The sequence below is a fragment of the Pinus tabuliformis genome, chromosome 4_1, assembly GCF_031772625.1.
Source record: "Pinus tabuliformis cultivar Carrire ecotype Pingquan chromosome 4_1, CPIR1, whole genome shotgun sequence".
In the NCBI taxonomy this organism is placed as follows: domain Eukaryota; kingdom Viridiplantae; phylum Streptophyta; class Pinopsida; order Pinales; family Pinaceae; genus Pinus; species Pinus tabuliformis.
In genome coordinates this window covers 75,175,044-75,247,132 of record NC_142303.1, presented here as the reverse complement: position 1 = coordinate 75,247,132, position 72,089 = coordinate 75,175,044, and the positions used below count along the sequence as shown (strand labels likewise).

General features: G+C 38.2%; 2 pseudogenes; one reads left to right on the top strand and one right to left on the bottom strand.

The window, feature by feature from the left end:
• The first annotated feature begins 12,527 nt into the window (after positions 1-12,527).
• On the top strand, positions 12,528-59,166 carry LOC149174222 (putative galacturonosyltransferase 7; annotated as a pseudogene).
• On the bottom strand, positions 46,475-47,446 carry LOC149174223 (receptor-like serine/threonine-protein kinase NCRK; annotated as a pseudogene).
• Positions 59,167-72,089: the final 12,923 nt, after the last annotated feature.

Below are 72,089 nucleotides of genomic sequence, written 5' to 3'. Positions count from 1 at the left end.
CGTTCCTAAGTTGCTGTTGTAGTTCTTCATAGTTCTCGCGAGGGACCGTTTGCTCTCTAAGCCTTTCTGCTTCTTGCTGAGCCTGTTTCAATCCTTTGCGCAAGGTCACTGTCTTTGGATCTCTTCTCCATGCAGCAGTGGAGGCCGGGAGTTTTACCTGAACTTTCTTATTGCGTTGTTTTGAGTTCAGAACCCTTATCACCCCTGAGGGTGGTGCCTCCGTCTGGATTTCCTTGTCACAAGTCATCATATCATCCATTTCTATTTTAACATGAATATCAGTTTGTTGCTGTTCCTTTTCAAATGGAACAACAGTCTGTTCCTCAGCATTGTTTGGAACAGCAGCTGGATTTTCAGCAGGGTTTTGAATAGCAGGGCGATTTTTAGTCCTCCTCCTTTTTTCCTTGCAGAGTTTTACTGGAATGGTCACCTTTTTCTTCCCTGCGGTCTTCCTTACCCTCTGCCTTGCTTTCAGGATCCTGATCTGCTGGTGGAGCTGGGCTATTATGCTCAATAATCTCTGCTGTTCCTTTCGCAATTCCTTAATTTCCAGCATTTCATTAGAAGGAACAGCAGGTTGTCTGCTGTGATTTGGGCCATGACTAGTCCTTGGATCTTTCTCCTGGGGTGTTTATTTGTTGTTCTGCTCTGGCTGTTATGGGGTAGGAACCTTAACTGGTTCCGTCACTTCCTGGGCAACTTCTTTTTCTGCTCCTACTTCCTCCGGAATTTCCTCTGGTGCCTTGGGAACGGATTGTTCCCGTTCAGTATCTCTTATCTCCTCTTCATCATGAACAGGCATATTTCCTTCTTCTACCTCTTCTGCATGTGGTTTTTCAGATGCAGTTTCCTCTTGGGGTTTGTCGTGGAGGTCTGTTGGACTGGAAGGTTGGCCATACTCACCCATATTGGCCAAAACTGCGGCCAATTCATCTTCTCCCACTGGGTCCTGTGGTGGGCTACCTTCCTGCTGTCCCATTTCCTCCTCATGCTTGGATTTTTTAGCTTCTGCCTCAGAATTCTCAGCTTCTGTTTCAGAATGCTTAGCTTCTTCCTCATTTTCCTCTTCAGATTGCTCGGCCTCCTCTTCAGATTGCTCGGCCTCTTCTTTCTCTTCTCCTTCAACTTGCTCTACTTCTACTTCTGGCCGTGAGGATTGTTCGTCCTCAATTTCTACTGGTTGGCTGGTGCTTTCCTGGAGCTTTTCTAGCCTTCCTCGTATCCGAGCTAACCGGACTGATTTTCTGTGTTTCTATGGCTGTTTGGGTGTACCGGTGGCATGCTTACACTTTGCCAATTCCTGGCGTGTTTCTGGACGTTCAGATGTACTAGCAACATGTTTTTGTTTTACTAATTCTCTACGTTTTTCTGGACGTTCTGGTGTGCTGGTAGTATGTTTACGTTTTGGGGATGGTGCTATCACCCTTCCCTCAATTATTGCAATTACCTCTTCCCAGCTGCTTTGCTGCTGGGTGAGGCTATGACTAACAATTAATCGAATTAACCTGTGGTGACTGACAACTGACTCTACATGCTGTGCCTTTTTTAAGCTTCATGCAATGTCATGAAGTAATGAATTCAAAAGTGCAGGCAGATTTACAGAGCATTTCTGCTTTAGAACAGCTAAGAGTTTAAGATGTCGTGGTCTTACCACGTCTTTTCTACCCTCGCAGGTGATGTAGCTTTGCACAGTTCTTGCTAATTCTGCCCAGGGCTCTCCTAGCATTGCTGGCAGAACTCCCTTCCCTTTAATCGTCAAGCTCTGGCCTTCGTCCTGGAAGATTTCTATAATCTTCTGTAATCGTTCCTTTTTTAGTGTCCATACAGGTCCGGTGGCTGGTAGTCCCGAGACTTCTGCGATTATATCATCGGTGACTGCTATCTGTCTCCCCCTTACTATGGAGTAATCCTCCTGCAGATTCTGCAGGAATTCAATTGCCACTGTTTCGTTAGACTCCTGCAAGCGGTTGAGATAAGTCAGCCACCCTGCTCTTTCCAGGATCTCCCAGGCAAAGGCGGAGACTATCAACACCTGAGGCTCCCTTCGAATTGCCCTTCCTCCCATGGTTTCACTGTGGATTCTCAATGGAACAGCAACTGCTTGTGCTGTTTGAAACACAGAGAGGGTAATAATCGCAAGATTTCGAAAAAACACAGAGTATGCAACAGAAATGGCTTATGAACAAAAACTTGTGTAAAAAAATAGAAATATCATGCCGTTAAGCCGTGCCATACCCTAGTACACTATCTTTCCCGAATAGTGAGCTGACACATAATCCGGGGAATAATGAGGTTAACCTCCCCCCCCACAATGTGATAGGATATTCCAGCCGTCAAATAAAGGAGCAGCACCCAATCTGCAACAGAGTCATAAAGGAATAGCGTATAAAAATATGCCATGTTTAGAAAAACAACAAATTACCGAAATCGAGGCATAAAGTTGGATCGCATATTACGTAAGAGGCTGCTGTGATATGATGCGAGGCTAGGGGATAGGACGTCTGTCGTACTTGCCAAATCTCAAGTGGTCATTGTCACTTCCTTTGCCATGATTGGTGGTAATAAATGTTCATGCGATATATAAGTCGGGAAATAATATATGATTAGTTCCTAGGATATAAGAAACAAAAGAGTATTAGTATCTTACCTATTGGTGTAACCAATGTGACTTCAATACCATTAACAGTGCTCTACTGCCGACAGGTGTCCATAACCTTGGCAGAGTTGTTTATTTCACCCCTGGAACCATGATCCTTTATGTGTATATTAAGGAATGTAATGTCAAAGTGTAGGCCATTATGCTGCCTTGGTAACCAGTTAGCCATAATGCCATTCACGAGGAAGGAGCGAGAAGTGGGCAGGCCGGCTCGTGATGAGACCTCCTGTTCCAAGGTTTGTTTATTTGATATACCTTTTGGACCATATCCCTGGTGTGGTGGCCATAGTGGGAATGCCACTTCACTTCCATCCTCATGATCATGGTAGGCTGGCTCTTGATGAGACCCCCTATCCTGCATTTGACAACTTATAATTCATCTTTTTACTTTTTTCTTTTTCATAAAGCACTTTTCCTTATTTATACACAAAGGGTGGTTAAACACTCCTTAAGAGTGGGAATGGTGGAAGAATTCTTATCATCTCAATAGGAAGATATAAACCCTTTGCTCTTATTCCTAAATAATATTCAAAGAGGATTAAAGGGAATTGTCATGCGGAAAGAGTCAATTTTGCGGACAAAACCGACCTCCCTAGAAGCTAAGGCTTTCTAGTGACAAACAAGACAAGTAAACACTACCTTTCTCTAAATATGCATTTAGAATACAAGTGATCAGGTGTTTATAACATACCTTTAGTCCAACGCTTTGTTGTAGTCCAGCCTCGCCGATCCGGATGAGCTCCTCCTTATCTTCGAAACCTGCATTCACTAACAAGCCAAAAGATTACATAGCACCTGAATTACTTATAAAATGACACATATTCATCATACAGACCAAGGAGTATATGAAACAAATCATGTATAACAATCTGTTGAGAAAAGTGAGCTTAATTGTATTAAGTGGAAACAAAAGAAACCATTACAACCTGAGCCTTGGTGTTGTGCAGGTCCCTCCTAGGGTCCAGCAAGAGATCTCCTTTACTTTGATCAGCTCACCCACTTCCAAATAAGGCTAGAAAAGGATGGGAATCTCTCCTCTCAAGCTCTATAAGGGAGTCCTAATTCCAGCAGCATTTACCCTTAGGAATATTCAACTTTCAACCTCTCCTCCCTCTGGCCCAATGCCTGTATTTATAATGCTTTGGAGGAAGTTAATAAGGTCCACCATCAATGGGATAAGCCCCTCTTTGAATGGGATAGCTCCCCTCTTGATGGGATAAGTTCCTCTTTCATAGGGATACATGAACCATCTGGAGGTGCTCAATACACGTCAAACAAACTTCTAGAATGATCTAGAATCGACCACAAGTAACTTTTTTGAAGTAAAACTCGCGCCTTTTGACCTTTACAGGAGTACGCACCCACCCCTTTACAGACAGAGCATACAAGTACGCAGGTATTGTGAACTTGGGGTGCGTACACGCAGGTAAGGTTAAGAGAAACTGCGTAACCAGAGTTAATTGACTTTTTAAGGACTTTCTCTCTTTCTTGGAGTTTGACATGAGGAGCAAAGGTATAAGACTTGCCAAGGAGGACAGTATGGTTGTTGATGGGGCCATACTGACTGCAAATAGTCATGGTGACAAATTTTAGTGTAACAGGAATGTCATGATAAAGATAACCAATCAAAGCAAAATTAGTAAGACAATGACAGCAAAAGATGATGAATAAGTGTGTCCTTCCTTTTGTCCTCTTACCAATACAAAGCCTTATAAAGATAGCGATTTATAATTTGTGGATTTCAGTATGTTGTGATTTTGTGTTCATTGCATAAGTGCATAGCTGTATCTTAAAGACTTTGAAAGAACAGGAGCAAGGAGCATCCTCAATTTAGGTCAGCAAAAGGAATGAGCTGTTTCACAAGGAGAGAAAAAGTATGCTAATGGTGTTCCAACAAAGGAGCATAGATAGAAGTGCAAATGCCGTTCCTTTTGAAAAAGGAACAGCAGAACACACCAATGTTGTTCCTTTGAAAAAGGAACAACAAAAATTAAAAAAAATGCTATTCTCTTGGAAAAGGACAGCAAAACACTCGAAATGATGTTCCTTTTGAAAAAGGAACAGCAGCCATTAAAAATGTTGTTCCTTTGAAAAAGGAATAGCAAAAGACGCAAAAATACCATTCCTTTGAAAAAGGAACAACAGAAATAAAAAATATGTTGCGCCTTTGGAAAAGGGATAGCAAACACACCGCAGTGCCGTTCCTTTTGAAAAAGGAACAGCAAAAATCAAAATGTTGTTCCTTTTATAAAAGGAACAACAGAACAAGCAAATGCCGTTCCTTTGAAAAAGGAACAACAGAAAATCAAGAATGTTGTTCCTTTTGAAAAGGAATAGCAGAAAATCAAGAATGTTGTTCCTTTTGAAAAGGAACAGCAGAAAATCAAGAATGCTGTTCCTTTTGAAAAGGAACAACAGAAAATCAAGAATGCTGTTCTTTTTTGAAAAGGAACAGCAGAAAATCAAGAATGCTGTTCCTTTTGAAAAGGAACCACAGAAAATACGCAAATGCCATTCTTTTAGAAACGGAATGGAAAAAATTGAAATGCTGTTCTTTTGAGAAAGAAAAGGAACAGCAAAAATGACAAGAAAACATTAGTTCAAACATATGTACAAGAACGACTCAAAGAAAAGAACTTATGTACAAATTATAAAAATAAATAAATTCCTTAATGAATTACAGGTGAGGAAGACTTCTCTTCCTCTCCTAAAATCTCCATATCAGTGTCTCGGCGTAGCTGCTGGCAGAAGGATTCCCGAGTGAGTGGTTTACGATAGAGATGAACTTGGTGGCCATTTACTTTGAAGGCATATCTAGAACCGTCATTGGTGATTAAAGTAAGGGTCCCATTATCATGTACCTTCTGGATTTCGTATGGTCCCAACCAACGAGTATGGAGTTTCCCAGGGAAGTCCTGAAACCGAGAGTCATACAACAGAGCCCAGTCTCCCTCATGGAAGACTTTGTTTTTAATGAGCACATCATGCCATTTAGCTCGTTGCTGTTGAATCAGTGCTGTATTTTGAAGTGCAGAGAGCCTAATTTCATCCAACTCATTGATTTGCTGTAGTCGATTAATCTGTGCCTCGCTTAGATCTAAACCAACTTCCAGTGCTGTTCGTAATGTTTGGATTTCAAATTCTATGGGAAAAATGGGTTGTTTTCCAAACACTAATTGATAAGGTAAGTAACCAGTGGTGCTTCTCCATGTTGTTTTATAGGCCCAAAGTGCTTCAGGTAGTCTGGCATCCCAATCACGCCTATGTGACGCAATGGTTTTCGTTAGGATTGATTCTATTACCTTATTGCTGCTTTCTACTTGTCCATTCACCTGTGGGTGGTATGGAGTAGTGATTTTATGCTGGACGTGATAATTATTGAGTGTTGTAGCTAATCTATTCCCAGCAAATTGTGGTCCTCCATCTGTAATTATTTCCCTTGGAAGGCTATAACGTACAAATAGATGGAACAGGAACTGTATGACAGAGTCCTCTGTGGCTCTTGGCAATGCTTTTGCTTCAACCCATTTGGTGACATATTCTGTTGCCACCAAGATATATGTTTTTTGATTTGATGACGGGTTGATGGGTCCAACGAAATCAAGAGCCCATCGCTCGAATGGTTCAATGACTAACTGTGGTTTCAGAGGCATCTCGTCAGATTGACCGGGACGTCCTGCTCGCTGGCAGCTGTCACAGGCCTGGACAAATTTCTTTGCATCTCTGAAAATCGTGGGCCAATAATATCTTGTCTGCAATACTTTATGTCTAGTTCTATGCTCAGCGAAGTGTCCACCACATGGTCCATCATGACAGGTTTTTAGGATGTCAAAGATTTCATCTTCTCGAACACATCTCCTGATATGCATGTCTGCTCTTGTGTGAAACAAATAGCCCCCAATCCACGAGAATCGAGTACTCTTCTGAACAATCTGTTTGTGTTCATTAGGGGTTAGGTGTTTTGGTAGTTTACCTACTGCGAGGTAATTGGCAACATCTGCATACCAGGGTGTTTGAACAGCACAACAAACAGATGTTCGTCCGGAAATTGATCTTCAACTACTGCTGCATCGATTGGCTTTGGCATTCTTGAGAGAAAATCAGCTACAGGTTTTTCTTTGCCAGGCCGATCCTTGATTGTGATATCGAATTCCTGCAATAAAATCAACCATCTAGTTATTCTGGCATTTGTGACAGGCTTATTTGCTAAATATTTTATGGCGGAATGATCTGTATACAAGATAACAGGATAGCCTGTAATATAATGTCTAAACTTATTGACAACATGTATTACAGCTAGGAATTCTTTTTTAGTAACAGTGTAATTTAATTTAGCAGGGGATAAATTTTTGCTGATGTAATAGATAGCATATGGTTTTTTATCCTCTTCCTGCCCAAGGACTGCGCCAATGGCTGTATCTGAGGCATCAAATGATATCTGAAATGGCAAATCCCAGTTTGGTCCTCGAAGGACTGGGGCTATGGATACGAGCTTATTTAAATCCTTGAAAGCACGCTCACATTTTTCTGTCCAAAGAAAATCAACGTTACCAGTTAGTGCATATAAAGGTGCAACAATGTGCGAATAATGTTCTATAAATTGTCTATAATAACCAGAAAATCCAAGAAAGCTGCATACCTCTATTTGAGTAGTAGGAGTGGGGATAAGTAAAAGTATTTGGATTTGGTCCGGGTCTACCTAAATGCCGGCTGCTGAAACATAGTGTCCTAGGATAAGTCCTTCAGTCATCATCATGTAACATTTTTCGTGACTTAAGCAAAGCCTGGTAGCTATGCAGCGTTGTAGGACTTTTTCTAGGGTGTCTAGTGCTGGATCAAAATCATCTCCATATGGTGTAAAGTCATCCATGTATACTTCAAGTCCATCATTTATTAAATCTGCAAAAATGCTAAGGATAACCCTTTGGAATGTGGCAGGAGCATTACATAAGCCAAAAGGTAGAACTCGATAGGCAAATGTTCCCCAAGGACAAGTAAAAGTAGTTTTGTCCTGGTCTTCAGGGGCAATCTGAATCTGATTGTATCCACTGAAGCCATCTAGGAAAGAAAAGAATTTATTTCCTACTAAAGTATCTAATACTTGGTCTATGAATGGGAGAGGAAAGTTGTCTTTTTGTGTTGCTTTATTGAGTTCCATGTAATCCACACAAATTCTCCATTTCCCATTCTTTTTTGGTACCACCACAAGCGGAGAGACCCATTTACTGTCAGAAATAGGATAGATAAAATTGACATCTAAAAGTTTCTGAAGTTCAGCTTTTACCACATCCTTTAGATGAGGATTAAGTCTCCTTTGCGGTTGACGAATAGGTTTGACATCTTTTTCTATATAAATGTGGTGTGTACACAATTGGGGATCGATTCCTTTCATATCAGGGTAATCCCATGCGAATGCTTCTTGATATTTTCTTAACAAATGGATGAGCTTCATTTCTTGTTCAGGTGTGAGGTTGGCATTGATATTTAAAGTTTTTCCCGGTTCAATTTCCACAATTTTACTATTTGCAACAGAAGTAACAGGTATTGTTTGATCATGTGTATCTTTCAGAGGATATTCTTCTAATTCATTATCAAATGTTGCTTCTATCATGTGACACTGTGTGCAGGATCAGGATTCAGTTTGACTAATGAAGTTATTAATGGCATCATCTTCTGTTTGATATTTAAAATCAAGTGCCTCTTGTATAGTCAATGGAGATCTAATGTTATCAGTAAGGTATGATACAGGGTGCTTGTTAGTTTTAATTATTGTGAAACTTGGCTGCGCTGGAGGGTATAGAACTAAATTCTTGATATTTGGTCCTTTGGTTATGGTCATATTTCCTTGCCAGCAACCAATGTAAGCATCGGCAGTGGCAAGCCAAGGTCTACCTAGGATTAGCGGGTGTCCATCAAGTCGGGTTTTTGGATTAATTATCAGGAAATCAGTTGGATATTCCCAGGAATCTACAGAGACCATGACGTCATGTAGATTACCCTCTGGTCTAACTACAGATCGGTCAGCCAATTCTAACAAAGTAGAGGTGGGTTCTACAGATGTAATGTCGAGATTTTGGCAAGTAGTGGTTGTTAAAATATTAATTGCAGCTCCTAGATCAACTAAGGCATTAGACAGGGTCTGACCATAAATTTGAACAGTTACAATTGGATTTCCTGGGTCTTCATATTTAATGGGTGTTTCTTTCCCGGATAGTAAATCAGATAAAGTACCGACTACTTGGACTCTTGGATTAGTTGTTATATTCCTCCTTGGTTTCTTTATGCACAATTCTTTGATAGTTTTTGCATATATAGGAATGTCTTGAATGGCTTGGAGGAATGGGATTTTTATGTACAGATTTTGTAATTCTCCCAGAATGTTGAAGTCAGGATACTGTAAAGGTCGAGGTATGACTAATCGTTCTGGGAACGAAGGAGAGGATGTGGTTGCTTGATTATGAGTCTGCTGCTTATTTACATCCTCTTGTTGCAACTGATGTTCTCTTGGTAACTGATCTTCAATATGAACTGTTTTATCTCCCTCAGTTTCAATAATACGTCTAGATCGTAACTGAAGATCATTACACTCCCTCAGGTCGGGTCCTATTTCTGGTGATTCTACAATTTGAAGAGATTGGATCGGTCTGTTATTTGGATTGGGGTTGGGTTGGGCTGGGAGTTGCGGTCTCAGATTAGACTGGGGATTTTGTTGTAAGGCTGGCAGAGTAGGTTGAGGGAGCGGAATAGTTCCTACTGGCTGGTGTATCGGTCTCTGCTAGTTTGTCTGCCAGGCTGAACTTTGTGAAGTAGGGGGAGTCCATTGTGGAGGATATGGGCTATTTTGCCAATATGGTGGAGTGTAAGGGAAATTCGGCCAACCAGATTGGCTTGCCTGATTCAGCCACAGGTTTGAAGAAGGAAACGACTGTGGTGACCAGTTTGAAAATGGGGGTTGAGACTGACTTTGCCACATACTATATTGTTGAGCATTATACTATGGAGGCTGAAAAGAAGAAGTTGGGTCTGGAAACATACCAGATTGTCTCGGCTGCCACTGGCGGTGCTAGTTGATCAAGTACACCGATTCTGGTTCTTCTTCCGCTTCCTTATATACCGCTTTCAATCCAGGAAGTGAGGGGCAACGCTTCGTAAGGTGATATTTTGTACAGATGGCGCATGTTTGGACTGTATCCAGTGGACATTCCTTGTGACTATGCTTTTTCTTGCATCGGGGACAGAAGGTCGCCAAATTCTGTTCTGCCTCCATCTGCTTCTGTTTAGCCTGCATAATATCAAGTTGTGTAGTTAGTGTCCCCAGAATATTAGTTTTAAAATTTTCTAATAAATTTCCAATTTCTACACGCGTTAATCCTTCTGTTGATATTTTGTTATCTCTTGCAAACCGATCATGTTCTGCCAGTTTTATTCTTGTGCTGCCTCTCGAGCTCCTGATACATAAGTCAATGATGTCAGCAAAATTCTCTTGATAAATATCCCCTTTTCCCATGATGTTTAATGTTTCAATCCACTGTTCCTTCATGCCCCTTATCAATGCAGTTTTTAACACATTATCAGGTAAAGGTAGTGATGCATAAGGAGATCTTTGTAGATTGTATTGAAAACGTTCCACATACTCCTCTAATGTTTCATTCGGTTTGGCTGTCATTTGGAATATTTCGTCTTTTAATTCTCTGGACCTACAATAATCCTGATATTTTTTCAAGAAAGATTCTTTCATTTGATCCCAATTGTTTATAACCCCACCACCTAGTCCCATAAACCGTCTTAAAGCAACCCCTTTTAATGTAGAGGGAAATAATTTCAATTTCTGGGGATTAGTGGTGTAATCATATCCCCTGCACAACACATCGAATTTGAATAAAAATGCATCCGGATCTTCTGATGTGAGACCGTGAAATGTAGGGATATGTTGAAGAGAGATAGCTTTCATGGGCGCATTTGCTGCAGAATCCACAATAGGGTATTGTAATGTAGAGGTTTGAGTGTTTGGCTGGTTCTGAGCCATGGGATCGAATATATGCCAATAACCTTCTGGGATATCTAGGAGGGTATTCCTAGGTTGAGAGGGAACGGTTTTGACAGGGATAGTTTTGATAGCACTTCCTTTATCTGGGATAATGAGAATACCTGATGTCTGAGGAGATTGGGTTCCTTCAACAATGATTTTTGCGGCGCTCCCCTTATCTGGGCTATTTAATGGCTGATTTGTTCCAATAGGAGATCTTGATTCCTCGGTTTCCCCTGTTTCTCCTTCTCCTTCACAAAGGTTGCTGAAATTCCCTTCCTGCAATAGTTCTGGAGTAGAATTTTTAATTTCTTGAAAGTCCTGCTCTTCAGTTTGACTATGCACCTCAGCAAAGGCTACAGTTGGTGATCCTGTGGCCTGAAGGGAACAAGTAGGTTGTTTAGAAATGATTTTCCTGGGGCCTACTGATGGCTGAGATTCTGCTTTCTTATAGATTTCGTCTATGAAGGTTGTTCGGCCAAGGGTCACCGGCCCCTTAGCTTTTTCAGGTTTGGGTGGAGGTTTGATATTCTTTTCTGGTTTTTTCTACTTAGTCATGCACTCAAATGAACTACTAAATTCTATTCAAACAAAGCAACAGCAAATCTGTTAGGAAAGCGGACAGTGGAGTAGGGCTTCTACATGCTCCGTACGCAGGTTCTTACCTTCCGTTTTTAAGATCCAACTCTTCCCTAGCAGGTTCGTACACTACTCTGAAAAAGACAAATGGCTACACTCTTTCCCCGGAAACGGCGCCAAATTGTAGAGCTATAAAAAGGGTCTCTTTCACCTCTAATTACCTCACATTAATATGTCAATCCGGGAGCATTTTGTTATTTCAAAGAGTGTCTCAGTCTGAGGCTATCATTTGTCAGAGTAATGCTAGTAGTATAGCGTTCAAAAATACAAGAGTAAACGAATGCTTGTCTATAACTAAGTTATTGACACCTAATCCTCAACGGATGGGTGAACTGGAACGCGATCAGTCATCAAGAAGATGAACTAATCCGTCCTATTTCTGTATATAAATGATAGTTAGCTAATGAATTAATGCAATCAGTTTTTCTTCCGCTCATTCTGGAGTTACCCTGGCTGACATGGTATCAGAGCACAGGTCCCAGGTTCTAAAATTGGTTGTAACTCCTACACTGTCCTGAGACTGCGCCCTCTGTCCTGAGACTGAGTGCCTCTGTCCTGAGACTGCGCCCTCTGTCCTGAGACTGAGCGCCTCTGTCCTGAGACTGCGTGCTTCTGTCTTGAGACTGCGCCCTCTGTCCTGAGCGCCTCTGGCCTGACATGGTGCGGTGAGCGTGGAATGCACTGTTGAATGTGAGCTTCGGTTTCCTTGCACTGTTGTGACAAACAATTTTTCCTCTCGCCACTCTGAATGAGGGTTCCCCCCGATACATTTTAGCAAAGATAGGATTGCAGATGCCCTCCTGTTCAAACTCATCAACCTCGGCCAACTGGTTCTGATCAAGCCAGCTGATGGCACCATTAATAGCCTCCTCGATCTTGGATTTGTCTGCCGGATCTAATTTACCAGCAAACTTCTTGTCTCGGATGGTGTTTCGCATATTGTATGCATAGTTCTCGAGGGGAAACGACAGTCTTTCCATATCCTCATTAATCAGTCGGTTTGTCTTTCCATATCCTTGCAAATTGCAAAAGAGCTTTCCTTCCTGGAGAACTGGATTCACGCCTCTGTGGATAAGGATACGACCCTTATTCCTTCTTTGTTTTCTGATTGCATCTGATTTTCTTTTGTTTCTCCACTGGTGAATTAACGGGACTGCTTTCATTGAGGTTACCCGCATTCATCCAAGATTCGGGGTTGCCAATTTCATGGCAGCTCGTGGACTTCGGCATTTCGGAGGGCGGCCGTTTCTTTCCCTCAAGTGGGGCACCACGTTTTTAAGTGGGTCTGCCATGGCCATGCCGTTCTAAGCAGTGGACGGCCTGCATTTATTTCATTAGTTTTTTCATTTAAATGCGCACTGTCATGGTTATGCGCTGTTGAATATGCTGCTCCATTTGATCGTGAACAAGTCCAGAAAGGATTGGCTGAGTATACACTGAAGTTAAGTTCAGCATCAACTGACCTTGAGAAGGCAGAAGCTCAAATTGGGGTTGAATTTCACAGTTCACTAAATGCAGTCCTTTCAGGATGAATCATGGATTCATGATTTAAATTCTGGTTGTTTTGTTTGATAGTCAGATTTCACTGTTATATGATGAACCACAGTAATGCTTAGAAGTTAGAAGCTTTGGGTTGCTTTGTGTGAGCACCTTTGGCATGCTCTAAGTGGATACACTCCGAAATCCAGATTTGGAAAGCTTCTCAAAATGGTAATGTTGTAGTATTGCGCCGTCTCTATAAACAGTTTTTCAAAGCATTGCGCTGTTTTTTCAAAGTGTTCATATATATCATTCAAGGCAGTTTTCAAAGCATTCAAGTTATATCAGTCAGGGTGTTTTATATATCAAAACATTTGTAGTGTTGCATAATATATGGATTATTGAAGTGATATATTGATGAAGTGAAGTGATCCCTTGCGCATTTGCATAATATATTGATATATTGAAGTGATATATTATAGAATGAAGTGATATATTGAAGTGATCCATTGCGCATTTTTCAAAACATAGTAGTATTGCAGTGATATGTACAATGAAATGCTGATGTTTTTAGCAAATATCAGAAGGATTTGAAGGCTGTAACGTAAGGATTTTTTTTATCAGCAGAAGTATTTTTTTTTACAGAATGCATTCAATCATCTCTATGGTCGGAATAGTTCTCACTGGAAAGGAGAACTATTCTGAATGGTCTCGGATGGTAAAACACACCCTCATCTACAATGAGTTGTGGAAGGGAGTGTGTGTCGGAGAAGAAGACAAAGACCCTGTGCAGCCTACATCAGATAAAGAACTTGTCATTTGGGAAAACAAGAACAGCAAAGCCTATGCATTGATCGCAGCATCTATAAATGAAGAAGTAAGTCGTCATATTTCATCCTATTCCACTGCCTTTGAAGCTTTACAAAAGCTGAAAGAACTCTATGATTCACATTCTGCACTTGAAGTTGTTCAGCTCATGATTAAACTCTTCACTCTTGAACTGAAAAATAATGATCCCCTTGCTCTTGCATCTGAAATAAAGTCTATAATGCATGATATTAAATCCACTAAGGTTGAGCTGGATATCTCTCTTATTGCCTTTCTCAAAGCACTCTATCCTACCTACTCCAATTATCTTGAGTCTTTACAAGCAAATGGAAATCTTAAAGACATAACCTTTGAGTCTCTTGTGAAAAAGTTTGCTGAAAGAGAGAAAGCCTTTGGAAAGAAAACAGTCCCTGAATCTTCTAAAGAGACTGTTTGCCTTGCTCATAAAGAAAAGCATCCTGCTCAAGATTCTACAAGAGGAAGAGGCGGACGAAGAGGAAGAGGAAGATACTTCAGAGGCAGGGGGGGCAAACATTCTCAAGCAGAAAAGGCAGATCTGCATTGCATTCGCTGCAAACGAAATGGATCACATATTGCTTCTACATGCAAGCTACCATGGGACAAAATTGAGCAGAGAAGAAATCAGTAGAAAGGTAAAACTGATGACACAGACAAAGGTAAAGCACCTGAATCCGCTCACTATATTGAGGCACAATGTAACATTGGAGTAAATGAAGATTTGTTTAATGCTTCACTTGCTTCTTCGAAAAATGACTGGTTGCTTGATTCAGGAGCAACCTGTCATATGACTCATAGGAAAGATTTTTTTGAAGATTTCACTGACAATGTTGATGGAGCAGTATACTTTGCAGATCAGTCAAAAATCAAGCCATCAGGGCTTGGCACAATCAGGCTTAAACTGCCTGGTCTTCCAGACTTTCTTCTGGATCATGTTCTATATCTCCCACAGCTCAAGAGAAACTTGCTGTCCCTGGTCCACATCCGCCAGCAAGGTCACTCCATTCACATGTTTGATGGAAAGCTTGAGGTAAGAAAGGCATCTGACCACTCACTTGTCATGAGGGGTATAGAAGAAGAAAGACTTCTTAAACTGCAAGGAACCTCTGCTCATGCACAACATTTCTCATATATTTCTCATCATGAAGAAGGTACACTTCCATCAAGTTTATTATGGCATGCTAAATTTGGACATTTAAACTATGATAGTCTCCGCTTGTTGAAGAAAAATGGTGTTGCTGGTTTGCCTACAATTCCTAGAAAACATAAGCAATGTGATGCTTGCATTCTAGGAAAGCATAGCAAACAGTCTTTTCATGATTCACATTCAAGAGCACATAGGAAGCTTGAACTCATTCATTCAGATTTATGTGGTCCAATGCTTGTTCCTTCTGCAAATGGAAATAAATATATCATGACATTTATTGATGATTACACCAGAATGTGTTGGGTTTATTTATTGAAGAACAAATCTGATGCTTTTCAAACATTCAAGAATTTTCATAAGTGGATTGAAAATGATGCACAATCTCATATTGGGTCTATTCGCACTGATAATGGAAAAGAATATACATCAAATGAATTTGAAAACTATCTTCGCCAACATGGGATTAAACATCAAACAACTGTGCCTTATAATCCTCAATAGAATGGTGTAGCTGAAAGAATGAACAGAACAATCTTGAATATGGTACGATCCATGCTTTTCTTCAAAAATGTAAAGATAATGTTTTGGGCTGATGCTGTTCTATGTGCTGCATATATAAAGAATAGATGTCCATCTAGTGCTATAAGAAACAAGACTCCTTATGAATTGTGGTATGGACATGTTCCTTCGGTAAAACATCTCAGGATTTTTGGTTCCACCTGTTATGCTTTAATACCAAAGGTACATAGAAACAAACTTGGTGCTAGAAGTCGTAAGTGTATCTTCCTGGGGTATTCAAACACATCTAAAGCATACCGCCTCTATGATGAAGTAAATAAAAAGTTTGTTGTATCTAGAGATGTCATTTTTCTTGAATCATCCAAATCTGACAGTGTTGTTGAGCGGCAACTTGATCGCTTGGATAGATTCACAAAACCGAAATCATTTCAAGAGTTTGATAATCAGATTCCACATCTTGAAGGGGGGATTCCTATACTAGATCAACATGTGGAATCTTCTTCTGAAGAACAATCTCCCTTGCATGAAACTCCAACACCGGATGATCCTTTAAGTGATGTAATTGATAGAATTGGGAGACTCAATCTTGATTCAGTCCCAACTCAATCAACAGAGCAGCCTGGACCATCTCAGAAAGGTCCCCCAAAGTGGCTGACAAAGACACTTGAAAGTGTTCATCCTGATGAAATTGGAAAAACAGGAACCAGAAATACAAACCGACAAGATGGAGGTGATGTAGATGACTCTAATTCACCTGTTGATATGGATGTTACTTATGATTGTGAATTGAACTTGTCTACAGATTTTGAACCAACTTCCTTCAAAGAAGCTGCTTCTCATGATGAATGGAAAGAAGCGATGCAGAAGGAGTATGATGCCCTCATAAAGAATGGCACTTGGAAGCTGGTTGATCCTCCATTTGGAACCAAACCAATTGGCTGCAAGTGGGTCTACAAGAACAAGTACAAAGCTGATGGCTCACTTGACAAGCACAAAGCTAGGCTTGTGGCAAAAGGTTTTGCACAGAAGGAAGGGGTCGATTATGAGGAAACTTTTGCCCCCACAGCAAAATGGGCCACCATCCGGACACTCTTTGCACTAGCTGCCCAGAACGGTTGGAAAGTCCATCAAATGGATGTAAAAACTGCATTCTTGAATGGAGATCTAAAAGAGAATGTTTTTATGTCCCAGCCTGAAGGATTTGCTGTGAAAGGACATGAACATAAAGTATGCAAACTTGTGAAGTCCTTGTATGGCCTCAAACAAGAACCACGATCCTGGTATGAAAAACTAACTGAGCATCTTCTGAAACTCAACTTCAAACATTTTGATCTTGATGATGCAACTTTATTTGTCAAGAAAGTTGGCAAAACAGTTGTATATCTTGTGGTATATGTAGATGATCTTTTAATGACAGGGAACAATGAAAGCTATATTGCATCCATAAAGAAAGAATTAGGAAAAAGTTTTGAAATGACTGATTTGGGCTATGTTCATTACTATCTTGGCATTGAAGTAACCCAACATCCAAAATCCGTATTTCTTTCTCAAAAGAAATACATTGGAGACTTGTTAAACAGATTTGGCATGACAGAGTGCAATCCTCATTCTACTCCAATGGAACAAAACTTGAAGATCACATCTATTGAAGGAAAGGAATTTGAGGATGCAACAAAGTATAGACAGCTTGTAGGAAGTCTCATCTACCTCACTACTACCAGACCAGCCATTTCATTTGTTGTTGGAATCCTCTCCAGGTTTATGCAAAAGCCTTGTGAGGGACATTGGTCTGCTGCAAAAAGAGTTCTAAGGTACTTGAAGGGAACTCAAAACCTTGGAATCAAGTATACATAGGTGGACGACTTCAACTTGATTGGATACTCTGATTCAGACTTCGATGGAGACAAAGAGACTGGGGTATCTACTTCAGGATATGCTATGAGTCTTGGATCAGGAGCTATCTCCTGGAGATCACGCAAACAATCAGTTCCAGCAGATTCCACAACAGAAGCAGAATACGTGGCAGTAGCTGAAGCAACGAAAGAAATTGTGTGGCTCAGGAAAATTCTTGAAGATTTGCAGGTAAAACAAGTACAATCAACTCCACTCATGATTGATAACACCTCTGCAATAAAGTTGGCCAAGAACCCAAAGTTCCACGATCGTACTAAGCACATCAATACTAAATATCATCTGATCCGACATCATGTTGAGGCCAAAACAATCCATCTCCGTCATTGTTCCACAAACGAGCAAATTGCAGACATCTTCACCAAAGCGCTTGGAAGAGAAAAGCTTGAAAGATTCAGAACGATGCTTGGAATCACCAACATCCCTTCAGATTAAGGGGGGGAATGTTGACACCTAATCCTCAACGGATGGGTGAACTGGAACGCGATCAGTCATCAAGAAGATGAACTGATCCGTCCTATTTCTGTATATAAATGATAGTTAGCTAATGAATTAATGCAATCAGTTTTTCTTCCGCTCATTCTGGAGTTACCCTGGCCTGACATAAGTTACTTCAAAGGAATAAATCACACACTCAGAAACTGGGTAACTTATCAGTCAAGGGTTCGGCAGCAATAGCCCATCCCTTTGGAAACTGATGGAAAGAAAATTAGAGCATGGACCACGGGTCTAGGAGCTAGACAGTAAATGTCGAGGCTCACTACAGCCACATATCGTCTCTCACACCAAAACAACAAATGCGAGTAAATGAAACGACAGATAGAAAAATGGAATAGCAAACAAGAAATCGAACAGCAAATCTAGAATGGAACAACAATGATAAAATGGAATAGTAATTCTGAAATGGAACAGCAATCAAACAACTAAGTCTCGCGAGTAGTAATCAAACTTAATCTACTAACTCAAATGCACTCATCGTAATCAAACAACAATCTTTCATTCTTAAGGCAAATCAAGCAGAACACACTAATAGAACAACACTAATTACTGATAAGTTATGGAACAGCGCTTGGAAATCATATACACGCACAACACGCTTGAAGAGTAATCTGATCTAGCATCAATCTTAATTAACAGGAATACGACTGTGTTTCAAAATGGAACAACATTACTCCTGAATCCAACAATCGTAAAGAACACAACTTTTGGATAAATTCTATAACATGAATGTACAGCACAAAAGCTCTGTAACAGAACAGTAATAATATTCGGTCAAGATCAATAACATTCAATCAACTCTGAAAGGATCAGTAATATAATGCAGAATCAATACAACAGTTCTGTCTGTAAAAACCTTAATGGATTAATCTTAACAGAGCATGTGATGTCAACTTATAAAGCATATCAGATTACCAAATAACGACGATAAGCAAACCATGCAGAAATCAAATCGTAGTGATACAGAAGCAAGTGTCCTCTGGGCCGGGCCCTTAGCCTCCAAGGGTACACCGCTTTAAGTTAATCCAGACGCAGAGATAAGATAATCACCAAGTTTATATTAATGCATAAAACAAAAGTACAATGAACCAGTTCTCAACGAGACTCGATGATCAAAGTTTGATCTTTAACAGAAAATTACATAAAAGCATAATCCCCCAAAGCTAACAGTGTTGTCCCTTTATATAAGGGTGACGGCGGAGATGTCTAAGTAACAAGATAGATAAAGCAACGATCCCTCAGGATCAAAGATCCTGAGGGATTCGCCAAACTGTTAATCCTTAATCATTTCTTTTCTCCTCCGCCGAGCTGGTGTCTTCTCCTCCTTTTCTGGGCCGGTTTGCTTTGATCTGCTTAGCCTTGTTTGCACTCGGTCCCCCGTCAAAGGGACAACAGTTACCCTGTTCTTGTCTTTTTCTTTGGAACAACAACTCCTCGTTTTCACCCTTTCCTACACAGGAGAATGACAATTATCAACGGTTAAGTCTTGCATATTAATCTCACATGTTTTGTTATAATTCTTTATTGTTTTCCAAGTTCATGATGCAAAAAGGTTCACAAGTTCCACTGAAAAGCCACTGAAATGATCATCAAAAACATACCTTTTTAGTACTCCACATAGATAAGACCGAGTTTCACCTTCACTAGACTCGTTAAAACATCAAATAGTGATGGATTCACCCTAAGGGTGAAATTATACAACAAACATATGTTATCCTTCTCAAGCTTGATAAAAATAAAGAGGTACTGGTCAACAATGATTGGGGAAAATGGAAAAAGGGGAAAACCACTTTATGGTAGCAGGTCGCTCTTGAACATGACACTTTCACTCCATCACTGTGACTATATGGGTTGGGTTATTAGCTTGATGGTTATCATATCGTTGGTCTATCATACCATCCATCACTTTGTTTTAGGTCAATGCTACCAATTCAGTTTAGTGTCGCCGACATGTTTAAGAGAAGTCATTCAGTCAAAATCCATCTTTTGCAATGCCATAAACTTTCATTTTCATGACCGCCATTCCTAAACCTTGTGTCGTCAGTCAAATTCCATCTCTAAAATCACTACACTCATTTCTTGTCATTGATGTGGGATACATCAAGGCCCTCCTGGTACAAGTCACTTCTTGTCGACATCAACTCATTATCCAAGAAGTTGACTTAGAAACACCCATTCAGTACTTGAGGCTTGCATACATCAATGGCCGGTTTCTCACTTTCGGCGATAGGCATACATAAATGGCCTTCGACCAAAAGACTTTGTATGATGTTCGACATCAAATCATCCATTCACACCATGCAGAATGTACTACAGTACCTTGAGGATCATTATCATTATAAATGATTTCTCTCGCATCTGTTAACAACTTACATCATCGGCTGGTAATCAGATGGTGTCTTCCCATGTTTGACTTCAGGTCACATATTCACATGGTTAGACTCATACTTGAGCAAATGGTTGAATGAGATTGAAGACCCCAAATCTAGTTTCATCCATCTGGGTTGCAATATAAGGAGTACTAAATCATATGTACAATGGCTTTACATTGATAGTCATTCTAATAATGGGTCTATATCTGTAGACAACTATTTATGTACATGTAATGAAAGTTTATAAGCTAATCATGGGTATGCCTTCCCTCAGCAATCATGTAAAATCAAATATCATGATATATATATTGTAATTGATGCAGGTCACCTTCCACTTCGATACCTCCTCATCACATCGTAAAGAATTTCATTCGACATTGGTATTTTTCCGACTTCATGCTTTAGGGGGCAATTGTTATAGATCCATTTGGGCACATCAAATCCCAACATTCAGGTCAGTGTTTTAGGGCTCATCAAACCCTAAATTTAGTTGTTTCATCCCCTAAACAAGTCAACCCTATGAATGCCTCCTTCCCAGACAGTGTCATGACTTCAAGACATCCGGAAATTGCCTCTAGAGGGACCAGCGCAGGTAAGCCCTTATGAAGGTGCACTGCAGAGCAGTTAAGTCCACTGCCAGGGTGCTCTGAAGGGCATTTATGCTTCCTTTCACCTGTGCTGGGCAAGAATGAGTGAAATTCACATAGGGTTTGGGGAATATTCTTATCTTTTGGATTCATCTAGAAGTTTCCCTATCTTATCAACTCTGATAAGCTTGAAAATGGATGAGGAATGAGTTAAGGGGCATCCCATCCTCTCATCCCTTCCTCCATGGAACTAATTCTAAGTATGGAAGGCCATTCAATGTCACCATTAATGACAAAACCCCCTTCATCTTCCTATAAATTGACCACTTATCTAAGTGATCAGGGGCTATTTGGATTATGTTGAATTGTAAGGAGATAATGCTGCTATGAGACTCGACTTTGGAGAAAATGATGTGATGCCACAAGCTTGTCTTGCTTTTGATGTGATGTGGATGGGATACAAGCTGAAAGAATGACTTTGAATCAGACACAGATGGTTGTAATTCCTTCTTCTATCTAATAAAGTGTTTGAACCTTTTTCCATATGTTGTGTTATTTCATAATGCTTATATGTATGGATTGCTTCTGATTCCTTTCGTTTATATTCAATGGATCGTATGCTTTGATCGGTTTTTGTCTTCTGTTGTGTTTACAGGGTACTTCTCAAGCAGATTCAGTACGGGAAGGAGCGATGGAATCAATACAAGGGATACGATAGGAAAGCGGAACTATAGGTAGGCATTCTATCCTCTTTTCTTATCTATTGCTTATAGGAAAAGTCTAAAACACTTTAAACTATTTTTCTAGGCACAACTACTTGTTTGGTGAATTAGTGTTTATCCGTAGATGCTAAATTCTCCAAAACAGTTTGGCAAGAGATATTCTGTGGGAAGATATTACTGAAGCAATTAAGGATATCTAGCCCTATATCAAGATAGTGTTTGATCAAAAATACCTCTTAGAGAAAGCTCAGGAAGCTATTGAAACTATTTCTAAACAACTTGAGGATATGCCAGAAATTGCTTCTGATATAATCAAGTTCCTCAACTCTAAAGACAACTATGAGCTTGAAGAATTAGGGATAAATGATAGGGAAACAACTATTCTGGAAGTAAAGAAGATCATAACCAAGAAGAACCTCATCCTTTAGTTGGAAGAAAAGTGCAACAATGTGAATACAATAGTTCAACATTTTTTCAGTATGATTGAACCCTTGACCAGCAAGGGTTTGCCCTTTATGCTTGTAATTAACGAAAAATTAATGCCTATTGAGGATTATGTTCGAAAGATTACAGAGGTAGGCACCAATGCAGCTTCAGTGTCAAACATAAGAGGTGCAGCAACACCAAGAGTGGTGCTAAATGCACTCAGGGACACCTTCTTCATTTTAGATGAGATTAGGCATATATTTCTAGTAAAACCCACTTTCACGAAGTATACAAAGATGGATGAAATTTACAGAAGGGTAACCAAAATATCTATCCTAGATAAGAAGCGCTGGGAAGTATTAACTGATTTACTGGACTAGAGGGTGATCAAACAACATTCAACCTTTACAGGAACAATCATCACAAGTTCAAAAGTTTTCAATTTTTTCAACAACAGTCATCAAACAGTTCAGCACCAAAATAGTGCCAGATCAACTAGCAGTTTATATTCCTGATTTTGTAATTATCTATTTTTGTAAAATAGTTTAAGATATTTTCTCAATTCTCAAATTGTATAAATAACTCTCTTTCACGAGTTTTTAATGGTTTCACCCTTGAAGAGGAATTTCTAAGTATTGAATGTACTTGACTTTTCTGAATCATTAATACAAAAGCAAATGGATTCTGAATTCTAATTCATACAGTTTCGTTTTTTTGTAAGTTTTCCTAGTTTTATTTCACAGTGTTTTCTTCATGTTCTTATGTTTTACAAAGATAACCAGGTAGGAGTAATTGTGTTTCAGTTATTCTTATAATCTTCTGAAGTGATCATTTATAAAGAGAATGAATTACATAAACTGTTTGTTTTATTAATTCCCTCTAAGTCATAATATAATCAGCATCTGTTGTAAGCTTAAGCATATTTTGTTAAACCTTCTGAACATAGTTTAAAGATTTTACTTATGATTATTTAATCTTCAATTTGAAGACTGTGATAGTCATACCACCTCTCTATTTCTTCTCACCACTATGCAATGATCCAGGTGGCTCCAGAGACACACAAGACAAAGAGGTGTTATGAATGCTCGAAAATCAAAGTTCTTAGAATGACTTCGACCCAGGACTAGAGCATAGATCTCATCATCTTGATCACGGAGGTGCAAATGGTTCGTCAATCCGAGCTTGTATGAGGGAGAACGAGCCAGTCAAAGTTTCGGTCAAAGTTGGGCTATGGGCTAGGTTTAAGTGTCCTACAATTTGACTGACCCCGAGGCATGAAACCTAGCTCCTGAAATCGGTCGAAATTGCAGCCTTGTTAATTTTCCCAATGACCATTATTTTCTAAAAATTTAAAATTGACCTTGTATTTATAGAAACCAAAAAAAATTTATTAATATGGTAGCGGGCCACCACCCCGCCACCCCAATGTATCATAAAAAATTCAAAATTTTTGGGCCGATGGGCCATCGCCCCCGACGGCCCTCCCGCAACCACCTTAAAAAAAAAATTAAATCAAGTTTGGCTCCGCGACCATCACCCCGCCGAGCCCCCCGACAACCATACAACACCATGTATTAATGGGGGTGGGCACAGGCCACCTCCGGTGGACCTGGCCCAGACCCCAATACACCTCAATAATGCCAGCACATGGAGTATGGACCAGTGGGGGTCGAACCTGCTCGGCCCACGTGGCCAGCCCCCAAGCAGGTGGCCCCAAAAATATTATGCGCCCAACCTAAATAGTATACGACCTTTACACAACGCACGGGGATTATGGGGGCGGGCCGCCCAATGCAGACCTAACCCCCCCCCCCCCATTTTATGTATGTTAGTTTTTTTAAATCGATCATGTGGAAAAAAATAGGAGGGGCGAGGTTTGACCACCCGACCCCTCCTCAACCAAACCTATTTTTTACCATTACACCAACCACCCACATTGGGTTATCTGCTGGTAAAATTAATATAAACCCGCATTTTTCAGTGCACGGGGCCAGAGGAAGCAACCAGTAGTGGGCACACAAATCGAGGAGAATTAATTAATTTTTAATGTAGGAACCATGAATTTTGCAGGAGGGTTGAATTTTCACTTTGCTAGAATTTGACAAATTTTATATGGATTTAACACCTCTCATCACCATGAACGCAATGGCGTTGTCCATTTCTCCATCGGAGTCTTGCATTTTTGGCCATTTTCAGTATGCAGGTGGAACTATGATTGCTGCAAAAACAAGGAGCGGAACCATGATCCTTGAAATTTTCCCGAGGAGGTAATTTTTCTCCATGTCGGAATATAGTCAAGTTTATACTTGTTTTTCATGGTTTTCTACAAGGATCGCAATGGTGAGGTCAGATTTTCCATTTGAGTTGCAGATTTCCAGTCCACCCATGGAGCAGAATCTTTGAGGAATCTAGGGGGAATCTAAAAGATTCCTTGAGCCCCAGATTCTCAACTTCTCAGAATTCAGATTTTGGACAGTCAATTTTGCACTATTCAATGCCACAAATCTGATGGTATGTTCAGATTTCTCATTCTCTCATTCTATTCTTCAACCACTTTTCTAAGTGGAATGTAGGTGTCAGCATTCATGTGCGAGCAGTCATTCCCATGTGATTGATGTCGTGAGATCGATGGTCCGAGCAGCTTTAGCAATTTGACATCCGCTTCTTCAGATGGCCCCTGGTTGTGAGGTATAAGATGTGTTCATGTACTTCCTCTTTATGCATTGTGTTGCAGAGATCCTTGATTGATGTTGATGCAGGATCTTGTTTATTACATGTTTTCATGATTCCTTGCTTGATGTGATGCGGAATATTCTATGTGATGTACTTGCTGCCATGATTCGTCATGTTATGTGTTGAGATCCCTTGTTGTATGTTGATGGGATACTCATGTGTCGTCATGCATGCTTTGCATTAAGATCCCTTTTATGCCATGTTGGCGGGATGCTCATCATGCATGAGTTTTGTGTCATACTGATAGGAGTCTTTTGACCGACAGTTCTTGTAGTGGAACAACTCTTAGAACCACTCCTCCGTGAGGGCATTTTCCTTGTATGATAATGACATCACCTCTATGTACATCATCACTATTGACAACACTTAATGCAGTGACCTACACCATCCTGACACCGGGGCCTGGAGATGTAGTCCCTCCTGGACGAACTCTGTTATCAACGTATTATGTTTTCATGTGCTGATGATTGACATGTTCCTCTTGTTTACAACATGTAGATGTATTCATTAATATTCTTTTAAAAATGCAATTTAACACATCACGAAAGTAAAAGGTCTTGGAAGGGTCCTTCGTCACACCCGGACCTGGATCAAGTGGTGTCAGAGCGGTCTTTGCGTTGATGTGAATTGCAGCATGAACAATGGGATGTGCAGTGATAGAGGATGAAAGAGTGATGTACGATACCATGCTCAACATTTCCAAAAGAGTGGAAATCATGTATGAAACTCTACAGAAAGAGATAGAGGAAAAGGAGCGATTGCAGCTGCAGTTGCAAGCCACGGAAGAGGCCCTGGAAGAACTGAAGCAAAACAAACATAATCTTCAAACAGAGAACGTTGAATTGAAGATGCGTTTACATGAAGAGAAAGTGGATAAACAATGTTTGCTACGATAGTTGCAAACAAAGGATGAGGCCTTGGAAAAGTTGCAGCGAGACCCATGTGAGGTAAAAAGTAGTTGTCCATCTTAATGTATATTTCCTGACGATGATTTCGCTATTTTTGAAAATCACACCACAGGAATTGGCTCCAAACTGTTGAAGAAAATTGGGTATGAAGGAAAAGGCTTGGGCGTTAATCACCAAGGCATTGTCAATCCCATTAAAGTAGAGGAATTACCGTGTCGAACAGGACTTGGGTATGTCAGAAAGGAAGTCGAGGAATGCTCTGAGACAGCTAGTGAACCACCAACAATAGATGACGAGAAACCCTCATCAGTTCTTTCCAAATCGAAATAAGAGGTAAAAGATGTTGATTTCCTTTCAGTTTCGTCTTCACATAGTATGAGTTCTGTTGGAGATTTGGAGATCCCAATTACAGGGACAAACATGAGGCTCCTTACAAGGATGAGGCACAAGGAGAAAGAAGAATTTGGTGTTAATAACCAAGGCACGACTTAACCATTGGAGGTTGTGCAGAGGCCTCAATTTGCAAGCTCGAGATACACTAAAGGAGAATGCTTGAAGGTGTTAGATTCATCTGAGACATCGTCAAAATCGTCGAGGAAAGAGAAAACATCCCCATCATCCCACGGTAGTGCCCATTGCAGGGAGAGAGATGAGGCAAGCTCTCATTGCCATACTGACATCAGAGATAGCAAGGGAAGGTATAACCACTTTCGATCTTCGAATGTTCATTTTGATTAGGATCATGTTGATAATAATGAATGAAAAACATGGCATCGAAAAACATGCACATTTTTTGGATTACATAACCATACATTTTCTAAGTGTTGGAAAAGAATGGTAGCACACAAAAGGATGAGGCGTGAAAGACCCTCTCAACAGCATGGAAAGAAACAGGTTAAGCAAATATGGAGGAAGAAAACCTAGCCATCATTGCGACAGAAGTGGCCATCAATGAACAACATGTTGGAGGCTCCATCCAGAGCAAAGCCTTAAAGACAAAGCGTTGGTGTATGAACCAGGTGAAGCAGTTGTTCGACAAGCAAAACCACCACAAGGAGGTGACCCATTCACATTGATAAGTGAAAAATGATTTCTAGAAATGTTGTCGTTTCATGGTCGTTCTTTTGTAAATAATTTGTTGCATTTTAAAATGTAAAAGTGATGATGTGTTTTCCATCACTTGTTCAACAACAATGATGTCTGGCCTTATTTGGTGTCGCATGCTATACTCTAAAAGTGATGTTATGTTTCCATCACTTGTCAAAACGATAGTGTTTGGCCTTATGTATGTAAATCATGTGTTGCAGTGATGATGTGTTTTCCATCACTTGTTGAAGCAACCATGATAGGTTGGCCTTGTTGTCATAGCCAGGGTATTGCATCCATCTTGTTATTAACTTGAACACCGAGTATGTGTTATAAACTTGTGGCAAGTGTGGAACGTTTGGGTCATTAGTTGGTCATGTCAATCAAGCATGTAATTTGCAAACAATGTACTACAGGTTGTAGAGGTAGCAGGTGTTTGCTCGTCGCTTAAAGCTCCGAAGAACAAAGGTGAAGGAGATGGAAGCAAGACCTTTTCATGACACTTGTGATGCAGACAAGGTACAAAGAAGTTGCAGGTTATTGTTCATGCTTTTGGAGGACCAAAAGTTCCTCAGTGGGGAGGATTGATCCAAGTGGCTCCAGAGACACACAGGACAAAGAGGGGTTATGAATGCTTGAAAATCAAAGTGCTTAGAATGACTTCGACCCAGGACCAGAGCATAGATCTCGTGGTCTTGATCATGGAGGTGCGAACGGTTCGTCAATCCGAGCTCGTATGAGGGAGAACAAGCCAGTCAAAGTTTCAGTCAAAGTTGGGTTGTGGGCCAGGTTTAAGTGTCCTACAATTTGACTGACTTTGAGGCATGAAACCTAGCTCCCGAAATTGGTCGAGATTGCGGCCTCATTAATTTGCCCAATGACCCTTGTTTTCTAAAAATTTAAAATTGACCCCCTCTTTATAAAAACCAAAAAAACATTATTAATATGGTGGTGGGCCACCACCCCCGCCACCCCCAAATGTATCATAACAAATTCAAAATTTTTGGGCTGACGAGCCATCACCCTCGCCGACCCTCCCACAACCACCTTAAGAAAAAAATTTAAATCAAGTTTGGTTTCGCAGCCATCACCCCGCCAAGCCCTCCCACAACCATACAACACCCATGTATTAATGGGGGTGGGCATGGGCCACCTTCGGTGGACCCGGCCCACACTCCAATACACCTCAACAAATGCCAGCAAATGGAGTACGAGATTGGCAGGTGTCGAACCCGCCTGGCCCATGTGGCCGCCCCCAAGCAGGCGACCCAAAAAATATTATGCGCCCAACCTAAATAGTATACGACCTTTACACATCGCGCAGGGATTATGGAGGTGGGCCACCCAATGCGGACCTGACCCCCCTCATTTTATGTATGTTAGTTTTTTTAAATCGATCATGTGGAAAAAAATAGGAGGGGCGGGGTTTGACCACCCGGCCCCTCCTCAACCAAACCTATTTTTCACCATTACACCAACCACCCACATTAGGTTATTTGTCGATAAAATTAATATAAACCCACATTTCTTCAGTGCACGGGGGAAGAGGGAGGAACCAGGAGCAAGCACACAAATCGAGGCGAATTAATTATTTTTTAATGCAGGGCCCATGAATTTTGCAGGACGGCTGAATTTTCACTTTGTCAGAATTTGACAAATTTTATATGGATTCAACACCTCTCGTCGCCACGAACATAACGACGTTGTCCTTTTCTCCATTAGAGTCCTACATTTTCCATCAATTTTCAGTATGCAGGTGGAACCATGATTGCTGCAAAAACAGGGAGCGGAACCATGATCCTTGAAATTTTCCCGAGGAGGTAATTTTTCTCCATGTCGGAATATAGTCAAGTTTATACTTGTTTTCCACGGTTTTCTACAAGGATCACAATGGCAAGGTCAGATTTTCCATTTGAGTTGCAGATTTCCAGTCCACCCATGGTGTAGAATCTTTGAGGAATCTAGGGGGAATCTAAAAGATTCCTTGAGCCCTAGATTCTCAACTTCTCAGAATTCAGATTTTGGACAGTTGATTTTGCACTATTTTACACCACAAATCTGATGGCATGTTTAGATTTCTCATTCTCTCATTCTATTCTTCAGCCACTTTTCTAAGTGGAACGCAGGTGTCAGCATTCATGTGTGAGCAGTCATTCCCATGCGATTGATGTCGTGAGATCGATGGTCTAAGCAGCTTCAGGAGTTTGACATCCGCTTCTTCAGATGGCCCCTAGTTGTGAGGTATATGATGTGTTCATGTACTTCTTCTTTATGCATTGTGCTGTACAGATCCTTGATTGATGTTGATACAGGATCTTGTTTAATACATGTTTTCATGATTCCTTACTTGATGTGATGCGGAATATTCTATGTGATGTACTTGCTGTTGTGATTCGTCATGTTATGTGTTGAGACCCCTTGTTGTATGTTGATGGGATTCTCATGTTGTCATCATGCATGTTTTGCATTGAGATCCCTTTTATGCCATGTTGGCGGGATGCTCATCATGCATGAGTTTTGTGTCATACTGATAGGAGTCTTTTGACTGAGAGTTCCTATAGTGGAACATATCTTAGAGCCACTCCTGCGTGAGGGAATTTTACTTGTACGATAACGACATCACCTCTATGTACATCATCACTATTGACAGCACTTAATGTAGCGGCCTACACCATCTTGACATCGGGGCCCAGAGACGTAGCCCCTCCTAGACGAACTCTGTTATCAATGTCTTATGTTTTCATGTGCTGATGATTGACATGTTCCTCTTCTTTACAGCATGCAGATGTATTCTTTAATGTTCTTTTAAAAATGCAATTTAACACATCACGAAAGTAAAAGGTCTTGGAAGGGTCCTTCGTCACACCCAAACTTGGATCATGCAAGCTATATCATTGTGTGAACTTCAATAGCAGCCCTCTGTTTTGATATTAATATTATTCAAAGGTTTAGGCCTCACTGTTTTAAATCTGTTTCCTACATTGGTCTTCCAAATTAAAACAAAACCCACAAAACAATTATCTTAGATGCCCTGGCATGATAGCTGACCATTATCATCTTAGAGATACAACACAAAAAACTCTTCAATCAGATCTATTCTAGCACTTTTAGTGAGATGGGATGGAATATACATTAGATGGATGTGAAGACAACATTCCTAAATGGTGTGATTGAGGAAGAGGTGTATATAGGCCTCACTGTTTTAAATTTGTTTCCTACATTGGTCTTCCAAATTAAAAAAAAACCCCCAAAACAATTATCTTAGATGCCCTGGCATGATAGTTGACCATTATCATCTCAGAGATACAACACAAGGAACTCTTCAATCAGATCTATTCTAGCACTTTTATCGAGATGGGATGGAATATACATTAGATGGATGTGAAGACAACATTCCTAAATGGTGTGATTGAGGAAGAGGTGTCTATTGAGCAGCCGGAAGGATTTGAGACCTTCAACAAAGAATAACATGTATGCATAATCAAGAGAGTGATGTATGGATTGAAGCAAGCACCCCGTGCTTGGTACACCAGGATTGACAAATATTTCACTAGGTTGGGCTTCACCAAAAGTGAAGTAGATGCAAACCTTTACCATATTTTGGTTGAAGATAAATTGTTGATTATAGTATTATATGTCAATTATTTAATTCTAACATGTGATGAGAAGTTGGTAAAATCTTGTAAAGAGTATCTTGCAAGAGAATTCGAGATAAAGGACCTGGAGCTCATGCATTATTTCCTTGGTATGGAAGTATGGAAAGGAGATCAGGAACTATTTGTCTCTCAGGGAAAGTATGCCAATGAGATACTGAAGAAGTTCCACATGGAGAGCAACAAACCCATGGAGACTCTTTTAGCAGGGAACTAGAGGAAGGATGATGCTACTTCAAGTGAAGTAGTGGAGGCTACTATTTACAGGCAGCTTGTGGGTTCACTTATGTATTTGGTGAACACACAACTGAACATATGTTTTGTAGTTAACCAGCTTAGTCAAGCAATGGTTAATCCATCCAAACTCTGTTGGAAGCCAACTAAATATGTGTTGAGATACCTTAGAGGCACCACTCAGTTTGGTATTTGGTACAGATGGGCAGAGGGAGTGAAGCTTCAAGGCTTCACATATGCAGATTAGGTAGGGAGTCCATCTGACAGAAAGAGAAAATAAGGGGAAATCTTTAGTATTGGGTAAACAACAGTATTTTGGTACATCAAGAAGCAAATATCAGTTGCACTAAGTTCGAGAGAAGTAGAGTACGTGGTTGTTAGTCAAACAGCTTGTGAGGCTATATGGATGAGGAAGATCCTTGTTGGGTTATTTGGTTAGCAGATGGATCCTACAGTGATTTACTGTGACAATATGAGTTGTATCAAACTCTTTGAGAATCCAGTTTTTCATGACCGTCCCAAGCATATCGACATCCGGTATCACCATATATGGGAATGTGTGCAGAGGAAAATCATGATGCTAGAGTACATTCCTACAGAGGAATGTGATGCAGATATTTTGACAAAGGCATTGTCAAGATGAAAATTTGAGTTTCATAGAGGTAGAATCGAGGTAGTAGATAATTCCTTTCTTGTTGAGAGGGAGTGTTGAAAATGCGACAAGAAAATCCTAATTTAATTTTGTCTTGAATTAAATTGGGAATAAAATTGTAATTCCACATCTCTTGACAACTTGTATTAGTTAACTAAGTTAATTTGACTTAGTTGGCTTAGTTAATTCGATTTGAGGGTCTAACTTGAGTCATGCAGAGCATCTCCTACATTATAAGAGCCCTGGTTGAGTTTATTTTGAGTTGTAATTAATTAATCCAGTTTAACTGAGTTAGAGTTAGTTAAACTAGTTCCAGCTATTGGAGAAACTAGTGGGAGGTCTAAAAACTAATGATTCACTCATAAATAACTCATGCATGTCAGATATGAGAGTTACCCAATTGAGATTAGAGTTCAAGGACACTGTACTATCAATTGTATAATCATCTAAATTGTACAAGTGGTGCATGCAGTCATAGGAAGGCCTATGAGGATTACGCAATTCCAATTGAGTAATTTCCCTAATTAATAGGGGGATAATTCCCAAGGAAACAATGCAAGGAAATAGGGACTTGGGAAAGAATAGAGTTGGTTAAATATTGTCTTGGGAAAGAATGGAGTTGGTTAAGAATATGTATTTGTTGTCATGGCGATAAAATACTGCTTTCCTATCATGCAAATAAGGATTACCCAAAATGATTCTTGAGATGTCAAGTGGAACTACATCTAACTCAACTTCATCAATGAACTTTTCAGTAATGGCGAACTTGAATAAAAACTTCCTTGTAACCTGTAAGTTTGCATTGTTAACTATCCAACCCAATGGATATGGCTTATGATGAGGTATAGTTTCAAGGTTTAGTTTTTTTACCAAGTCTTCTGAAATCAAGTTTGATTGTGACCCAGTATCAAATAATGCATCAATCTTTGTATTATTTGAAATCACTCTTACATGAAAAAACTCTATTCTTGACTCTTCATTCGGAGTGTTGTTTTGACTATGTGATGAACTAGTGCTTGCAACGGTTTCTTTTCCTTTTGTAACCATGGCTGAAATCTTGGTCTCATCACTAGAATCTGAACCAAGGTCATGTTGTGTGGTAGCGGTCGTCTTTTGTTTTCCCTTATTTTTTTGTTTCTTAGGCCTTAATTCGGGATGCAATTTCTAGCAGTGGGCTTCATCATGCCCCTCTTTGGAACAATGTTTTCATGTGATTTTCTCCCCTTCTTTCTTCACACTTGCATTCTTCTTTCCCTTCCATTTTCCACCCTTCTCTTTCTCCTTACCCTTGAATGGCTTCCTCTTACTACCCTCTTCCTAAATGTTCTTTCCTCTAGATTCAAGGTGCATGGCTTGGACACATACCTCAGCTAAATTGTTTGGATTGAACATAAGGATAGTATGTTTCAAATAGGAATGTAAACCCCCAATACATTTTAGCAGTGTATCTTGGGAATTAAGATTCACTCCTAACAACAAAGCCCTTTTCCTAAACTCCTGTGTATAATCCTGGATTGTTTAGCCTTTAAGCTGCCTAAAATTTTGCCAATTCATAATGGCTTTTTGCATATAGGCTAAAGGATAAAACTGTCTTTTAATTGCAGAAACAAATTCAACCCAAGTAATGCATATCTTACAATGGATTCACATTTCCTCTTGAGTGTTTTCTTCCCACCAGAATAATTCTACTCCTTCTAGCCTCAATGAAACCAACTGGATCTTTATGACATCTTCTTGAAGGTTTTGAATTTTGTAGTATACCTCCAACTGTCAAATCCAGTTGTCCAACTTTTCTACATTCACCTCTCTAATGTACATGGTAAGTTCGAATTTTATGTCCAATTTAAGTAAGGGAGTCTTTCCTTTTGGGGTTTTTGAATGAGTATGGGTAGTTTCAATGGTGGTAGTGGAAGATGATGCTGTGTGAGATGATGAAGATTATGAAGATGGTGGAGATGGAGGTGGCTTTCCACCATTCCCATTGGAATCCTTCTTCTCATCTTTTTTGTCCTCTGAGCTTCTTTCTCCATGTGGAGGCTTAGAACTCTCTCCAACCATTCTAGTGTTCCTCTCTTCATAGAGGACTTTAACCATCTCAATTAAAGTGAAGAAAGCTTTCTTGAATTCTTCCTCTTCTGAAGAAGGACCTTCAGGCTCTCTTTCTCGAGATTTAATGGCTATCGATTTAGGCTCAGAAATTGGTACTTCTTGTACCTCTTCAATCTCAGTGGAAGGCAAAACTTGAGGAGTTTCAAGTGCAGCTGGAATTCGAACTTTGGGTGGTGGATATTGTGGCCTTGTGGCTCTCCTTCTTTTGGGCATTACCTCAGGAGTTGCAACCAATAGCGTCCCTTCTCCTTTCTACAACTTTAACCTTGTAAGAATCACATTTTTGCAACCATTAAAACCCTAATTGCAAAAACTCAAGAAATCAAGCAATTCAACCTTTTCTTTGGTACCAACTTGATCTGTTTTTTATTGTTAGTTTATGTTGTGCTAATATTAATTATAGATTTCTAAACATATGCTTGCTTATTGCTTCTTGTACTAAGGTTTCATTAGTTGTTTGTGCATGTATTCAGGTAATTTCCTTAAGTTTAAAATGACATTCATGAGTAAATAGCTTCAAAAATAAATATTGAACAATAGACATTCAAAGTACAACAAACCATCAAAGAGACACTTTAATGTAGTGTTTTGATGGAGTTCACCCCTCCGGGGCTACATCTCCTTGGTCCAGCTTCCATGTCTTGGGCCTCTGTATTAGCTGAATGTGGAAAAATGTTGTTTTACAGAGCTCTATGGCTCTTGATATTGGAACCAATGTGTTCAAAATGTCCAAATTAGATAGGAACACCTCTTCGTAAGCTCAATTTGGTCGAAAATTGCATTCTCCATGACTCGGTCAGTGTTTTCCTAGAAAAGTTCCACTAAATCTGGAATGACTCCAGTTAGCGCTCTAAATGTGGAGGTAGGCTCGAAATTAGGGGCACCGCCAAAACCTTCGCTGTTTTAAACTCGGGCTTAGCTATTAGTTAAAATGTGCTTAATTAAATATAAGTCTGGATTATCGTTAATCTCATGATTAGTATTAACCAAAACCCCGATGGTTTTGGTGTATTGGTCACATTCCATATAAAACGTTAACGGTTTTGAACTTATCCGCCATACATAGCAATAAACGTGACCACCGGTGGTAGAGTGCATTCATATGTTGTGGTTACCTCACAAGTTTTGGAGCCCGCCGCTTAACAGTTTGGTGTTACAAATCGCGTTCACATGTTGAGACCACGAACAGTTGTGGAGTTGGTGTATTGGACTGTCTATCATGGTAAAATAAAATGTATGAAGTTAAGCTCAATTGCATTCACATGGGAGAAGACTGACCTGTGGGTTGGCCCTTCCCTAACTACCCAACTCCTAACCGTTAGTCTTTAAATTAATGCAAAGAACATACATGGTAAGAAACATGGTGTAGCGGAAGTGGTTAGGACTTGTGGATGGTATGTCGAAGGTCGTAGGTTTGACCGTGACCTCTACCATAAAATTTTGCTCCTCTGTTGAGACTGTCAAGGCCTTTCAGAGGTGCCATGTGGTAGCCTCTGGGCTTGCCACATGGCATTCTTTCATTGGCCCAAAACAAATGAATAGAAACGTGCCAACACACCACCTAAAACACAATGAAATGATGCCACTTGTCCATTTTTGATATGCCGTTGACCATCTTTGACCATGCATAGTCACTTTCCACATCATCAGTACGAACTACTGACTATGCAGCGACTGGGCATTTTTTTTAAATTTCGCCTGTTTAGCAAAGAGATCAGAACACAATAACTTTCTCATATGAACTCGGTTTGCGGTGAAACGAATTACATTAGGATTGTTTTTCCAAGATGGACATGGTCATTTAGGTTTTGAGTCATTCTAAGAACTTTGATTTTTGAGCTAAATACTAAGCACTTGATCACATGAGGTCCACATGCATATCATTTTTATTTTTATTTTCTAATTAAGATTTTATCATTTTACTAGTTGAATATCGTTGTTTCCATAATATATTGGTTTGTTGACAATGATGAACTGTGAAAGAGAAATAGATTTTGATAGTACTGGGCTTTTCAATTTTCAAGTTATAAATAAATTTTCTGATTGAAGTTAGGTTGTGTTGTTTCTTCACTTTGTAGCGAAACCCTTCTAGGCATCTCGATGATCTAAACAAATTGGGGGCTTTTAAATTTTGAATTTTGAAATGAATTTTATGATTAAAGCTAGGTTTTGTTGTTTCTTCGCTTTGCAGAGAAACCCTTCTAGACATCTGGATGATCTAAACAAAGATGAAATTGTAACAAAGACCTCAAATTTCCCTGCAAAAAAGAAACTATCTTACTTCACTTGTATTAACATACCATCCTTTGTACTTAGTGGTTGTCCACACAATTTTATATCATTTGAATGAATGGTTTTAGGTTATTATTTCCCAGAAAAAGCCATATATAGTTGCAAAAGATATTGACTTCAACATTGGTTACAACTTCTCTGGCACAACTCATGGAAATCTCACCAAATAGGGAGTTCACACTTTATACATTGGAGTTTTGCCAAGAGCTTTGTCCCTACACAGGTCAATGATGATTTTTGGCTATGCTTTTTATAATTTTGAGTATCAATCAAATGAATGGAAGGGATTTGGGATTAGGTTTTATCTTTAGGGTTAAAGTTTGTTAACTTGGGGATTTTTATTTTATGTGGACATTTAGGCCACTTCGTGATGACAACAAGGAGACTCAATTTGAAGAATTAGAGAAAATCCTAGTGTTATTACTACAACTCCCAACCATCCCATTCATCGTCTTGTTGAGGTAGACGAAATGTCTCTGAGAACCCTAGGATATGTTTCATTTGATGAGGCAAAATTTTTATTTGAGATGGGTTTTACAAAATAGCTGCGAAAAATACTTGCTCATTTAAGTGAGAATTGTCAAACCTTGTTTTTTTAGGGCGATTCTGGCGTGGAGGAGGGACTTTGAAACCCTGAAATTGTATGAGTTGATTTAGAGACTAGATTAGACTTAATTTCAAACTTGCATTCTTTACCATGTGACCTAAAGAGAAATGTGTTGCATTGCTCCATCCAATGAGACAGCAAATTGGTTTAAAGTAATAACTAATAATTTTTGTTGCGACAAAACATCATGTAGAATTCCTCAATGAATTATTTAAGAAGGGATAGGGATGTCCATGCACAATGTTACTTATATCTTCTTGCTTATGCTTACTTCTATGGTAGTTGTAGTTAAGATATTCTTGATTATTACTATAATATGTGCCCATGAAATATTAGGACGAGGATTGGTAGACATCAGGCTACAACTATCATAACAATGAATTCCTTAATTTTAATTTTTTGTTAGTTGAAGATCAATCTCATCAACTTTTGTCTACTGTTTATGGAAGGAGGAAGGGATTTTGTTGATACAATATTAGTGGAGCTCCTAAGATTTTATATATCTTGTAAATAATACCAACACATACAGAACTCTGCATCGGGTGATAAATTAGTTGGCCATTGCTCAAAATAGTGTCATGATTTTCCATTTATTTTTATTGCTTTAGCCTAAGGAACTTATTTAAATTTTAATATGCCTAAGTTTTCTTGTTGTGTTTTAAGATTTCTCTCCCAATAAGTTAAATACATAGATGGACCATGTAATGTTATATGCATAACATATCAAAAGTGACTATTTTTAGGATTTGTTACAAGAATTTGATATCCATGATAGATCTAGCATAATATGAAAAAAAAGGTGCATTTTATATCAAAGTCTCTTATGTTCTCTGGATTTTTTTTCTCCATTTTAACATGTATAACTTGTTTCTTTAGCCTCCAAGCTTAGATATGTAAATTCCTCATACTTCTTTCCTTTATTAAGTGTTATAAGCGTAGTTATTCCTATCTCAATTTACAAATCAAATTAATCTATATTTTCCATTCAAGAGATTTGTGTTGTATACATATCTAAACCTCTTAATTAATCGATCAACATCTACTTAAGGAAATATCATGAAACTTTCTTTAAATAATAGCCATAGCATGATGTTTGATGCATCTATTTTCTCTCGGGCAATCCATGCATTGTACAGTTTGGGTGGAGTAGATTTTCCTTGCCTATTGTTTGTGAAATCTGTCAAGCCTCAAGAAAGATTCAAAATAATAGTGACATTTCAACATTTTTTACTCTTATGACACATAGTGTCATCTCACTTCTATAGAAATAACTTAAAGAGCTAGTCACAAATCTTTTGCTTGTTTTTTAAAGTAGTAGTAATGAAAATTAGATGTTTGATGTTGTATTTTGTTAGTATTATAACATAAATGAAAGTAATAAGAGTTGGTACTATTTTCCAATGCAACCAGTTGTAATAGCTATCATTTATTATTGCTTGGCCTCTTCCATTGTTTTATATACATATCAAATTTAGTAAATAAATTGCATTATTTCTTGTAAAAAATTTTCCTTTGGTTTTGCAATAATTTTGTTTTTATAATATATTTTTTTTAAATATCTTCATAGTATCAAAGCAATCTCTGCAAACCTTTTCTATTTTATTTTATTTTATTTTTTTTGGGTTGGGGGGGGGGGGGGGGGGGGGGGCCGTTGGTGGGAGGCCGGGGAGGCGGGGTATTTGCAGATTGTATAATCTTCAAGATCCATATCAGATCATATTAAAGATGGGGTAACATACTCCTTGGTGAAAGAAGTGTGATCTTGTCTAAAAGGAGGGTTTTGGTGCTAATCATGTGTTATTTAGGACAAGATTTTCATTTATGACTCTGTGGCTTCCAAATTCTTAGGTTGAAATTTTTTTTCTCCTGTGTGTGCACAAGTTGGAATATTTTCGCCTATTTCTAAGAGCTTTTATTTCCTCCTTGATGACAAGTGCACTAGTAGTGTTGCTGAGTTGATGCAAATGTCTCAACTATTTGGTGATCTTTAAATATCAACTCATCTATTGGATGGTTTACATTATTTGACATAATATGATTTTAAGAACACTAAAATTTTGATATTAGGCTACTTTACTTGATAGGAACACTTGATCTAAATTGAGTTGGAATTCTACAAGAAACACATAATTTCAGAGAAACTTGGTGTTTCATTGGAAGAAAGCAAGGCATAAAAGAAGGTAGAAATATAAGATATTTTAATTCTTCAAACGAATGTCCACTATATACATTTAAGCATGATTTAAATTCTGAAGTAGTGTTGATATTTTTCTTTTCAAATGTATTAAATTCATATGAGCACTCATTATGAACTACTAAAATAGTTCTGCAGAGTGAAAAACTAGCTCACAAGGATGTTAAAAAGAATGTCAGTGCTAAGGCCTCTTTGATGACCCAAACAAAGCTTGTGAAGTGGCTTTGGGAAGTTACTACATCTATAGAAATGAGCATAGGGTGGAAGTGGTAGATGCAACAACGACACTGTTGAAAAATCAACTCTTTGTTGCAAGAGATTATTATCCAAGCATTATAAAACACCTCAAATGTGAGAAAATCCAATCGGAGCTAAGGAAGCATATCCAAGGTATTGAACATATGCTAACTAAGACAACTCCAAATGTTGATATACCAAATAGATCAATTCCTTGTTATATTCTTGAAATATAACTTTTTGTAATTATCCTTACTCTTCAACTAATATAGTAGGTTTTTGTCAGCTTTTGAACTTGCATTGTGACTTGGAGTGGGTATATTTATGGAGGGCATGGAAGAAGACATAGACCATGGGAGGCGTTCTAGCAAACTAAAGAACTTACCTTGTTGATTTAAATAATGTGGTAAAAAAGTTGGGACAAATCTTAGACCTTGCTGAGGATGAAGCTCATTTTCACCAAAAACAAAGTGTTTTCCTCTACCAACTTACTGTCCAAACAATGCCAAAAAGTCTTCATTGTCTTTCAATGAGATTGACTATAGAATATTTCAAACTTATCAAAGAAACATCAAATTACTATTGAGCATGAACTTGGAAGATTCGAGTCTTTATCATTATGTCATTTAATCTACTAATATCCTTGCAACATTTGTGGTTATTAATTCTACTATTATTCATTCCAAGGTAAAACCTTAGGTTCTTGGCTTATCTATGGTTTCATATTTGATAATAAAATATATGGGATGGTAGCTTATGCTAGAGCTCTCATTGTATGTTGTTATTCATTATCATTGAAGGAGCCAGAGAAGAATGTATTTCATTTGATTACTTATAGAAAAAACTATGTTGTAATAAAATTTTGGTTTCTAGAGAACACCTATAGCAATGCAACTGTCCATGTTCAAAATCTGGATGATTTAAATCTTCGTCATTTTACCAATTCTATGATGGGTTCTTTATCATCATAGGAGTTTCATGTTGGTATAGAAAGCCCCACTAATTTTTCTAATGATCCCTCTAACTCAACTAAGAAGCTTAAGTACTTGTCTACCTTCAATCATCCTCACTTTTGGCTTCTTGAAAAATTTCCAAGATTGAACAAAATGTTATTTCTAGATGATGATGTGGTCATTCGAAGGGACCTGACACCTATTTGGAGTATTGATTTGCATGGGAAGGTAAATGGTTGTTGAGCGATAAAAATGTGTCTTTTTAACTCCTAATTATCTTCACATTAATTGTCAACCCAGGTGTTAGCGCTTGAAATTTCACCTCAGGCTGAGGAAGGTAAACCTTCAAGGCAACATCAAACCATTTCACCTCGTAGCTAGCCCTACGGGGTATGAGAAGGCTCTCTCCGGTCAAACTCGGTAGATCTTTCAATAGGATGAGCTGACCCAATTAGGAACACTGATATTAGGCTAGTAAACTGATTATAAAGGTTGATTTGGGGTTTTTGGGGTTTTTAATTAAATAACGAGGTTTTTCTGGGCTGCATGGGTAAAATCACAACTTCAAACAGAGAAATATAATGAACAACACAGGTTGACGACTGAGGCAAGGTAGGCAAGGAATTTAGCATCAAATCTAGATTTTTAAATGGGATGGCAAGACTGGTGAGGAGCTAAGGAGGGCAAACAATAACTTTGAATCCTCCTTAAACAGAAGAAAACATTGAATTGAACAAACTTAAAAGTGGAGCATGGCAGGCATGAATTCTCACTTTAACACTTCATTTGTTCAATTAGATATGATCATGTAGTGAAATGGAACATAACGAATTACATATGAAACACAAGAAACACCTATGCTAAATTAACATACCACAGGGATCTCAGAAGTTAGAGCTGTGACATTTCATTAAAAATCCCTCTGTCAAAGACTGTACAATGGAGCTCAGTTCTTCTCCAGCGCTCAGAATTTTTTTTTCTCTCATTTCAAAATGAATTTTTAATACAAAAAATCCCAATGCTGCCCAAAACAGGGGCGCTGTTTTAACTAACATTACAAAAAATATGAAAGGGCGTTTCAACTACTCTAAACAGGGTACAACATTTCTCTAAATCTTATGATAATTGGCCAATTAAGAGATAAATCTGGAGCCAAAATCCCATGAAATCATAATTGAGGATCGAAATAGGTGAATTCGTTTCTTTTGAAATCTTTGGAGCGCTGATTAACTGAGGTTATAGATAAGAAAACGAATCTTATGCATCTGGTAACAGGTGTCTTCAAGGGACTGAAGTGAAGAGCAGGTGTCAAAGTCGTGCGCCATATTTTCTTTAGTTGACAACGGATTAAAACTAATGCGATTAATGCCAACAAGCTCTATTTGACACATAAGGGCCTTATTTCATCTAGACGCAGAATAATCGCAGAAAAGATTGGCCTATCACTGGAAACTGTTGATACATCGTGACAAAAACTGAGATTTTCAAATAGTCTACTAAAACCTTATCGCAACAAAGTTGCAATTCTTTGCCACGGCTTTCATCGAGAGCATTTGAGCATAGAATAACTTGTCATATGATCACGATTTGAAACTGGTGCCAATGTATACAGACAAACTCCTGAAGTTGAATCCCACACCTTTACTAGATTACCACCACAAGACACTATGCTTGCACCTCCTGCAGCATATTCCACTGCTTGTATCTGACAATTATGGCCAGCCGATTCTGTTGCCCTTCCAGCTATTAGATTGTACAGTAACAGTTCATTTGGAGCCTCATTTGAGCTGAGACAAGTTGAGCCAATCCATTAGGATGAAATATGACATCCAAAACCTTCTGAACACCTTGATCCATTCTTCCAAGAGGCTTTGCGAGAGCTACACTTGATGTGTAGGCACTCCAAGTTGGGATCCATGAGGAATATGTTTTTCGCTCCAACCATACTGCTGGCCCTTCAAATTATTTACCAAGTGAATCCCAACCTTCAAATAATGATCTCCACTTTCGCTGACGCCTTCCACAATATCCTTTAGGACTAGATGTCAAAGGGCGGCAACTTAAACCTCCTTCTTGACCCTGCAGGCACTTAACAATATTTGGCCTATATCGTGTAGTAAAAGCCTGATGTTCTGCGTCTTGTGAGCTTGTCTGAGATTTATCCACACAACTGTCAGTGTCTCTCCCTCGAAGAATATTTGCATGAGCTGGATTATCTGTAGTTGATGAAGAGAAACTTTTCAAATAGTCTGAAGCTGACCACGATGACGTTCCGTTTGGAATATCGAGTTTTGGCTCTTCTTGGGAAGCTAGAATGTCCTCGAGGCCCAAAAGTATGATGTGCCTTCCTGTCCATTTCGGAGAACAACACATTTTCTAAATTTCAGGTTCGAAGGTTGAACCACTCATCACATTCCCTGTATGAACTTGTTTTGATGGCATTACACTTTCATCCAAGTTAAGGTCCTCTTCCCTACTGAAATTGTAGTTACAGAAATCAGGATTCCATGACATAGAAAAGGGGATCTGAATACCATATATAGGCAAAGACGCACTCTTCCTTGCATTATTTGGGATTAACATGGATAGAACTTGCACAACTGCAGTCATTACAGGTTTTGACTCTGGATCCATTTGTAAGCACGCCCTTACCCAACGTTCCATCCAAATGATTTCTAAGATTGCCATTAGGCATATGTTCATACACTAGTAGTCTTTGAACTTCCCGCCCATTATATTCTATGCAGAAGCCAATGAGTAGCACCAGGTGAAAATGATGAAGCCTGGATAAAATCTCAACCTCAATTAGGAACTCACTATCTGTATCAGGTCCATTTCGACAGACAAGTTTCTTGACAGCAACAGTTCTTCCATTTCTAAGTTGACCTCGATAAACACTACTGCTTCCTCCCATGCCAATGAGATTAAACGTTGAAAATTGCTCAGTTGCCTCAGCTAGTTGTGAATAAGAGAGCTGTTATAGAATTGTGCTTGGTACCATTTCACTTTTACTGTTGAATTTGAAAGATTTTCTTCCCATGCGTCCTGTAATAGATCTGAGGCATGAGCTGTCATGGGCATGAAACTCCTCCGTGAAAGATGACCCCTGGCTTATTAGATTAGTAAAACTGTTTGTGCTATTATCAAATGAGACATTTGAAAACTGGATTCTTAGTCTGTACTTGTAGTGTATAAAGCAAGCCGCAGAGACAAGAAGTGCTATGGCTACCAGTATAATGCACAATATAATAGTGGATAGAATTAATTTTCCCATGGTACCATACCCTGAAAATCTAGATGCATATGGATAACTTGATTCAAGGGGATTCTCTATTCTAAGGATTGAGAAAGGTCCAAGAATTGGATCCTGCAAGATGCCTTCTCCGCTGCTATTCTTCTGAATCAAGATTGTTTCTGTGGTTTTCATATCAGCATAGTTTGTTGATCCTGAAAATGATAAAATATAGATATCTAGAATGACATTTACACCATGCCTCGCAATGGGAACCACCTGTGAGGATGAAGGAGCGGAAGGCATTGTTGATTTGATTATTAAATTGCCAGACTTGATTGCTGATGATGCTCTGAATTGTGCTTGTGCAGGGACAGGAGTTTGAAGTCGCTGCTGCCTTTTGAAGAGCTGGAGATAAATTACATAATCTAAAACAACAGATTAATGATTTCTTCTTCAAAACAGGGTTTTGAAGAAGAATCAATCTCTGACATGAGACGGAGTCTAACATCGGCTCCATTTGGGATGGCAGCTGCCGCTCCGTGGAGGTGCCAAGAACCGCAGAACTTTGGGAGAGCAGACAGTGCCTCTACCCATTGGGCAATGGAGTCATCATTTGAACAAATCGACACAACTCTTGACTTAATTCTCAAACTGAAACTGAACTCAAACAATCTTCAAGCAAACTAAAACAATATGCTGCTCTTATCGCTGCTTATTTATTTACAAAGCTACCCTACTTTGCTGTACAAACACTAGATCAGGTAATGCTAAAATGCCAAATTAACCATTCAAGTAAACCTGAGAATGACGTAGCTCGAGAATGCTTCCGCCAGAACACAGATGTAGTTGCTGGCAGCCCTTCATGCACGTACTGACCCTGGTCACGTACAAGACAGCCTGATCTATCAATCAGAGTGAAAAACACGTCCATGTATGCCGCAATAGGATCACGAAAGCCAGTCTCTGTTGGCTGCCCCAACTCTGCAATGCATACTTCCAGCTGCACATTGTCAATGTAAACATCTATTGGCAAGTCTACGATTTCTTGTTGCGAAGGAGGAAGGATTTCCAAGAACTTTTTAGGGTCTTGGAAATCATATGACTGAATTTTCTCATCTAACCATTGAATCTCATCTTCAATTCTTTCAACAATTAACTCACACAATTCAATTTTGAAAGACTTTGAAGATTTCAACAAATGAAGCCAGGCACTGTAAACATCTTCATCCAATTTAGTAGCTGCTAACGCCTTTCTTATTCCTTCTACAGCTTCACACAGGGCAGGGTCTGCCACATACCCTTCCATTGCATGAATGGATCAGCAAGCACTGGAATGTCTGAATCGAGTTGGAGTCGCCAGGTGAATGGTTCAGCCTGCATAAGTGTCTGACTGCTGTCCACCATCAGCATCAGATCTGCACCTTGATTGCATGTACCAGGACAAAACAATCAACAAGTTGAATGTTCTCCCCAGTATGGTCGCCACTATGTTAGCGCTTGAGATTTCACCTCAGGCTGAGGAAGGTAAACCTTCAAGGCAACATCAAACCATTTCACCTCGTAGCTAGCCCTACGGGGTATGAGAAGGCTCTCTCCGGTCAAACTCGATAGATCTTTCAATAGGATGAGCTGACCCAATTAGGAACACTGATATTAGGCTAGTAAACTGATTATAAAGGTTGATTTGGGGTTTTTGGGGTTTTTAATTAAATAACGAGGTTTTTCTGGGCTGCATGGGCAAAATCACAACTTCAAACAGAGAAATATAATGAACAACACAGGTTGACGACTGAGGCAAGGTAGGCAAGGAATTTAGCATCAAATCTAGATTTTTAAATGGGATGGCAAGACTGGTGAGGAGCTAAGGAGGGCAAACAATAACTTTGAATCCTCCTTAAACAGAAGAAAACATTGAATTGAACAAACTTAAAAGTGGAGCATGGCAGGCATAATTCTCACTTTAACACTTCATTTGTTCAATTAGATATGATCATGTAGTGAAATGGAACATAACGAATTACATATGAAACACAAGAAACACCTATGCTAAATTAACATACCATAGGGATCTCAGAAGTTAGAGCTGTGACATTTCATTAAAAATCCCTCTGTCAAAGACTGTACAATGGAGCTCAGTTCTTCTCCAGCACTCAGAATTTTTTTTTCTCTCATTTCAAAATGAATTTTTAATACAAAAAATCCCAATGCTGCCCAAAACAGGGGCGCTATTTTAACTAACATTACAAAAAATATGAAAGGGCGTTTCAACTACTCTAAATAGGGTACATCGTTTCTCTAAATCTTATGATAATTGGCCAATTAAGAGATAAATCTGGAGCCAAAATCCCATGAAATCATAATTGAGGATCGAAATAGGTGAATTCGTTTCTTTTGAAATCTTTGGAGCGCTGATTAACTGAGGTTATAGATAAGAAAACGAATCTTATGCATCTGGTAACAGGTGTCTTCAGGGGACTGAAGTGAAGAGCAGGTGTCAAAGTCGTGTGCCATATTTTCTTTAGTTGACAACGGATTAAAACTAATGCGATTAATGCCAGCAATCTCTATTTGACACATAAGGGCCTTATTTCATCTAGACGCAGAATAATCACAGAAAAGATTGGCCTATCACTGGAAACTATTGATACATCGTGACAAAAACTGAGATTTTCAAATAGTCTACTAAAACCTTATCGCAACAAAGTTGCAATTCTTTGCCACGGCTTTCATCGAGAGCATTTGAGCATAGAATAACTTGTCATATGATCACGATTTGAAACTGGTGCCAATGTATACAGACAAGCTCCTGAAGTTGAATCCCACACCTTTACTAGATTACCACCACAAGACACTATGCTTGCACCTCCTGCAGCATATTCCACTGCTTGTATCTGACAATTATGGCCAGCCGATTCTGTTGCCCTTCCAGCTATTAGATTGTACAGTAGCAGTTCATTTGGAGCCTCATTTGAGCTGCAGACAAGTTGAGCCAATCCATTAGGATGAAATCTGACATCCAGAACCTTCTGAACACCTTGATCCATTCTTCCAAGAGGCTGTGCGAGAGCTACACTTGATGTGTAGGCACTCCAAGTTGGGATCCATGAGGAATATGTTTTTCGCTCCAACCATACTGCTATCCCTTCAAATTATTTACCAAGTGAATCCCAACCTTCAAATAATGATCTCCACTTTCGCTGACGCCTTCCACAATATCCTTTAGGACTAGATGTCAAAGGGCGGCAACTTAAACCTCCTTCTTGACCCTGCAGGCACTTAACAATATTTGGCCTATATCGTGTAGTAAAAGCCTGATGTTTTGCGTCTTGTGAGCTTGTCTGAGATTTATCCACACAACTGTCAGTGTCTCTCCCTCGAAGAATATTTGCATGAGCTGGATTATCTGTAGTTGATGAAGAGAAACTTTTCAAATAGTCTGAAGCTGACCATGATGACGTTCCGTTTGGAATATCGAATTTTGGCTCTTCTTGGGAAGCTAGAATGTCCTCGAGGCCCAAAAGTATGATGTGCCTTCCTGTCCATTTCGGAGAACAACACATTTTCTAAATTTCAGGTTCGAAGGTTGAACCACTCATCACATTCCCTGTATGAACTTGTTTTGATGGCATTACGCTTTCATCCAAGTTAAGGTCCTCTTCCCTACTGAAGTTGTAGTTACAGAAATCAGGATTCCATGACATAGAAAAGGGGATCTGAACACCATATATAGGCAAAGATGCACTCTTCCTTGCATTATTTGGGATTAACATGGCTAGAACTTGCACAACTGCAGTCATTACAGGTTTTGACTCTGGATCCATTTGTAAGCACGCCCTTACCCAACGTTCCATCCAAATGATTTCTAAGATTGCCATTAGGCATATGTTCATACACTAGTAGTCTTTGAACTTCCCGCCCATTGTATTCTATGCAGAAGCCAATGAGTAGCACCAGGTGAAAATGATGAAGCCTGGATAAAAGCTCAACCTCAATTAGGAACTCACTATCTGTATCAGGTCCATTTCGACAGACAAGTTTCTTGACAGCAACAGTTCTTCCATTTCTAAGTTGACCTCGATAAACACTACTGCTTCCTCCCATGCCAATGAGATTAAACGTTGAAAATTGCTCAGTTGCCTCAGCTAGTTGTGAATAAGAGAGCTGTTGTACAATTGTGCCTGGTACCATTTCACTTTTACTGTTGAATTTGAAAGATTTTCTTCCCATGCGTCCTGTAATAGATCTGAGGCATGAGCTGTCATGGGCATGAAACTCCTCGTGAAAGATGACCCCTGACTTATTAGATTAGTAAAATTGTTTGTGTTATTATCAAATGAGACATTTGAAAACTGGATTCTTAGTCTATACTTGTAGTGTATAAAGCAAGCCGCAGAGACACGAAGTGCTATGGCTACCAGTATAATGCACAATATAATAGTGGATAGAATTAATTTTCCCATGGTACCACGCCCTGAAAATCTAGATGCATATGGATAACTTAATTCAAGGGGATTCTTTATTCTAAGGACTGAGAAAGGTCCAAGAATTGGATCCTGCAAGATGCCTTCTCCGCTGCTATTCTTCTGAATCAAGATTGTTTCTGTGGTTTTCATATCAGCATAGTTTGTTGATCCTGAAAATGATAAAATGATAGATATCTAGAATGACATTTACACCATGCCTCGCAATGGGAACCACCTGTGAGGATGAAGGAGCGAAAGGCATTGTTGATTTGATTATTAAATTGCCAGACTTGATTGCTGATGATGCTCTGAATTGTGCTTGTGCAGGGACAGGAGTTTGAAGTCGTTGCTGCCTTTTGAAGAGCTGGAGATAAATTACATAATCTAAAACAACAGATTAATGATTTCTTCTTCAAAACAGGGTTTTGAAGAAGAATCAATCTCTGACATGAGACGGAGTCTAACACCAGGGACGATTTTCTATTTCAAGAGTGTATTCAGTCTGAGGCGGCTATTTACTCAAGAGCAATGCTTTGCAGCATAGTGCTTAAAATCCAAAAGTAAATGAATGTTTGAAATAAAATCTAATTGGAATAGCAAGAAACTGAAATGTTCTGAACTAAATCATTTGCTCAAACAATCATCAGTCAAGGATGCAATAGCAATAACTCTTTCCTCTGTCAACTGATGCAAATGAAATAAAATAAGATTCTCAATCTGAGAACTTAGACAGTGATAGTCCATGTCCTTTACATTTGTTGATCTTACACTCCACACCAAAACAATTAACTGGAAATGATAAATCAATAATGTTGTTAACAGAAATGGAATAAACACGCTCACTGCAATAACATTTAAAAGGCGAAATCAAATCCTTGCAGAAAAGAACAACAACTAAATTTATTGAAAATCTGAACAGCAAAGCTAATTAAATAAAAATACACAACAACTGCAAATGTAACTGGATTAGCAATCTTAATCTAGTAGCATGAACATTAATCGCAAGTATTAAAGCAACAACAATTGCAGTTATAATTGAACAGTAACTTAATTGGACAACAATTGCAATTATAAATGAGCAGCAATTAAATGAACCACAGTCTTAATTAGACAGCACAATATTATATCAGAATTAACAGCAGGACATTTCAAGTTATAATTAATAATTTTGTCACTAATGCAATCCAATTATGATTTCAATATAACAGAGCAATTCTGCGAAATGTTCATAAACAAAAGATTACCGAATAAAACAAATGAAAAGGAAATCAAACCATCACACAGTAGAAATCGTAAAGATATAATACAAAGCAGCAGCTTAATCCACCAGAGGCTGGGCCCTTAGCCTCCAGTGGATGCTACTAGGCTACTTCAGATAAGGCGAACGAACAACAACCCTTTTACTTATTAATTATCAAACTGTGAAATCATTACAACAGCAAAAGCCTTGAGAATTACAATGGTAATGTAACAATCCTCCTTTCCTCCTATCCTATCCTATCCTATCTCTAATAATCCTTGATTTAATCTCTCATAATCTATCCCATCATGAATAATCCATCATCATTCTTGAATCATTTTCTCTGATCTCTGTTTTCATTTAAATAGAGAGAGAGTAGAGAGCAGTTACAACAGAGATAATTACAACATGATTTATATTACAAAATTGGATTGTTCTCAAAAAATTGATAAGAAAGGTCATATATGAAATATCCTTCCATCAATCATTCAACAGGAACAGGTCGAATTTGGCATTGCAGTTGAGATAATCTGGAAAATGGCCATACAGCGAATCTGAGAAAAACGTCTTCAAAGAACCTTCCGTTTTTCTTAGTACGGTCCGAATTTTGGAAAACTGCCAATTGTAAAACTAATTTGGTCCGTTCTGGACAAAACCCATGTTTCAAATTTTCCAGATTCTTCTCCATTTTCCCAAAACGTTCAATACAAAATCGTCACTTCTTATTCCAGCAAATTTCTGAGTTGGCACATTTAATGATCAAATCTTCAATCTGGAAATTATCTTGGAGGTTAAAAATGGTGAGCAATGTTACAACCAATTTATTAATAAACCATCATTGATAAAATCATTCATAATCATCAATTTATTAAAAATAAAGGAGAATAAATAATATTTTTCCATAAGAGCATAAATCATTATAAGATGGAATTATATGATAAACCGTGGTAAAGAAGAGTAGAAATGGGTGGAATAGGCGTTCAAAAGTGATGATAATAATGACATATTAACGGCCCAACACATCCCCACACTGAATATATTGCATGTCCTCATGCAACAAAAAACTGAATATATTGCATGTCCTCATGCTACCCAAAAACACAACCTATGTGTTAACCAAGCAATAAAGAAATTTGTTCATTCCGGCTCATGGAATGGATAGAACAAATGAATTCTTCCTTAATTAATGAATATTCAATTTTACCAATCTTGATGAAGGCATAACAATTTTTACATTGACATTCAAGTTATGTGCATATGAACTTGCAGCAAAATATGATATAAGTAACAGCAAACTTCATTAACCATTTTCTCAAAAACTACAAACCAGTTTTTGTTGAAATTTGGCAAGTAGATTTCTACTATATTAATGCTTCTATGATCCAACAATCAGATTGTTTTGATACACGGATTATGAGATATAAGAAAAATGGCTATAGGTGAGAGTGCATGATTTCCGAAATTTTACGAACTAATTTAACTTGAAATTATCTGGGTATGTGTATTTTAATAATATGTCTGTGTTTTCCAGAGATCACAAGAATTGAATTCATAGTTTTAAAAATATGTGGAAATCAATTTCTGCACTGTGTAAAAATGAAATTGTATGCCTTAAATGAGAAAGAAAGTAGAAAACATCCATCATGTGTAGCAATTCCTCCCCCTCTCTAAAGAATTAGCATTCCCTCATGCAATGCTAGAAAAAAAATTGAGGTGGTTGCTACCATCTGTTGAATTCTATGCTTGGTGTAAAACAACATGGAATAAGGGAGGTGTTGAGAATGAATAAGAATGACAATGGATGATAAAGAATATGAATGACATGGTCATAAGAAAGAAATGAATGAAAGCAACACTCCCCCAAACTGAAAGATGATATGCCGCTGAAAAATGGGAAGTGGTTAAGATGTGGAATGAAGAATGATAAATAATGCTCAAAATGGATTTTCATTAAATTCTCCTAAATTCGTAATAAATCAGAAAATTATTCTATTTTACCTCAAGTTTTACCTCCAAAAAGAAAAATGTGGAATGACATATATGTATTGGCATTTGTTGAAGCTGATGTAGGCAGAGTTGGTGTTAAAAGTGATGCAAAATGTGGAATCCAGGCAAGCACATCATGTCTAAACAATTGTTCACGTTCGCGAGTTGCTTGAGCCTCTTTTGTTAGTTGCAATTGTGTGGTCATGCTGCGAATAGAGTTCTGCCCATACTTGTTGTTTTCCTGTAAACAAATCGCTATTTTTCATACAATGTTCTTGAATCCATAGTGTTAGTTTTGAATAGAAACAGATAAAATGCATGCAAAAATTTCAATTAGAAAAACGTTTGTATACATGCAATACTAATATTTTGTCAAATCAACAAGTTATGGTAGAGTGCAGTAATCAGATTGCATGCTATCCCATAATGCATACATTCCCCCCTCCAATTGGAGAAGGGATTCCATGACCATAAATCCTATGAAAGGTGTTATGCTGACGACAAGGCAAGGGAATGAACAATACCACAGTAAATGAAGTAGAGTACACATATCAATGATAGGACGGTGAGAGTTATGGTTATAATGAGAGCAGAGTGTGTAAAGATAGTTATGAATAAGAGATAGGACGCTTTGGATTGATGATAAGTTATGCGAAAAAAGAAAAAGGACAACAATATGCCAAAAAGATGCTTCCTGATGATATTCTAGCTGAAAATGATGCGATTGATTTGAAAACAATTTCTCATGCGTAAAGGTTCAAAACAGGGAAAAAATTAAGGAAATAACTTCTCTGATAAAAAGAAAGAATAAGAAAATGGTATTATAGTAATAATTGACGATAAGATATAACTTTAATACCATAAGCAGAGCCTCTGCTGCCAACAGGCATCCATAGCCTCGACAGGGTTGCTTTTTAACCCATATGAGCCAGGATCCTCAATTTATAAATGGAGAGTTCCAGTGTTGTTCTACAGAAGAGATCAGTGTGCTGGCGTGGTAACCAGATAATCACACTGCCATTCAGTGGGATATAGCAAAAGTGATCAAGCTAGCTTGTGATGAGACCTCCTATTCCAAGGATAATTTGGGTATTCAATGGATCATAACCCTAGTGTGGTGGCCATAATGGGAATGTCACTTTGTTACAGCCTTATGAACATGGTAGGTTGACTCCTAATGAGACCTCCTATCCTCCATCTGTGAACAAATTTTTGTTGTTATTACACATTTTTATGATAAAAAGAGGAAGGCACATTACTCCTTAAGAGCAGGGATGGTGGAAAAAGTTGAATATGTCAATAGAAAAAAATATACCCCTAATCTCATTTATTACAGACAGAGAAGATTATAACCAGGAAGGGTGGAACCAGCATGGTATTAATATGATCAATCAGTATTATGTACAATAGAAAACGAAGCAGTAAAGTAGTATATAAATAATTGTGTCCCTTTTGAAAAGAATTTGTCATCAAGGAGTTGTCCTGTTAAAGATCATAATGTGAATGATATTAACTCGCTTCAATAGAATCCATAATTCTTGTCCTCATAAAAGTAGTGTACCTTATGCCATTAAATGGAATCAGTAAAATGTGGTTGAGATGAACTAGGAATAATCCCACAAGATGAAGGAAGAGTTGTTCTTGAAAATACTCCCAAAGTGTTGTTCCTTTGAAGGAACAACGAAAACAATCGAAAAAATGTTGTTCTGTGTAGGGAACAACAAAGGAAATGCACACGAAAAAATGTTGTTCCCTATAGGGAACAACGAAAAAATGCACGTGAAAAAAGTGTTGTTTTTTAAAAAGAACAACAAAAAAATGCATGGGGAAAAGTGTTGTTCTTTAAAAGGAACAACAAAAAATACACTAAAAAAAGTGTTGTTCCTTTGAAAGGAACAACAAAAATGCGAAAATGTTGTTCATTCAGAAAGGAACAATAAAAATGCAGAAGTGCAGAAGTGTTGTTCTTTCGGAAAGGAACAAAAAAAATGTGAAAGTGCAGAAGTGTTCTTTCAAAAAGGAATAGCAAAAATGTGAAAGTGCAGAAGTGTTGTTCCTTCAGAAAGGAACAACAAAAGTGTAAAAGTGCAGAAGTGTTGTTCCCTCATAAAGGAATAACAAAAATGTGAAAGTGCAGAAGTGTTGTTCCTTTCCGAAGGAACAACGAAAATGTGAAAGTGCAGAAGTGTTGTTCCTTCAGAAAGGAACAACAAGAATGCAGAAGTGCAGAAGTGCTGTTTCGTTGGAAAGGAACAACAAAAATGCAGAAGTGCTGTTCCTTTGGAAACGAACAGTGAAAGTGCGAAAGTGTTGTTCCTTCAGAAAGGAACAACAAAAATGTGAAAGTGCAGAAGTGTTGTTCCTTCGGAAAGGAACAACAAAAATGTAGAAGTGCAGAAGTGTTGTTCCTTCAGAAAGGAACAGCAAAAATGTGAAAGTGCAGAAGTGTTGTTCCTTTGGAAAGGAACAGAAAAAATGCAGAAGTGCAGAAGTGTTGTTCCTTCGGAAAGGAACAACAAAAATGTGAAAGTGCAGAAGTGGTGTTCCTTCGGAAAGGAACAACAAAAATGCAGAAGTGCAGAAGCGTTGTTCCTTAAGAAAGGAACAGCAAAAATGTGAAAGTGCATAAGTGTTTTTCCTTTGGAAAGGAACAACAAAAGTGCGAAAGTGTTGTTCCTTCGAAAAGGGACAACAAAAGTGCGAAAGTGCTATTCCTTCGGAAAGGAATAACAAAAATGCACAATCATAAAATGCAAGCACGCAAAAACGAATTAGCGGTTCACGGCATTGATGCTGAGGATGGGTTACAATTTGAAGGAAGCAACACCTGAAACACAAAATATAATAGAAATCAGAAAAGAAACAACATTTTATTTAAAAACAGTATGTAAATAAATAAATTAAGTTACAGCAGCTATGATGTTATATAAAAAAATGATCTCTTTGAAAAAATGTTTTGGCAGCAGTGACAAGACATGAATCTTCAAATGGAAATCAATTCTTCATTTCTTCTAGTATGAATCCGATGGGTAATGAGTTGGATGAAATTCCCTTGTTTCATTAAAATTTCTTTCAAGAATTGCTCGTCCATAAATTGACATTCTTTATTCTCCTAGGACCTGCAAAAGAACGAGTGTCTACCTGCAATAAAACATTAAATCATGGAGAAAGAGAGGTGATCAAGCTCCCCTAATCCAAGAATTATGCAAAAAAAAAACAAGTAGTTACTCTGTATAACAAATCCACTGAGAAAATAACAAAGTAAAATTTATTTGTCACCTGTGGGAGAGCAGTGGTCGACTATACTAACCAACAGTGTTTTAATCACAAATTCTTTGTTTTTCGTCCAAATTGAGTGATTCCAAAGCTAGATGAGAGATAATTCAAAGGTGTATCTTCAATAGAAATAGTTTTTAAAAATTCATTGATATGATATGTCAATTTTAGTTAGAACAACCTGCATAACATAGTCATTTTCGATTACCCCACTTAGAACAACAATGAATGTTTTAAGCATAGATTCTTCGTTTGATGTCAGATTCGAATGATTAAAATTAGAAATGAAAGTAGATTCATTTATTTATCTCCAATAGAAACAATTTTTGAATACAAGAAGAATTGATAGGTCAAATACTCTAAGGAACAGTCAGAAAGACAGAGTTTTAAGGGTGCTGATTTAGGATAGATAGTCAGTATTTTGATCATAACTTCCCCATACGATATCGAAAATGAGTGATTCAAATTTCCTTGTAAACTAGATTCATGGGGGAATCTACCACAAAAACAGGTTTTAAAAATATGTTCATTTAGGCCTTCAAAAATGGACTTTCCCAACTCTGTTCCTGAGCTGCCTACTAGACACCTTGTCACTATTTTGGTTCTAACTTTTTTGTTTCAAATCCAAATTGAGTGATTCAAATTGAGTTGTAAAGTAGACATCAAAGGCTACTTATTATAGAAAAATGTTTTAAAAATATTCCATTTTTGTCCCTTAAAATGACTGTCCCGACTGTGTTTTCAAAAAATTTGTCAAGCCCACAAGCCAAAAAAATATGATATTCAAGCATTTTTCAAATTGGTATAAAAATGAATATGAGTGCTTATAAAACTGTTAATTCCATTATAATTCATCTACATACACAAATGGATTAAAACATTTATCACTAATGTTGATTTTCACAGCGTGTTGCAACGAAAACATTATTTTTACATTAAAAACAAAATGCATTTATTTATGTCCTTTTTTTTTTTACACTATCCTACTTTCATTTAAAAAATGAATATGATTACGTATAAGAGTACTTCCAGTGGAGCCATTTTTGAAATAAGGCTTCAAGTATGCACATACCCAAATTTGAAAAATGCATATTAATGAATATTAGGGTATGAGAAGCCAACTTCCCTTGAAAAGATGGTGTCAAAAATTGTTGAAGTATGGAGTGATGCTGCAAAGAAATGATGGAGTGAAACCAATATTCAATATATCCTTTACTTTATTGATTTCCCATTACCATCATATCATGAAGTTCTTGAGCTTTTAAAATGACTTGTTGATGCATACTAAAAGAAACCTCATTTTCTTCCATAAATTTTACAATTTTTGAATTTGAAACATTTTGAATCTCATTGTAAGTTTTCTCTAATGGCGCATGTGAGATAGAATGGATGGGAAGGGTAGGTAAATTTTTCAGTTCAACACTATAAGCATGTTGTATTGGTTTATTATGGTGAGGGTGTGGAATGAGTTAGCAGGAAATTGTGTACGGAATGGAGCATTTTCATGATGTGGTTGATTGGGTTGTGTGGATGATTTTGATGGGCAAGCAAGATGTTATGGAAGAGCTGGTGAAGAATATGGAGAATGTGTTTGTGCTAAAAGATGAGGGAGAGTAGTCATGCAATCATAAGGTGAACCATGCCAAACTTGTAGACAAGATTGGTGGTGGTTATATTGAGATTGACATGGCTGCTCTAACACATTAGTATTCCATAATGGATTATGCAAGTAAGAGAATGGACAAGAAGTGTTTTGAACCATACCTGTAGGCCATGATTTCCATTGTTTTGACCTTGTTGCAGCTTCCTCATCTCTTTGATATGCTACTTCTATCTAGATAAGGAAGAGTGAGTATGTATGAGATGCTCCTTTTGGCAATGAGGGAAAAACACTTCTTAAAATTCTTGATTTTTCTGAACCTGAAAAACATCCAATTTTGAATTTAGAGAGCCAATAAAATCAACTTTAAAATTTTCAAATAAAGTATTGATTTTAGCTCTTATATCTCTTGTTCTTGTAGCAGATTTGGAAAAGAAAGAACAAACATCTCTAGAATTTTTACTAGCCTTGGAGATTCCTCTTGAATACCTTATGCACAATTCACAAATATCATCATATGATAACTGAAAAACATCACCTTTTCCTATCAGATTTAAGAGTTCTAAACATTCATCTTTGATTCCTTTAAGAATGAGTGTTTTTAAGAACTCTTTTTCCAAATGCTTATGTTTTGATTTTTGAAGGTTGTATTGAAATCGATCTATATAGTCCTCCAAGGTTTCATCTTCCCCTTGTATCATATTGAAAATATCTTCATTGGATTTGCAATAGCCCTGGTACTTCTTCAAGAATATGTTTTTTCATGTCCTCCCATGTTTAGATGCAGTTCCCAACTAGGCTCATTGGAGAGCTGTTCCTTTTAGAGTAAGAGGAAACACTTTCAACCTTTGATCATTAGTACAATAATCATATCCTCTACAAAGTATTTCAAAGTCAAATAAGAATGTATCTGGATCTTCATTTGTTAAACCATGAAAATTTGGTAGAGAAAATGGGGGAATTATGTGCATTTGTGTCACTCCTTCTAGATCTTTGATAGGAAATTCAAAAGTAGAAATATGAGCCATTTCTTACCATAATAGAAGATGTTCTTCATGTGTTTATTTGAGGCTCCTTCTTCAAATGTTCCTGTCAATCGGTTAGTGAAATGGGTGGTGCTTACATCACCACTTTAGTGAAATCATGAGTTTTGTTTTTTAAAATTTCTATTTTTTTCTTAGTCATTCACACAGAAATTAAAACATTTATTTCTACCCTAAGTTCTTTAACAATTCTGCTGGAAAGCGGGTGCGAGAGCAGGGCTTTTACATGCTCCGTACGCAGGTTCTTACCTTCCGTTTTTAATACCCAATTCTTTCATAACAGGCACTCATCAGATGCACACTACTCTTTAGAAATGGCTACACTCTCCCCGGCAACAGCGCCAAAATGTTGAGCAATAAAAAGGTGCCTTTTTAACTCCTAATTATCTTCACATTAATTGTCAACCCAGGGACGATTTTCTATTTCAAGAGTGTACTCATTCTGAGGCGGCTATTTACTCAAGAGTAATGTTTTGCAGTATAGTGCTTAAAATCCAAAAGTAAATGAATGCTTGAAATAAAATCTAATTGGAATAGCAAGAAACTGAAATGTTCTGAACTAAATCATTTACTCAAACAATCATTAGTCAAGGATGCAGTTGCAATAACTCTTTCCTCTGTCAACTGATGCAAATGAAATAAAACAAGATCCTCAATCTGAGAACTTAGACAGTGATAGTCAATGTCCTTTACAGTTTTTGATCTTACACTCCACACCAAAACAATTAACTGGAAATGATAAATCAATAATGCTGTTAACAGAAATGGAATAAACACACTCACTGCAATAACATTTAAAAGGTGAAATCAAATCCTTGCAGAAAAGAACAACAACTAAATCTATTGAAAAACTGAACAGCAAAACTAATTAAATAAGAATACATAGCAACTGCAAATGTAACTGGATCAACAATCTTAATCTAACAGCATGAACATTAATCGTAGGTATTAAAGCAACGACAATCGTAGTTATAATTGAACAGTAACTTAATTGGACAGCAATTGCAATTATAAATGAACAACAATTAAATGAACCACAGTCTTAATTAGACAGCACAATATTAGGTCAAAATTAACATCAGGACATTTCAAGTTATAATTAATAATTTTGTCACTAACACAATCCAATTATGATTTCAATATAACAGAGCAATTCAATGAAATGTTCATAAACAAAAGATTACTGAATAAAACAAATGAAAAGGAAATGAAACCATCACACAGCGGAAATCATAAAGATATAATACAGAGCAGCAGCTTAATCCACCAGAGGCTGAGTCCTTAGCCACCAGCGGATGCTGTTGGGCTACTTCAGATAAGGCGAATGAACAACAACCCTTTTACTTATTAATCATCAAACTGTGAAATCATTACAACAACAAAAGCCTTGAGAATTACAATGGTAATGCAACAATCCTCCTTTCCTCCTATCCTATCATATCCTATCTCTAATAATCTATGATTTAATCTCTCATAATCTATCCCATCATGAATAATCCATCATCATTCTTGAATCTATTATTCTTGAATCCCTTTCTCTGATCTCTGTTTTCATTTAAATAGAGAGAAAACAGAGAACAGTTACAACAGAGATTATTACAACATTATTTTTATTACAAAATTGGATTGTTCTCAACAAATTGATAAGCAAAATCATATCTGAAATATCCTTCCATTAATCATTCAACAGGAATAGGTCGAATTTGGCATTGCAGCTGAGATAATTTGGAAAACGTCCACACAACGAATCTGAGAAAAGCGTCTTCAAAGAACCTTCCATTTCTCTTAGTACGGGCCAAAGTTTGGAAAACTACTCATTGCAAAACTAATTTGGTTTGTTCTAGACAAAAACCATGTTTCAGATTTTCCAGATTCTTCTCCATTTGCCCAAAACGTTCAATACAAAATCGTCACTTCTTATTCCAGCGAATTTCTAAATTGGCACATTTAATGATCAAATCTTTAATCTGAAAATTATCTTGGAGGTTAAAAATGGTGAGTAATGTTACAATCGATTTATTAATAAGACATCATTGATTAAATCATGCATAATCATCAATTTATTAAAAATAAAGGAGAATAAATAATATTTTTCCATCAGAGCATAAATCATTATAAGATGGAATTATATGATAAACCATGATAAGTGACATGATAAAGAAGAGTAGAAATGGGTGGAATAGGCATTCAAAAGTGATAATAATAATGACATATTAACGACCCAACAATGGTACCATGGATATTTGTGAAGTAAGGTTTCATCACTTGAGGAAGTACCTTAACTCTTAAAATATTTTCCCAATTGGTTTTTATGGAAATGCCTATGCATGGATGTCTAGATTGAATATTATTGATCTTCACAATGGAGGAAGCAAGACCTGACCAAATTTTACAGGAGATGGCTAAAGATGGTAATTTTTCTTTACGTTTTAAATTGAATCTTCTAAAGAAGCACTTGAACAAGTCTATGAATTGTATTACATGGTGCTTCATGTTCACAAGTTGAAGTATATCGATTTCTAAATATCTACTAACAATGTTTTTTATGTGTTCCACAAAAAAATAGGTATAATATTCCATGGAGATTTGGTAAATTTCCTGCAAGTCTAATTACATTATACAATATGACCCATTTCCTGGAAGACTCTTGGATTTCAGTTGGTTTAGGGAATGACTTCGGGATTGATCAACTTGATATAGAAAAATCTATTGTTTTTCATTATAATGGCAACTTGAAGCCATGGTTAGAGATAGGTATTAATAAATACAAGCCATATTGGGCTAAGTATTTAAAACACGAGGGTCAATTCATGCTTGAATGTAATGTCAATGGATGATGTTGTGATATATTTAAGTGGGCCATATCTTGAAGTGACAAAGATTTTTGAAGTACTAACAATATGTGATGCCATGGAATGGATCAACATGGTTTTGCAAAAGCCTTATTGGAAGCAAGCATGGGATGTGTATTGGCTTGTGGGTAAACCTTTGAAAAAAAATACTCTTTTATTCAAGATTGTAATAACATTTAGTAGGGGATTCTAATTCTAGAAGTTATTCAAATTCATGAATCATGCCCTTTCACACTCCTATGGTTTTGAATCTTATTGAATCTATCATTACAGTGATGTTAATTTTTTGATATTGGCCTAGCTATCGGTAGCTTATAAAATATAGATGATAGAGGAGAATTATAAATTTAGGTGAATCAAGACATACTTAAATCAATTGTTTAACTATCTTTATACTTAGAATAGCCTCAAATACTACAAGGTAACTAACTTGTTGTATTTCGAGTTCATTCTTCTAACAATGCTTTCATTCCAACTATAAAAAATGGTGTGAATATTTCCTAAAAATATAGAATTACTTGGCAAGAATATAAATAAAGGGTTTTCAACATTTATCTATGTTATGTTTCATGCTCATTTGGGGATTGAGGGAATGAGTTTTAGAAATATTTGAAGAGATCCCCTGAATTTTAGGGGATTACACCTCGAAATATATAAAAAATTGCGAATTTTTAACGTTTTATATCCATTTTGACAGTAAAAAATGTGGCTTTCTCTACAAAAACAAATTCCCTCTAAATTGAAATTGAGTAGCTATGCACCCCTCTAGAAAAAAATTGGGGAAATGCATCCCCCATCTGGGTAGAAATCTCGGGAAACACTGTTATCTACCCCTAGGTTCTATGCTAAGTTCTATTGCGGCCAAATGAGATTGTGAAATGATCATTTGCATTATATGCTTTTTTGGAAATATTTTTTTTGGCTAGAGCGAAATAGATGTAGGGATAACTCCAAACATATAGTTGGTACAGTGTGCAGAAATAACATTGACCACAATTGTGTCTCCTAAGAATTTTACCGATAATATTTTTAATACATTTAGTGAAAGATGTAGGAAATGTGATCGGGAATATGACGAGCTAATCATAACAAGGAATTCGATTTCTGAATGGAGCTAGGGTTTAGAATAGGGAGTAACAGGAGGAGCGAGCTTGTAACAATGGAGGGGCTAGGAGGAGGGAGTTCCACTCCCTCCTACAGCAACATCGTATCAAATAGAAGTAGGGAAATGAGTTTGAATGGAGTCAGGAAACCCTTGGAGGCCGGAAAAAAGAAGACAGACTTAAAAGAACCGGAAAGCAACAAAGATGATGAACAAGAAGAAACTCACGAGGCGGCTAGAAGGGAGGAGAGACTAGAGGACAGTAGTCAGAAAAATGTGTACAAATCTACAGCAGGACCCTGTAAGCCCAAGTCAACCATCAAACCCCGGGTGGTTTTGAATGATCCTGCACTACAGGAGCACAGAGATCACATGGCGACTTATGCTATTATATGCAAGTTTATGGGTATATGGCCCACAGAGAAGAATTTGTACACATGGATAAGAAACAACTGGAAACCAAAGGGAGATATAACTCTGCATCTAGGGTCCAAGGGTTTCTTCACAGTGGTTTTCACTAGCCTAGAGGACAAAGACAGAGTGTTTGAAGGAGGACCCTATTTCTATGCTGCTGCAGGACTATATATGCGACCCTGGGTAATGAACTTTGTCCCAGAACGAGAAACGTTCACATCGGTCTTGGTATGGATAAGACTTTACTCCCTATCTCTATATTATTGGCTGCATGAATCCTTAAAAGCTATAGGAACTAAATTAGGACATTTTCTAAAAGTATCAAAGGCAACTGTTATGAAACCAGCTCAAGAAAAGATAGAAAAGATAGATCAACGCCTTAGAATTCAGCCTCTTCGAGGGGGCAACCTCCTTTACATTACATAAATGAACAATTCTTGGATCATTCAAATGACAAAACCTCCTTTCTATATATAGGAGTCTAAGGAGTCACAATATAACCCAGCCGACCTAACCATAATAATATAAAGCCACAAAAATAACAATAGAGGGATTCTATGGGGCATAGTAATAACAATATGGGGGCAATAGGGGCACAACAATATTAATAAGGGGTATAACTACAATAGTAATGGGGTAATCACTAGTATTATAGGGACCCAACATGCCCCTCTCCTTCAAAAAAGTGTTGTCCTCAACGCTTGAGTAGTTCTGGATACTTCTGCATAAAATTCTCATCCTCCCATGTGGAATCTTCAGCGGATAAGTTCTTCCACTTGATAAGATACTCCAAAATTGATCGATTTCGTAGCTGTCGAGTTCTTGTTTCTGTGACTGCTTCCGGTTCCAATATATTTTTTCCTTCCTCGTCAAGTTCTGGCAATATTGTTTGAATTGGGAGCTTGTCGCCTATAACCTTCTTTAAACATGAAACATGGAAAACTGGGTGCAATCGAGAAGCCGCAGGAAGCTCCAATTTGTATGCCATAGTACCAATCTTTTGCAACACCTTGTATGGACCATAATACTTTGGTGATAATTTATTATCCTTCTTAGCTTGCTTGAGGGACATTTGCTTATATGGTTGTAGCCGTAGGAATACCCAATCACCTACATCAAAACTTCTTTCACTACGATGTTGATCTGCCTGTTGTTTCATTCTATTCTGTGCCAACACGAGGTTATCCTTTAAGAGTTGGAGGACTTGTTGTTGATGTTCGATGTGATGTTTCACTGCCTGAACCTTAGAATTTTCTCTTAAATATGATGTGATGGATGGTGGTTGATACCCATAAAGTGCCATAAATGGGGTCATTTTTGTTGCTGTATGGAAGGAAGTGTTATACCACCATTTAGCCAGAGGCAACCATTTGACCCATTGTGTCTGTTTATCAGATACAAAGCAACGAAGATATCCTTCCAAACATTTGTTTACTATCTCAGTTTGCCCATCAGATTGAGGATGATAAGATGAGCTATGAGCTAACTGAGTACCAAGACAAGAAAATAATTCTGTCCAAAAATTTCCAGTGAAAATGGGATCTTTGTCACTTACAATAATCTTTGGGTTTCCATGTAGCTTTTGAATTGTTTCCATAAATGCAGTAGAAACTGTACTGGCTTAAAATGGATGTGATAATGCACAAAAGTGTGCATACTTGGTAAGTCTGTCAACTACCACCATGATGACACTCTTTCCCTCAGACTTGGGTAAACCTGTGATAAAATCCATTGAAACCTCCTCCCAACGTTGGCTTGGAATGGATAAAGGTTGTAATAGACCCGGTGTCTTAATTGTTTCAACTTTATTTTGTTGGCAAACCAAACATTCCGCCACAAACTTTTGAATATCTGATTTAAGGCCATCCCAAAAAAATTCCTTCTTAACCCTGTGGTAAGTTTTTAAAAATCCTGAGTGCCCTCCTAAGGGAGAAGTGTGCAATTCCATAAGAATCTTTTGTTTTAGCTGGAAATTCTTACAGAGGTATAAGCGATCTTTGTACCATAATGAATCATTTTGCCAGCTAAATGTATCAGACGTACTGGAATCTTGTTGTAACTTTTGAATAAGTGCCCACACTTCTTTGTCATTCTTCCATTCCTCCCTTGCTTCGTTTATCCAATCTTGTTGGATAATAGAAATGGCGCACAACAATGCTTCCACATCCTCATCCTTTCTTGAGAGTGCATCTGCCACCACATTTTGCTTCCCTTTTTTGTAGATGATTTCAAAGTCATAACCCAACATCTTTGTGACCCACTTTTGTTTCTTTTCAGAGGATAATCTTTGTTCTAAAAAGTATTTAAGGCTATCATGATCCATTTTTACCTTGAAGTGTCTTCCCATTAGGTAGGGTCGCCATTTCTTAAGTGCATGGAGTATTGCCAACATTTCCTTCTCATAAATAGCTTTGTGTAAAAACTTTCCCTTGATTGGACGACTTTCAAAAGCAATGGGTCTTTCATCTTGCATTAGAACAGCACCAATTCCATTTCCTGAAGCATCACATTCCACAATAAAGGTTTTTGTGAAGTCCGGTGTAGCTAAGACCGATGCTTGGCACATTGCCTCTTTAAGATGTTCAAAGGCCTTTGTTGCTTTCGGAGTCCATGAAAATGCATCTTTCTTCAATAATGTTGTTAGAGGTGCTTCTATTCTCCCATAATTCTTAACAAACTTGTGATAATACCCTGTCAACCCGAGAAATCCTCGCAAATGCTTTATGGATGTGGGGATTTTCCATTCCTTAATGGCTTTAATTTTGCTAGGGTCTACCTTAACTCCTTCATGAGATACAATATGACCCAGATATTCCACCTCCTGGACTCCAAAGAAACATTTGGATCTTTTTGCATATAATTGTTTCTCTTCCAATAGTTGTAGCACCCTGTCAACATGTTCAACATGATCCTTCCAAGACTTGCTGTAGATTAGTATATCATCAAAAAATACTAACACAAATTTTCTAAGGAATGGTTTGAAAATTGAATTCATCAAACCTTGAAATGTTGAAGGTGCATTGGTAAGGCCAAAAGGCATGACCAAAAATTCATAATGACCCTCATGAGTTCTAAATGCTATTTTCAGAATGTCTTCAGTCTTCATTCTGATTTGATGATATCCTGAATGAAGATCCAACTTGGTGAAGTAAATTGATCCATGCAATTCATCCAGTAATTCATCAATGACAGGAATGGGGAACTTATCTTTAGTAGTGAGCTTGTTGAGCTCCCTATAATCCGGACACATGCGCCATGATCCATCCTTCTTGTGCACCAATACTACTGGAGCAGAGAAAGAACTTTGACTCGGTTGAATTATACCAGCCTCTAGCATTTCTGCAACCATACGTTCAATTTCACTCTTTTGGACATAGGGATATCTGTATGGCCTGATGTTTGGAGGAACACTTCTTGGAATCAGATGAATAGCATGATCATGATCACGCATAGGTGGGAGACCTTTGGGAGTCTCAAATACCTTGGAATGATTGTCCAGGACTTTTTGGAGATCTGGAGAAATAGATGATTCCGATGTGGAAACATCTAGCGAACATAATTGTGCAATTACACCTCTTTCCTCCTTTTTTAGAAGCTTTGTCATACCATTAGAGATGATTATCTTTCCTGGTTTCCCTGCAATACCCCTTAATTCAACTTCATTTCCTTCCATAGAAAATTTGATGAAATGTTCTTGAAAATTAAAAGCTTTTGTACCTAAGGATTGTAGCCATTGGACTCCTAGTACAACATCAACACCCCCCATTGGAATGGAAAGCATTGGGCTAGTCAATACATATTCTCCCATGGATAGCTTGATATTATGGCACTTTCCAGAGAAATTTATTGTTCCTCCATTTGCAATCATCACTTGACACTTTGGTGCTGGATATAGGAAGCAATTCAATTCTTTTGCTACCTTATAATGAATAAAATTGTGGGTGCTTCCTGAATCAATCAACACTATTACCTTTCTCTTCTTGATTTGTCCTTCTATCTTGATGGTTTGAGGAGTGGTAATTCCCGCCAATGCATTACAAGATATGGTCGGATTTATTTGTTCTTCATCTAGGCTTTGTTCCTGGAGTATATCCTCTTCTTTTGACCTTTCTTGCTCCTTTTCTTCTTCCTCTTCACAATCTATGTAGAATAATTTCTTCTCAGCACACTTATGACCTTTAGTGTATTTGCTATCACAACTGTAACAAAGCCCTTTTGCCAACCTTATAGGTTGTGGAAGACTAGGGGCAACAACACTTCCGTCTTTATAGTTGTGAGTGGTATGTTTCCTGGTTGCCATAATTTTGCTTTCCATTTTTCTTGCTAACCTGAATGCCTTCTCTAATGAATCAGGTTCCCAAAGGCGAACATCATGTTGGATATTATCCTTTAAAGACCCTATGAACACATAATCCTATGCTCCTCTGGAATATCTTTTTCCCTTATCTTCAATTTTTGGAACTCCTCAATGTGCTCCATTATTGAACCCTTTTGTTTGAGACTTATCAATTGGCTAAAAAAAGTGTTGCTTTTTGTATCCTCATAATGTGCTATCAATTCTTCCGTAAAAATTGCCCAAGTGATAAATTGTTTATGAGAGCAAAGCCATTGATACCATACAAACTGATTTGGTTCCAAATATAAAGTTGTCATACGTACCTTTTGTGTGTTTTTCACATTATTGAGATCGAAGAATTGCTCCATTTGTAGTATCCATGTGGCAGGATCCTTGCCATCAAACTTCCTCATATCGATTTTTGGAATATGGTGAGTCTTCGATCCAACATTAGAGTCTATGGAATCATGATTAACATTTATTTTGTTCTCATCATGAGTTTCCTTTAGTACCCTTTCACCATTAGTGACCATTTCTTGTAGCAACTTATTCATATTTATCTTCAATTCTTCCATCTTATCATCCATGCCATCAATTTTAGCGTCCATGCCATTCACCTTAGCTTCCATGCCATCCATCTTAGCTTCTACGCCTTTCTTTAAAAAATCCATCTTAGCTTCTACACCTTTCTTTAAACCATCCATCTTAGCTTCTACATCTTTCCTTAAACCATCCATCTTAGATTCTGTTGTTTTTTGTGCAAGTGACACTTGTTGCACTTGTTCTTGTAATTTTGATATATCATATAGCATTTCTTCTTCTTCTTCATGAGTCATGCTAGAGCTTTCAGGTTCCTTACTAGGTGTTTGCATTTTCTTTCCTCGGGGCATCAGTTACCGATAATAATGCTCTACTAGCCCTTTGAATTCCTTCAAAATAAATTTTCAAACCACTCTTAAGCAAAAAATTTAAAAGAATCTACACACCTTTTTTTCACTTTGTAGGAGCTCGATATTGCCTCTGATGTATATCTGTATTTTCAGATCACCTAGTTCTGAAATTGCAACCTATGGTAGCCCTTTGTGTCCTCTTTCCAATGCCACCAGTCTGATCCAATTTGGATTCTCCAAGGAAGAGTTCTGCGAAATCTCCCACAGTGACCTGATTATAGACTAGTTCAGTAGAGCAAACTTGTACAATGTGCCACGAGTCACTGTTTCGACCTTTGGATCTGAAAAATGCATACAAGAAACTACAGTCTGTCCTCTTTCTGTAACTTCTTACTAAATTTCAATTCGATCCCCAGAGAGAAAGTTATGACGATTTTCCCCAGGTCACCTATTTGGAATGTAATTCAGGAGTCTGCAAAAAGACTAACTTCCTCAGATCATATCTCCGCAAATATAGCGCGAAAATCTCTGAAATTCGACCCGAAGGTTTAGCGCGATTTCTTCTCAAATGGGTTTTTTTTTTGCAACTTCTGAAACGTTGCAGAAAAAAAGTTATAGCGAAAATGCCACGATGACCTGTTTGGAGCAGCGAAACCCTAGAATCCAAAGCTCCGATACCAAATGTTACGAAACCAGCTCAAGAAAAGATAGAAAAGATAGATCAATGCCTTAGAATTCAGCCTCTTCGAGGGGGAAACCTCCTTTACATTACATAAATGAACAATTCTTGGATCATTCAAATGACAAAACCTCCTTTTTATATATAGGAGTCTAAGGAGTCACAATATAACCCAGCCGACCTAACCATAATAATATAAAGCGACAAAAATAACAATAGAGGGATTCTATGGGGCATAGTAATAACAATATGGGGGCAATAGGGGCACAACAATATTAATAAGGGGTATAACTACAATAGTAATGGGGTAATCACTAGTATTATAGGGACCCAACAGCAACTCTGTGAGGAAAATATAATTCCTTCGCACGAATATGTGTGGAAATGGATCTATCGGGAGCACTCCTAGATGAAGTTGTCATAGAAGTTTATGATGAGGAATGGGTATAGGTGGTGGACTATGAACATGTCCCTTTTAGATGTCAAAAATGTCATGAACATGGGCACCTATTTAGAGACTGTCCACAAAACAAAAGGGAGGATAATCCGAGAACCAACACAGGCAAAGATCTTGAAGGATTCACCAAGATGGGAGGCAGAGGGAAAGGAGGAGGAAGAAAGTACCAGAAAAAACAGAGTGAAAACAAGCTATCAAGTCGCAACAGTTTTGAAATTTTAGAAGAAGAAGGGGGGAACATTGGAAAGGTCGTTACACTAGAAAACCATCCTATAGAGAAGGAGAAGGAGGAAAACATGGAAATAATATAGGAAAATAGCAAACAATAGGAAACCATACCAAACAACATGGAACTAAGTAGGTACCAAGAGATGACCCCAAGTGAAGTTGGGACAGAGGACCAAGAATTACATGAGATTCTTGAAAGGAAGAATCTTGATCTAGAAAAATTCTTAAACTAGGGAACCAAAAAAGGGATAGACTCCCTACCACAAGAGGAGTTTGACAGAGTACAACAGCTCTTCCTTTGGAGATCTCAGACAAAAGCCTCAGGAATCAAAAGAAGCCATGAAAGCCAAGACCATAGAGGGGTCAAATCAATGGAGGAAATATCAGGACACTCGGCCAAAAACCCAGGCAGGAAAAGAGGAAGAAAAAGACAAAATGAGCTGCTAACAGAGTGTGGAAAGCTCATGATCAACTCAGGTAAGATGAAAGATCTCACCAGTTACTCATTCAAAAACCCATCATTATGAAGCTCACAACTTGGAATATCAGGGGTCTAGGAAGTAAAAGGAAACAGAGGAATCTCAGCAACAAATTAAAAGAAGAAAACCCAGATATGGTGTTCATACAGGAAACAAAATGTTCCATAGATAAAGTTTGAGAGATACATAACAAATGGCTCAGTAAATATGAGCACCTAGAAGTCAAAGCCAATAACACAACGGGTGGGATTCTTACTCTTTGGAATCCTCAGAAATTTGGCATTCTGGATGCGGAAGCATCCAGGAACTACCTTTCAATGGTTATCCAACCTTTGGGTGACAATGAAATCTATATGGTCACAAAAGTCGATGGTCCTAAAAAATCTGAAGACAAACTCATGCTTCTCACCTCACTAGAGGAGCTAAGGGAGAGAAACCCAATAATGCCTTGGATTCTGGGTGGAGATTTCAACATGATCAAATCTCTCACGGAAAAAAAAGGAGGAACTAGAGTAATAGGAAGAGACTCTATTGCCTTCCAGAACTTCCTAATCAACTTGAGGCTAGTGGACTTAGAAACAGCAAATGGAACCTTCACATGGAACAATAAGAGGGGAGGAGCTTCCCAAGTTGCCTCAAAACTAGATAGATTCATCATCTCAGAGAACCTCTTCCTCTCTGGACCTAACTTGAATGCTTTTATCCTTCCTTTTGGAGGTCGGACCACTGGCTGATTCAGCTAGAAGCTTCTTTTATTGGCACTCCAAGGAACAGACCTTTCAGGTTCGAAAATGTTTGGCTCACTCACCCTGACTTCATCTCCAATATTGATAAATGGTGGAAGGAAGATTTACCCATTCAAGGCACGAAAATGTTCATTCTGCAACAAAGACTCAAACACATTAAGGTCAAACTCAAAGATTGGAACAAAAGTGAGTTTGGAAATATTTTTAAAGCCAAAAGAGAAGTGGAACAAAAGCTACAGAAAATTAACCAAATTCTTATCAAGGAAGGCTTTACTGAGGATAGGAAATTGCAAGCTGACTCTCTCCAATAGGAATGGGACATCAGATGTCAATAGGAAGAAATCTTTTGGAAGCAGAAATCAAGAGTGCAATGGCTTAAAGAAGGAGAAAGAAATACAAGGTTTTTCCACAAATCAACCATGGAACATTGGGCTCATAATCGAATCACAAAGCTCATAGATCCTCAAGGGAAAGAGCTAAGCACACACAAAGATATGGAATCCATTCTGGTACAACATTTTCAAAATATAGCAGAGGAGCCTATCTTAGACAGATCGCTAGCTATTAAAAGATTTACGCAGCATATTCCAAAACTGGTGACCAGGGAAGATAATTATAATCTCAACAGACCAGTGACAGAAGAGGAGGTAAAAGAAGTAATAAATGAGATGCACAATGGGAAAGCTCCTGGACCGGATGGTTTCAATGTTGACTTCTTCAAGGCAGGCTGGGAAATAGTCAAATAGGACATACTGGAGGTGGTGGAGGATTCAAGAATTTCAAAAACAATCCTAAAAGTGCTAAATACCTCCTTCATAGCCCTAATTCCTAAACAGGATAAAGCAATGACTCCAGATCGATTCAGACCCATAGCCCTCTATAATGTAATATACAAAATCATCTCCAAAGTTATTGCAAACAGACTCAAGCCCCTTCTTCCAACTCTCGTGTCAGAGGAGCAAACTGGATATGTGGAAGGAAGGCAAATTCTCAATAACATCATTCAAGCTCATGAAATAGTGCACTCTCTCAAGAATAATAAGCAAGCAGGGATGATCATACAACTGGACCTAGCGAAAGCTTATGAAAAACTAAGCTGGTTATACATCAAAGAAGTTCTAATAGCATATGGCTTTGACCAAAATTGGATAAGATGGGTTATGGCTTTGGTAACATCTGCTAGCTTTTCTATCCTTCTCAATGGCTCTCCATCTAGATCCTTTCAGCCCTTGAGAGGTCTTAGGCAAGGAGATCCGCTCTCTCCCTTTCTCTTTATCCTTATGATGGAAGGATTAGGCAAAGCGATCATTTCTGCCAAAAGGGAAGGCACAATCCAGGGTCTCAAGCTCACCCAGGACGGAGACTCTCTGACTCATCAGCAATTTGTAGATGACACCATGTTACAGGGCATACCAATGGTCAAAGAAGCCAAAGCTTACAAACAAATTTTGCAAGATTTTTCTTTGGTAGCTGGTACAGAGGTAAGTCTCTCAAAATCTAAAGTATTTTTTTTCAATACAAATATTGCCATTCAGAGAAACCTCTCCAGAATTCTCGGCTTTCAGAGAGACCATCTTCCCTCCAAATATTTGGGAATACCTCTCACTAACAAACCTCTGAGCAAGGAAGTTTGGGAGCCATTGACTAATAAACTGAAGGACAAAATTAGCAAATGGACAAGTAGATCTTTAAATCTAGCTGGTAGGCTCGTTCTCACAGAAGCGGTCCTGCAATCTATTCCAATATATATGTTTTCGTCTCTTCCTGTCCGCAGAGGAGTAGCCCAACAAATCAGGAACATGCAAAGATGTTTTCTTTGGGGAAAAGGGGAGGAAAAAAGGAAATGGGCTTTGGTAGCTTGGGGCAAACTTTACAAACCCAAACCTCATGGGGGTCTAGGTCTCCATGACCCAAAAACTCTCAAAAAGGTTTTGGGGGGCAAACTTTGGTGGAGATGGCTAAAGGAATCAAGAAACCCATGGGCCAAGCTCTGGAAACAACAATATGCAAAGGACTGGCATGAATGGGACCTGATCAGAATGACAGAACATATCCGAGGCTCCCATATATGGAACAATGCTTGGGAGAATAGAGCTTTAGTTCAGAATCATAGCTTCTAGGAGATTGGAAATGGGAACCTTGCCTGGTTTTGGGAGGATAACTAGCAGCAGGAACCCAACTTAAGTAGAGAAGGACTGGATATTCTCAAAGAGGAAACTGTCAACAAAGGACTAAAAAATGTCAGTGAATTTTGGGATAAGACAAGGAACAATGACAAATGGAGAACATGGAAAGTACTAGTTTACAGTGAAGAGACTCCTCTGAAGACCCAGGTTGAAGCTCTTACTACAATCCTGGAATGAGGAAAATTTTGATCTCTACTTTCACAGGTCAACTTAGATGGGGAAGAGGTAGTGAGGGCAACTTCAACCTCAAAGAAGCCAAAGAAATTGTCACTAGTTATAATTTTTCAAACCCGGATAAAATTTGGAAGGACCTATGGAAGCACCCTCACTGGATGAAAATCAAGCTATTTATGTGGATGGTTCATCACAAAAAGATTTTGACTTGGGAAAATCTTAGAAAGAAAGGTTTTGTGGGACCATCCAGATGCCAGTTATGTGGTATCCAAGAAGAAATGAGGGATCACCTTCTTAGCCTCTGTACATTCACCTCAGCCTTATGGAACTGGGTTGCCTCTATTTTAGGCAAACTGACAGGGATGAAAACGACATCTCCAAAACCTTAAATAATTCGAGGAAAAAACTTTCTGAGAATGAGACAGTCAAAATAGCCTGGACATTGATACCAAGTTTTTTAATCTGGAATGTTTGGAAAAAACGCAATAACAGAATTTTCAATGATAAATCTAGTCCACCCCAAAACATAATCGCTCAGCTCCTAAGGCAACTCAAAGAAACTATAAATACCATTCAGAAGCAACCTCCTGAGAATCCTCCATCACACCAGGAGGCTCGCATTCTTCTGCTTTTGGGCCTATAGAAGCTGGTCCCCCAAGGCACAATCTGGATTGCAACACACTCTACAATGAGGCAGGATTACTGGAAACCACCCCCCCTGGCTACTTGAAATTCAATACAGACGGAGCCTCGAAAGGAAACCTAGGGGTTGTGGGTTATGAAGGAGCTATAAGAGATGACAAGGGGAACATAATAGTCATCTTCCACAGTCATTTAGGGAATGCTACCAACAACATGGCAAAACTAATGGCCATAGAGCAGTGCTTAGAGATTCTAATAGATCTCAATATGACGAACTCCATAATAGAAGCTGACTCTAAATTAATAATTAATTCAATAAAAAAAATAGCAAATGGCTCTGCACTAGAGAAAGTCTCGAACCACTGGCGACTTTTGCAGGTCTATCATCATATTCAATCGCATCTAAGAATCCTGAGAACCCTAGGTTTTGTACATGTTCACAAAAATACCAATAGATTAGCAGACCAGTTGGAAAATGAAGGGGTGCTCTGTAAAAATGATCACAGTATTTACAGGTGGGAGCTAACACCCGCAGGGAATTTGCGAGAGGAATGCCACAGTCTGGCGTGCGTAAA